We start from the raw sequence: 72,089 nt of genomic DNA on the forward strand, positions 1-72,089 counted from the left end.
ATATATATATATATATATATATATATATATATATATATATATATATATATATATATATATATATATATATATATAGGTGGTAACACGACGATGAAGATACTATATTCCTCGATAGACACGAGTTTTCTGCATAGTAACAATGACATAACCATATTCAATCCAAATACGTATTATGTCACGATGAACGCAATTGAACGGTACATTGTAATTACAGACCCGTTATTGAAATACTGACATGTATACTATTTGTAAACGCGAGAACGGCGATAATGTTTGTAAATCTTTTCAAAACCTTTGGATACATTATTTTCATCCCTGATCCAAGTTGACCCTGGGAATTTAAATAATACAATGTAATTGAAATGCATATTAAATAAGCAAGTAGCACAGTGAATTACATGTTAAGAAATTGTTTGTTTTCCTTTTGTTACCACATGTATTAAGGGCATAATATATCGGAACAACAGCAAAAGGAATGGTTAAAGCGGTATCTCGGATATCGAAAACCTTGAGCCTTATCAAAAGACTATAAATGACAGGGCTTCATAACTCTTATAAAAGGGTACATATCCCCCCAAAACAATCGCTTTCTAATGAATTCTTTGAAGTACTGGGGCACATGTCAATATTTTGTGTTCTGTTTTGCGTTACTCAAAGAGGAAAATTAAACTAACGACAAGAAAAAAGCATTTGGATTCAGTTCATTAGCTTGCAAACCCAGGAGAAATGTACTTTTCAAACTCTAAAGTTGAGATTATAATTTACTGTTTTAAAATGTGGATTTAAGAAAAGAGTAAAAAAGGGTTCTCGAAAAACTATTTCCTCGCACTCGATAACTTTTTGTCCCAGCCGCCGACTCTGGTGGCCAAAAAACCAAATACTTAATTAAAGGTTTATATTAAAGATGTGAAAGAACCTCGAAATACCGAATGCCTTTCTCATCTTTGATGGTCAAAGAAGCTACTGTAGTATACAAATTTATATATTTTGCAGGTGCAAGTTAAAGCATTCTTCTTCAAATTAGTTTCCTAATAACAAGATTATCAGACTTTTACTGAGAGACCTGCTTGCTTAGATGCGTATATATAGTACTGACCTTGGGAAGGATGTTAATTAGTACCAACCGTCCACCTGTGCAAGACTTATTGATACCGTTTTTTAAGCTGTCATCTGACAAGTCAATATTTGGGTTAATTAGTACTTACAATACCAGTAATGCGCTGATTCGTTTCAATTTCAACTGATAGATTGGGTTATATGCAGCGAAAATCTTGTGTTCTGCCCTTTTTTCTCTACTTTTTTAGCGGTTTTTTTTTTCATATCAAAAAATTGTACGTTTTTTTTCAATGCATTTACTTGTATTTCTTTTTTAAAAAAACAAATCAAACATTAAAAATTCTATAGTGAGGTGGTGAATTCAGACTAGAGAAAATCATATTATATGAAATCTTATCTTTTAAACGTTACAACACTATAAACAGAAAGTTCAGTTCATATAATGATCATGTTTTATTAAGCATTCCAACAATAGAGGGCAATAGTACATAATCTGATATTCCGTCGACCTGATCGGTGAAAATATTCAGAATCTGTTAAATTTCTCTGAAATTTTGATTGGTGGAAATGACTTAATAATTGTTTCTTTCAACTTAGTATCCACAATCCATGGTGCGTCACACAGACAAACCTTTGTCCAAACTCCAGACGATGGAAGTCGTGACCTCATTAAAATGTCAAATGCCGCCAAAATTAGGGCGCGCGAAAATCCCCCCTCCTCGTAAAGAACCGTCATACTGGGGTTGATGACTGATAGATGCTCCCGATAAATTGACAAAGCTCTGAGAAAAATCATTTTAACACATCGTCAGACTTTTGGACGAGACATCAATTAGCATCGAAGACATTCCGAAATAGTTAAAACCATGTTCTGCTTATATTAGTAATTAAGCAATCTTTGAAATGTATGCATGCAGACGACGCAAGCATATTAAGTCAACGAAGAATCTATTTTGAGGTGTTTACCCCAGCGCCAGGCCAATGTTAAGTTTTGATGTTTGAATTTGCTTTATAAATATTTCTCTCTTTCTCTCCAGAATGTACAGCACATTTATTTGGAAAACCAAAATTTTATGGGTTTTCGGAAGAAACAAAATTAACCATCTAAATTCCCCGCAATATCGTATCAAAAAATATATCCTAAAAATGTAACATGCTGAAAATTATCTTCGTAATCTTTCTCATTGATTTAACTGTGGTAGTTCAGGTGGATTAAATACTTGATTTAAGTGAGGCTGAACGAAAAATCAACAGACATTGATCGGTTAATAAGGGCGCATCAGCTTTTTTACTGCAGCACCAGTTTAATTAATACTGAGTGGCAGTTGATTATTTTTTATTCCCTTACCCCCCCCCCCACCTCTTTTAGTGTAATTTTCATAAGGACTAGTACCAAATGATTGGAAGTTTGCTGTCAAGCAAATGTTGTGTGTGACTTTCTAGTTGACATTACACGAAGATTTTAAAAATGCCGGTTATTTTAGGTAAAGATTAGGAGATATTTATAAAAACACAAAAGTAAACAATGAGCATTGTTTATTAATAAATTATAAAATTAAAACAAGACTGGCGTTCGACCAGTTCTCGCTGAGTACCATTTCTCGCCAAAGCATTACTACGTCATTTTATCAACACATAAAACATATGCGAAAAATGACGTAACGATGCACCGGCGAGAAATGGTACTCGGCGAGAACTTGTCGCACGTCAGCATGATATTCAAAATTCGGAATTTTTTATGAATATTTTCACATATCGACTTTCTTCGCACTCCATACCTTCGCCTTACTTCAGACTGGTCATTGCCCTGAGATAGTCGATTTCCTCGGTACGAACTCCTTAAATAAATCAAGGTTTAATTTTATCTATCCAACTTCCTAATTTGTTCGCCTTTTGAGTTATTCCAATTCACTCTGTATATCAGATAAACTACAGTTAAGCGAGTATACATGTAATTACAGATTAAGACAAAAACACCCATTCAAAGCATTGTATGTTATTTAGAAACCGTTGTACATGACGTACATGTACACATGCACATGTAGTACATACAAGTACATGCATCAATCTAACAGTATTGGCAAGAATATATCTAGGGTTTCATGTTATTTGGTTGAAATTAGAAAAAAAGTTAATAATGCTAATAATTAAATTTAAAAAATCGATTTTACATGTAACGCATTTGAGTACTCGTCAACCCCAAAATCTATACCGGTGTCACAAAACCGATGGTAAAACACGAACGTGTGCTTGTCATAAAAGACCCTTTTCTGGATTCTTTAGACAAGATGTTCAACATTGTTTAATTATTAACCAGCACCTACTGAGAACGGTATTATATTTGATAACCAACTTTTGAAAATATTATATTGATCAAGACAATTGTCATAAATCTATGACATTGTGTAAGTTACTTTTACTGTGTGAAAGTACAACACCTGTACGTTGAGAATGATGATCAAATTCACATAAGTTAAATAAAACTTCTTATTAAAGAGGGATAGATATTAATATTATGTAGAATTTTCTTGTCAATAAATTAGACCCCCCCCCCCCCATCTTGTCTTTTTTCTACGGTTGTGGATTGATTCAGGAAAAAAGTCGGCAACAGCTGACCGATTGTGAGTGACACTTCAAAGACAAATACATGTAGTTTATATCATCCTAATGTAATGTAATTGAATTCTGATTTTTTGGGGTTCAATAATACACAGTCTGTTAAAACTGATAACAAGTACATTTTTGTTCAAATAAATATTTTTGTTGGTAATTGAAAGGAGGCAACAGCTGTGTCATATCTATAATTTATTCAAATTCAGACTTAGATTATATTTGTTTGATGGTTTAAACGTGGAGTACATGCGAAATACTCGATTTTTATATTGCTGACACTAGGTTTTTTCGAGAGGGGAGGTTTCAACCCCCAACCTTACCCCCCCCCCAAAAAAAAAAATATATATATATATATATATATATATATATATATATATATATATATATATATATATATATATATATATATATATATATATATATATATATATATATATATATATATATATATATATATATATATATATCTTCATGTCTGAAAAATCGTTTTGACGGGCAAAAAGAGAAAGGACAAAACAACAAGAGAAAATCCTTCCCTAAATGCGAAAATGCTAATTCTTATAAAGTGGAGGTAGGTCGGGGGGGGGGGGGGTTCAATGTTTATTTCTTTTAAGTTTACTGTTAATTTAACTCATGTGAATTCCATTAGAAAACTACTTAAAGAATTCATGCAATGTGTTTCTGGTAAGATTTTGCAAATAAAGAAGAGTTTTTATCGGCTATTTCACTGTTTTTGGTTTGTTTTGTTTTTTGATATAAATAACTTTTTTTGGGGGGGGGGTGGTGGGAGGGGTGGGGATGTGCAATTGGTCGAGTTCATGAATGACATAAAACCCGACTTTCTATTTCGAACGCATATAATTATTAGGCGGCATTGCCTGCACATTGGTAAAGCTGACAGTATGGAAATATGAATCACGAACAATTTGTATCGTTTTGTTTATATGCAGGTGCTCGTTCTCAAGATTATTTGCAAATCGGAGTGATGTCATTGAAATATACAAGTTGTTGTTGCATAAGAAAAAAGAACAATGGCCTATGATGAAATATCAACACTTAGATGACTCAAAATAGAATGGGGAAAACCTGCAAGGTGTGTGGGTACAATGTGCATATACTAGGGCGTCATCTCTATGGAAGATATATAATCCTAGACGCCCCATTATCTTGGTATGGAGAGGTTAGCACGGAACCTATCCCAAACGCTGAGGAGACACTGACAATTTCACAACCCTCCAGACGCTTGTTGTCACTTCTCCAAGTGGTCTTAGATTGGAGATTACAAATCGAGGGTTTGGAATGAAAACAATAGAAAACCGAGCGTATATGAATACCTCTTAATGTGATATGCACTGTATGATAAATTTTTATGAGGTGGGGAAAATAAGTTTAAAATAAGTGAGCATGAAGATTGTAAACCCGAGTGTAATTGTTCCTTTCTTAACTTTGAAACTAAACTTAAAGCCCTCGTCAAACTGTGTATTGTTTTGGTTTACATACGTCATAGCTCCTTCTTTCCGTGACTTGGATAATAATTTTCACCAGACGTCTGTACTTCTTACGATCCGTGGTTTACTAAATATTTATCACAATTTATGACCACGTGTGCGCGTATTTACACGTGCTTCATCAAAGCAAGAGATGAGCTTATAATGGTCAGTAAATGTGATGGCTTAATCGAAAATGAGGGTCCTAATTGGAATGACGTCACAGCGATCCGACGACCTCGCTATTTGTTCTCGTTTTCCTTCCGTTTTATATATATACCAGAAAGACATACATACTCATCAGACTTAATATGTTATAATGATTATATTTCTATTAGATAAATTCAGTATAGACATATTTAAAGCCTATTAACGTTGCCACAAATATATTTATATTAAATGTAAATGTTACAATTTAACACGGTGTCGTTTTAAAAAAAACACCAGTATATTCACATATATTCTCAGCTCTCGGAACTGCTACTTGGCTCATCATTTTAAATAAAGCGTAATTTATTTTCTCTCGAAAATTCAAATCCATCACAATAATATTTGATCTATTTGAAGTCCCCATATATTCCCAAGAAGACGACATTTCTTAGCGTGCCATGATTTACACGTGCGTTGGTGCATTGCAGGTGCGACAAGGTGTACCTGGTACTTCGGCATTGTGAGCAAACACCCGCAGCTGTAGAGATGCAAAGAATAAAAAAAAATAGGTTTCCAACATAAAAAAGATAAAAATGATAAAAGATTTAATTAACGTTAAAACCAGTCACAGCAATGGACACAGTCACAGAGAGGTGGCCGCTAATTATCGTGTGTCGATGTACGAAAAGGTCAATGTCCAGTTCACGTACATGGTAATAAACTATAGTGCAAAACCATTTACATGACCGTATGACAAGATACAGGTGGTTAATGATGAGATTCATTTCCACTTTGCTTTACAATTTCATAGCACTAAGTTTAAAAAAAATGTATTTAACATCAATTTAAACCTTTTTAAAAAAGAAGACAACATTATTTGAACCAATGTGGAGGATTAGTTCAATGTAGAAGGCCAGGGGTATCGAAGCCTTGACTACTAGTATTACATGTGTCTTAATCTCCGATGTAAAAAAAATTACCATCATTAATCTAACTGTAGTCAATAGCATCACAATTATCTAAAACGTCATTTGCTGCAGCTGTCATGTTGTAAATTTTGAATATACTGAATGGGTGTAAATACAAAAATTACAACATGACACAGCCTAGCCAAATCAAATGTCTTTAAATGAGCAAACACTAGAATTAATTCGGTTGCTAAACGCAGAAAAAAGACTATCACAATGTTTAGTAGCTTACTAGTATTTCAAGAAAAGAAATTATTCAAACTTCGTTATCTCGAAGAAGATGGAACTGTTTAAAAACTTCGAGATATCTTAGTATTCGAGATATCAAGGTAAAGTACTTCAAAAAATACGTGGTTGGGACTTACAAATCACTTCGACATATCCATTGTATTCGAGATATCAGTGTTCGAGATATCGAAGTTCATCTGTACTTCTTAACATTTATCATATTATAACTGTCGGGGTCTCAAAACTTTGAATGAAAATTTATGCCCATTCTAATTGAAAAATATATTCAACATGTGGATCAGACTCCTCTGTTTATACAACTATGTTATCCTAAGCCACGCCACAGTTGTCGTAAACGCTCTCAAGTTTTCAGCTATAGATCGTCACCTAACAATTTTATGACCGATATTTTTCAATGGATTGTCAACATATTACATTTCTACCTGTATAGATGTGTTGGTGTAAAATATCATTACGGCTGTTTACCTGTAATTTATTTTGACTATTCTATTTTGAGTATCAACTATCAATTGACGCATTTTAAACCTTCTTTTAGGTCTTCCATAATTATATCAATTAACTTATTAATTAATCAATTAACTTTGATGTTCTTACATGTGAATGCACGTAAATAAAATAACTAGTTATATAACATATATTACGTCCTCCAAATTCAATTAATTACACACGAGATTGCTAAACAAAAAATTAAAAACCATACAAACCCGTGTTGTCACCGGTAAAACTATACTAGTATTCATACATGTATTACATCGTAAGGAGAGGACTACCTAAGTTATTAAGAACTTGTGTCCGGTCCATTAGATTTAGTCATTAAAATATTTTCGATTCATCATTTTTTTTTTAATTCTTTTTATCATCGATTTTGTTATAATATTTGAAAGTGTTACACGTTAATTTTAGAATATGAAGTTATTTTAAGAAACAGGTGGTCTTCCAACTTTGACTGATCAAACTGATTTCATAAGCTTTGATCTATTACCTGGTATTGAAAATGAAGCTGGACTTTGAAAGGGTACATTTATTTGAGGTGAATCTCCTTCTCGTACCCCTCCACCAATACATTTTTTCATGACTAAGTGGATGTGAAAAAAAAATAATAAACATTCATAGTTATCAACTGCACCAAATTGAGTTTTGAATATAGGTCAGCGGAATCAATTTTTATTCGTATAGCTTTCATAGGTGTTTTCAACGAATGGTGACAGATTTTTCTTTGAGCTGTCCCATTAATTGTTCGATTTTTTAAAAAATTCGAATTACAATGTTCTCAAAATTATTTAATAGAAATGTCTTTTGTTGATAAAGTTTACATGGCTGTCATTATATTGTAAAATAAAAATAATGATAATTTACGTACTAAGTATATCCATTCTACTGAATGCAAACACGTTTTTATTTGATATTTTATTAATGTTCTTAAGATCTCAGATTATGATTACGAAGCTAATTGAATTTTACTGATGAATCATGGGAAGGCATCGTTTCCGGTTGGATTTACAACATTGTTTGTGCATTCGATCTCGTTTTACTCACTTGACCGTATTACTACGCCCTGGGAGGGAAGGGAATTTCCCAAACTTCATTAATTTTATTTGTACACCATCGGAAATCGATTTCTTTGTTGGTACTGTTAAAGTTAACTTTAACTCTTATCCCCGAACATGCCTTATAAGGCTATTTCATAAGCATGCCCTTTGTGTTTTTTTACGGCAGTTTTAATGATATCTTAAGGCGTAATCATTTTTTTTTATTAATCATCAAGAATTAAAGGACATTTTTTGTTATACAGAAATGCCATGCATTGAAATGTCACGCAGTTTCAATTACATTAAAAAATGTCAGTCTTAAAAGCTGGATATTAAAGATGTTTTATATTACGTTTATAATTAGAGAAATATGCAAAATCAATAATTCAAATGATAATTAATACTTCTTACACTCTCAAACAATAATAATTTTTTTTTTTTTTGAGAGAGAGAAAGAGAGATGCGGGAATAGAAATTGTCGAAACGTACGTGTATTTTGAAATCACTGTCACCCGTTTACTCGTATGACATATCAAATTATAGTGATTTAAAAAGTTGAAAGCAAAAACATGAATTAAAAAAATTGATATTAATATAATTTTCTCAAGAAAGATATGTACGTGTGTTATGAAGTAAATATCCTTAAACACTACGTCCTTTTAAACTGTGTATTGATTGTTCCAGAATTTCTGATTATGTCAAGATGCTAAATTTTTTATTTATATCACATTCTAGTCAACATTATTATTGTAATATTAAATTTAAATAATAATGTGGAATGAAATATATCCTATTATTACTAGATATTTTGTTTTATTTCGACAAGAAATGCGTGGCTTTCACCAAAATGGGAAAAACGGCGTGGATTGGATATCAGAATCATCGACGTCACTCTAAAACTGAAAAAAAAATGTTTTTGACATTAACGAGATAGAGTGTTTAGATTCTTTTATTCAATGCAGAGTATGATTAAGAATATAAAAGAGCCACGTGCTCCGTTTACCTCAGCAGAGCAAGGCAGTATATAAAGCCTCTCGTACCTTGCTTCAATCAATATCACTACTGCAGTCTACAATAACGCTACGTTGTTGTTCATCAATGGCGCTCCATGTCTAGAGGTTTAGGTTTCTTTAATATCAACAGAGTACTTTTTTGAAGAAAAAAAAAATCTAGATATCATGACGAAGAAAAACCCGACCATTGATGTAGATGTAGATGCCACGCTTGAGGAGGCGAAATCCGTTTTATCCACTCAGTCAAACTTAATGGAATCAACCATATTTTCAGAAAGTAAGAAGAATTTCTTGAAAGTTTTCCGATGCTCCCGTACCTCTGTGTCAGCCCCTCAGTCCCGGTCGAGCTCCATCAGGAAAATCAGAGCAGACGACAACGATCAGACGCGGGAAAGGAGGAGAAATAGTTTACCGCTCGATTGCTGCAAAACAAACACGTTACCATTTTCTGGTGTGGGTAGCCATAAACGTGCTTGGTCCCGAGAAAATTTCCAACGGGTGAGATCTTTTAAACTGACCTCCAAAGGACTTGTAAATCATGGTGATTCTTTTAGAAACAGAGAAAGAAACAAGCTATCTACGTCGAGTGGATCTTTTAAAAGGAACAAACGACAGCGGCTTCCCAGTGAAACTTCCATTGATACGGACAGTAGCGGGAGCTATACTAACGAGTACTACAGAATAGCGATCCTCGGCGCCCACAGTGTGGGCAAAACGGCGCTCATGAACCAGTTCAGTACATCAGAATACATTGGCGGACAAGATGCCACCGGTACTTTTCCTTTTCTTTCACAGATATTTTTTTATTTTCAATTTACGCTGTAATTTTCTATACATCACAATAAAAGTACAAGAGATGAATGGTTATTTAATAGAGTAATGAAAAAAATATTATTATTTTGAAAAATTATAATTGTGCATTAATATTTTAATTCAGTCAAAATTCTGTCTGATAATGATAAGTTTGTCATATGTCAATTGAAAATAAGAAGTAATGTATCAATTCCTGGTTTACAGATAACAGCGTCTCCATGAATGTGTCGGTGTTGCTTGATGGTGAGGAATCGTCGCTAGAATTCTGGGACGCACGTGTACACGAGGTACGTTACATAATTCAATATTTATAACATCAAAGCAAACGAATCAAATTAGAAACGAAGATTTCGAACTGCGTTAGAATATGTCTTAATTCATAGGAGAAAAATCTTAACTTTTGAATTTTTTTCCTATGCAGGATGTTGGTGAAAGTTTCTTTGACGCTTTCATTTTTGTGTTTTCCGTGGATGACGTAGAGACGTTTGAGAGGGCTGAGGAAGCCATGCACAGACTGAGGCATGATTTAGGGTCCGATCGACCGATAGTTCTTGTTGCCAACAAAATTGATCTCGTACGCAACCGGAAGGTCACATCGGAAGGTACGTTCAGTTCTTGATATACCGGTACAGTCTGTAACACACAGGAAGTCACCTTGGCTAATTTTTTAAAGTTCACATAGGGTTATTTCCGGATAGTAAGATTATGCCGAGATAATATCTAATGAGATTCGTTTTTCACAACTGCAGTCCTACGACATGGGAATTGTAATCATAATCTTTTTGCGGGTTATACAATTAGTTAGGATCTTATCAAAAATAGCCAGTGTATCAAATTAGTCGGGACTTGTAAAGGCATTATAGTCAGGCGAGAGCTTATTGATAGAAGATTATTGACAAGCCAAACCCATACAGTTATCGCAGATTATTTGAGTGTGATCATTTATAACACATATTAAGAGAACGCATTAGAATCGAGCTTTATGAAGCTGCTTGTTAGATTAATTATTCTAATTTTTAATTAAACAAGATTTCATTTTGCAACAAGATAAATACTTACAGGGATTGAACAACAGGTAGTGCCTAATATATAAGTCATCTAAACAAGAAGTTACTAGCTTTCATGTTCGTGAAAATGTTGTTTAGGCACATGATGATAAGTTAACATCCAACGCAAGTTTTATATTTAACATTTAATCATGCAAATTTTAGAATATCATAATTTAATTGGTTTTCTTTCCTTAAATTTCAGAAGCGAAGCAAGTCGCCAATCAACATGATGCAAAATATGTCGAGACTTCCGTAACGTTACATCATCATGTCGACGAACTCTTGGTCGGAATCATTCGCCAAATCCGGAAGCAGTTGAACGTCACATTTCCGGATATTTCGCCACTTTTTAATAAGAAACAAAAATATACAAAAGGACCAAGAAACTTTCTTAAAAGAATTTTAAGACTGAACAAGAAAAACAAGGAACCCGTGGAAAACGTGATTGAATACTGACCAGTGTTATATCGAATTAATACTGACCAGTGTTATATCGAATTATTTTATGTAAAAGTTGATGTACAGATTATGACTGTGATAAATTCTACATTGCCAAATATTTACTGTGTATATATATATATATATATATATATATATATATATATATATATATATATATATATATATATATATATATATATTGTAATGTACATCCTCGAAATCGGTTCAATCATTTTGCCGGTGCACATTGTCTTTACAGTATATGTGAAGGAAATTGTTATCGTTTTAAAAATAAAATATTGATGACGCATTACATACTGTTTTCTTTTATCTGATTAATTAATTGATCAATAAAGTTACAACATTTTATTAACAAAACTCAAAGGCATGGATAAGAAGTTCAACAGTTCAAGAGACAGTTCTCTTGCTAAATGCAAAGGTTGATATATGTGTAAGCCGTCATGAATGGTCGCCTATGATTAAGAAGGGAATAATAGACAAAATACAGCTATCCAAAACGTTCTGGTGTACATCATTCTGTAGATAAACGGGCGAAAAAAAATATCTATTTCTCTCTTAATAATTCAGATCATTTCAAAACCAGACAATGAGAGAAAACTTTAAGATTTTTAACGAACTAACGCCAATAAATATTCACATTGGAATTATTAATGCTCGCGGTGGCTCAGTTTATGTTGATTTCGTGGCCCTGACTGACCAACGAATTTACATCAACAAAGATGATGTACATAATAAAAATTGATTTATAATTATCATTCATATTCACACAAAAAATACCACCCTGCAAACTTTTAAAAACTAGATAACGAAATTGGTTTCAACGAAATTAAAGGATTCAATATTGTGAGAAATTTCACAAGCTATACGACTATGTAGGCTGTAGGTAGTTCAAAAGAGTTTCATGATTGGAAACTTAGAACAGTTTTAACAAGAGCTTGGACTTTGGGTAGTTGTGTCAAACAGCAATGTGACGTAGGCCTGTCTATATATCATTGTAGGCACTCAGCCATGGCTATTTGAAATCAACAAGATTTGTCTGGGTTTTGAGCCAGAACTATGCAATCGGTGTATATTTCGCTTGAAACCATTTTAACTTGTTTTGACGCAAGAAATAGATTGCTATACGTCCTACTGAAAGTCCCAGGCCTTGTTAAAATGGTTCTAAGTGCAGAAGAGTTGGTGTAGTTTACAAAATTTTCTGCTGAGACAAGCAGTTCATCAATATATAATAATTTATCTATCATATCTTGTTTACAAAGGAACCGTGATGTGGTTTTTTCAATTGAAAAGACGATGATTGGGGTTCGGATTTCAAAAGAACTGATACATGTTTACGTTTGAACCAGAACATATATATACATGTAGATCCGGTAAATTCAATACTAGCATATAAAGATATAACCACTGAATTTTTTTTAAAGACAATCATAACAAGCAATTGATAAAAGAACAAATATAATTTTACCTTGTTATTACGAGGGAGGCTTTGTAGTTGCCAAAAAAAACAACACCATTATGCAATAATTAAAGATTTCTTTATAACAAGACATTTTGGCAACAAAAGATTATGCATACAGAAATTATATGTTATAATTACAACACATGTTTGTTCTTGTAATTAAGGGACAAGACCTCTTAATTTTTAATGAAAAGGTGTCTCTTATTACCGATGTCGAGACTGAAAAATAACGCCCCTTTTTGAAGATGATTAGTAAATCTGATTCCCCCTCCCCCCCCCCCCCCCCAAACCCTTATACCTCTCCAAATCTTTTGTATTTTGGAGGATAAAAGGCAATCACTATTCAGCTTAATATACTCTGAAAGAAAAATGTTCTGCGTTAATTGTATCACGCGACAATTTGTGAGACGTTGTCATTATTTTCAAAAGAAAACTTAATGATGTGAAAACGTTTTGAATTAATTAAATATCGTCATTTTGATTTTTTTAAACTTATTTTTCAGCATGGAGTTTAATCCAAATTCTTGCGTCATGAGCCGACAGCTAAACCATTGACACAGTCCGTCTTATCAAAACAATGTCAGATTTGTTAATACAGCAACAAAAGAAGTGCTTCTTTTAAGGTTCAAGTTGCGGTCTGCGCATCATAAGTGGCTTGGAGTTGGTTATTTGTGAGAACAATCAAACATTTGGGTACTGGAAGTTAATCTTTAGGGTACACATTGACGTAACCATTAAACGTAAGGTGGAATCCAAGGTCATATCCGTTAATGACGTATTAATAAACTTAAGACACTAGAATGGGTTTTTCCGGGGGTTTTATTTCAAGGGGGTGGGGTTTGAGGGGGTGGCATGATCTGTGTTGTCTAGCATTCCCCACGTCGTCGTGGGTTCGATTCCCACTGTAAAATGTGTGGTACGGATTGCCATCAATCATTTATGCAAAAGAAAGAACAATTTAGATACACATAACGTTATATGAAATTCATTTTACACTTGCATAAGAACGATGCAAGTTACGACAAAAATACCTCAGGTAATAGAGCAGAAATGACGAAATGGGAGGATGACGCCAAGGTTATTCACAGAAAAACGCCAAACGGAATCAAACTTGGTGATTACTTATCCAACATCAGCTTTAGCAAAATGTAACAAAGGACTATCAAAAGCTTATTATTACACATGAAACGGAGAATTCGGAATGACGTTCTCTGAGAGAGAGAGAGAGAGAGAGAGAGAGAGAGAGAGAGAGAGAGAGAGAGAGAGAGAGAGAAACGTAAATAAATAACATCCTTTGATATTTACGTAATACCAAACTAATTTTATAGAAAGTCATTAAGTTATTTTGTTGCAAGAAAATGTACACCTGTTCGTCATTGTCAATGCATTGCTTGGTGCTAGCGTGCTACACTACACGGCAACGTCATTTGTGAGGTTTTTTCCATATTTAATCCATGGAGCTGAAGTCCATAATATCGTTAAAATAGAGCATTTTGATTAGCACACCAGTAGAATGTTGTACAACGTGGATACAGCGATCAGTATTATAAACATACAAGTAATCGGGTACATCTTATAATAGAGAGACTAATTTCCGTCAGCTTTTAATATTAGTGACACAACCGTGAAAGGGTCGTCATTGGTTTCTACAGCGTGGTAGCTTAGTGGAATTTGCCTCTCGGGCACACCTCGTTGAAAATTTAAATGCGCAAAGATGCATTGACACAATGATGTGTATGTTCTGGAGACGAAAAAAGAATTTAATCTACTGTACGAAAAAACGTCAACGTTTCGGTCAAGGTCACGTTTGCACGTGTGTCTCAAAGAATTATGGGAAGTCCGTCAGAGATATGGACAATTAACCAGAAAATAAAATCTGCTTCTTAAGCAGATCTATTTAAAACAGTAAGTTAATCACGTGGGCGTATGAAATTTGCAGGAAACCTCAATAATAGCCATTTCAGCTTAGAGACTCAATGTATCGCGTACTTAATCATACAAGGGAATATAAGTAGAACTGTAGCCAATATACTTGGAAATTAAATGAATGGTATAACGGTTGGACTCATCTCACATTGGGCTGAACGTGATGGGCTTTCAGTAAAGGAGCGTGGTCATTATAGAAAATCTGAAAATTTTGAATAAAAAATATTTTATATTAAAAAATATGTAGAGACTATTTACTTCAAAAAGATTTTTTTTTTCATATGTATCTCGCTGATAACTGATCAACTAGCATACAGAATCTGGTTGAATATTTGAAATCACTTTGTAAAGCATTGAATTATAATTATACCAGTTTGAAATATAGATTTTTATCAATTATTTTTTTCTTTGATATAATTCTTTTAGTTTTTCTTTTTCTTTTAATCAAACCAAGAAATATGGAATGAAAATCATGAAAATCTAGCTCTTTTAAAAAAAACATTTCTGTATTTCAATTTTAATGATATTCTATATATGTAACAGTCTCTGTCTGTTGTATAATTTCTTTCTGGAACAAAACAATATTTTGTACGCACACTACGTACTGGAGTACTTTGGCGACAGGATCATAATTGAATTCATCTCCTTAACAACTACATAGTGTGGAGGCTGCAGCAAATTGTTGACCAAATTCAGAAATATATACGGGCATTATTACAAATAGCATTGTATAGCATAAATAGTCTCTATGAATCAATTGCAAGTTGAAATGTTCTCTCTAAATATAGCTTTACTTTTACATTGATGGTTTTGGCCATTTTTCTACTATATTGATCTACTATATTGATCTCCTAGAGAAAAGGGGTTCTATAAAATGGTATTGAAAATATGAAAATTTAAAGCTAAAATGTATGGTGTTTTTTTACACAATAATAATATCTTAAAGTTTAAGGCTACATTTGATGTGTATTTTGTTGATCACCTAGCCTCTTTAAATAGATAAATACATATAAATCTGAACGTTTTTTTAAAGGATTGATTGTAACGTTACTTGCCGATAGATAATTTGATAGAGATGATTTGACCCTTGACCTTTGACTTGCATTAATGACTTTGAACCAGTTTTTCACCTTGACCTCCATACTTTATCAAATACCAGTAACCCATGCTTTTTCTGGGGGTTTTATGGTATCTTGTATGTGCGTGGTGAAAAATGTCGAATGATGTCAATGTCTCCTGATGATGATCTCGCGGGGACATTCAAACAAGATAAAATATTTTGAAAAAAATAGATTTTTAAAAAATGGTATTTTATAGATTAAGACCTGGGAACACTCGAAAACTCGATTTAGACTTAGATTTAGTCTGAGTTTGAAAGGTGAAGTGGATTCCATTGCATGAACTTTTGATATGCTATTAACTTAAAAAAAAAATAAAGAAAAGAAAGAAAGCAGGAAAATCCCAGGCTTTGAAGTCGGGACATCTAATCATCTGTGGCTTCTCTAAAATAAGAGAGTTTTACGGTCGCGTTCGTTGTGCTCGCAATAAAGAAGAAATCTTCTTCCGCTCTTTGGGGGAAAAGTACACATGCACTTAAAACACCAAATTTACTTTTGTTTACTTGACCGACAAAGCCACAGATGCCGAGTCAAGTCCAATCATGTGAATTGCTTTAATTCTGAGGGTACATCGATCTGACAATGATACGGGGCCATCGCTTTCTTGATATATTCATTGCAGAAGAAAATTCATCGTGAACCAATATGGCGGCAGAAAACATTGACTGAAGTCCATTTTGTAACAGTATTAGGAATGATATTATATATTATAAATTGAGACGTTTGTAGTCGATTATTTCTCTCGTAATAAATGTGGTTGTTTGGTTTGTTGTTTTGTTTTGTTTTTTTTTTTTGGGGGGGGGGGGGGGTGGGGGGGTTAACCTTATGGATTCGACTTTATTCAATTTATTATTTTTTATGCAGCGCATTAAGGCTCAAGAAAAGAAACAGGATTGTGAATTATTAAAATTGGGAACTAAATAAAATTAGATTTTACATGTAAATTGTTATTTTTTCAGTCTCGATGTATACGTGTAGGCGTAGGATAATGATATACAGTGTTCATTTCTAACTGAAAATACAAATGCAGTAAATGCTAAAAATATATACAAATCTCTCTCTCTCTCTCTCTCTCTCTCTCTCTCTCTCTCTCTCTCTCTCTCTCTCTCTCTGGTTGCGAAACGATCCCGGAACAAGTAAATGTAAATCCCATAACTTTTATCAAGACATCAGGAAACTGAATGCTCCTCGACCATTGGTAGATGCGATAATCATGAGCCGCTGTATTTTTGTCTCTTAAAAAAAGTCATGGCATTTTAATCCATCATGCTAGCAACTCTATATGCTATATTGATGCCACAGTATAATTAAAAACAACACGAGCTAATGACACAGTAAATATCAAAGTATATTAAGTTGGATACCGTTACATATTAATATAAATACATGGTAAATGGATGAAATCATTATGTAAGGATTTTTTTATGGTTATTTGCAGTTTCTTCTGTTATTTTAGATTTCGGGGCATTATAAAAGAATACTTTGAGTCAGATATGTTTGTTGAATGAAAAGGTGTTCATCAATAAGACACCCTTATTATCAAATAAAAGCAAATAATCTGATATGATTCCTTGCATTGTACATATATTCATTGATTTTAATATGATTATTGACGTTAAATTTCGGGTATTATGACTGTAATTTATGTGAAATAGGATGCGTCACAAGAGATTCAACGTCATAATGTTTATGACGTCACAATATCTTTCGAAATTACATACATTCTGCAAGTAGGTATTTCCGTAACAACAAAAATGGGTATATTTCAAAGTTGTTTGCGAAAGAATAACAAAGTCAGCGTTGCCCCGTGTATGGACGAGGAGGACGCGGCCTACGAACAGATACAGAAAGTCAACATGGAACAGGCATATGAGGAAACTCGGATGAAAACCATCGCAGACATGTTCTGTGTTACATCTGCCAAAGACTGTAGAGATGATGATGGCGGTCATCATGGCGTTATTAATTCCAGTGAGGAGAAGGCAGATCCTCAGAATAGCTTTAAATCCAGTGTTCCAAAGCTACCCCGGATTGACGAACATATTTGGCGAATCAGGATTTTGGACGACGATGCTGTATATCAAAAATGGAAAGGTATGTATGCAGTAAATGCTCTACCACACAATTGATGTTAACTATTTTTCTTGAAACGTATTGAGTATACATGATACTGTATTTCCATAAAACATTTGATTTTTTTCTTTTACAGAAAGGGTTCACAACAATCTCAAAGAGAAGGGTCTGTGGAAAGAAGATAAATTGTCTCCCTTAAGACAGAGACAACGGGAAAGAAGACTGACCATGGAGGCAAAGTGAAGAGAGGGGCCCGGAAATAAAGGCTCATAACGGAAGAAAATTGATTGTAAAACAAGAAATGCATACAATTGTCGAACTGATTGAAGTCATTTTCATTAGCTGAAATATGTGATAATCAATGCACATTTTGTATGTAAAAATGAGGGTTTATTACCAAAATTCTCAATTAAGTTTTTGTTTTAACGTAGTTCTTTCTTACCATTACATGTAACAGTTTGTTGATTGCAAAAATGAAGGTCGTGTATTTTTGTATAAATAATTTTTTAAACATTTTTATAAAATTAAGTTTAACACTTCAAAATGTGCAATTCATTCCCGTGATCCTCCTGAAAGAAGTCTTTATCAAATAAATATTTGTGTGATATCTTTGACGTTTGTTTATATGATTTTCGTTTACCATTCAGTGAAATACATGTACATGTATACAGATCTGTCGATGCAACGTGGGCTTTGTGATCTTTTATAGGACAATTAAGTACTAACAATCAGAATATAAAATGACAAGGAATGTTATGCAAAGGCGATATTTTCATCATCAACGTTTGTACTTGGATGATCAACAGGTGTGGCTTGCCGTTGGATGGACAAATAATTATAAAAGGGCAAAAATATCTTAATTCAACTTCATTTTCAAGGCTGAGAGAGCGTAGGAGGTTTAACAAAAGCAAAAATAAATGTTGGCCTAAATATTTCAAAAACATATTTTTACTTCAAAAGACTTTTTAGAAGCTTATGTAACTTTAGACCTTGAAAACGACAATGGAATTCTTTAGATAAACCTATTTGAAGTCAGACATTAAAATCTCATCTTCGGAAATTTTGTGAATGTTCGCTAGCGTATTTTATGTGAGAAAATAATTTTCAGTTCTTGGGGTAAATAAAGATTCCAAAATATGACTTTTTTAACAGTTAATTTTTAAAAAATCATTGAACAAAACATACAGCTAGTCAACTTCAAACGAGATTGTAGCATTTTCTTGTTTAATTATCTCATTATGGTGTATAATTAAGGAGTGATGAAGATGTATCGTTCGGGATATTTAAGGTTTGTTTGTCAGAAAATGATAGAGTTGAAAATAATAATCTTATTATTTCAGTCAATTTTTATCTGCTGCAAAAGAAACCAAAGCCGTCTTAATTTCACGGGCAATATGTCATTTTCTTCAAATAAGACAATCAAACAAGCATAATTATACTTGCAAATAATAAGGGCTGTTTTCTCGTAATACCTTTTCCTCAGGGATAAAATTATCACAAAAGAGAAAGATTTTTTTTTTTACAAAATTGTCATGGAATAAAACGGTCGCCAAATATTCTATACTTTCATGAAACTGATAAAGGAATTCCATTCAAGATTTCATTGAGAACCAACAAGGCACTGCCCAATTTTTTACGAGGCACGTGGGAACAAACTGGGTTAAAACTCAGATTCAAGAAAATAAGTAGTGAAGACAGGGTATATCAACTGTGAAGGGGGAGGAGGTGGGTGGGGTAAGGGGTGTTATATTTGGCAATACAAAATGATGCATCATTTGCTTACCCTTTTATAGAAAATCTTATATAGTAATCTAACCGGTGTGTGTGTGTGTGTGCCTGTGGGGTGGGGTTTGTGGGTTGCCTAATGCATTGCTATAGTATTGTCTTTTACTAATTAACAATTTTCAATTGTCAATGAGTCCATGACTAATTAGGGGAAATGAAATTCCTTTACTTAGAGGTAAATAACAAGATGTAAAAAATAAGACAGTCTCGCAAAATTAAAAGCGTCGGAATATTTATAAACGCAACTGTAAATTGTTCATAGCTTGATCCAACTTTATACATGTACATACATATACAATTAAATTTGTATGTACCTGATCAAAATCGAGTGTCCTGCAGACAAAAGCAATAAATACATTTAAAATGAATCATCTTCTAGGTCTAACAAGGTGTGAGATATGGATCAATATACATATTTATACTGCTAAAGTTTTACGACTCAACGAGGAAATAAGCATTTGAATTGGCCTTGAAAATTTAAAATTTTCCTTCATTTTTTTTTTTACATATATTAAATAATTCAACAAAAAGACAAGTATGAAAAACTTTACGCTTAAAAGTTGTTTTATTGTAGTTTAATTTGGGAAACTGCTTTAGAGAAGGGATTTTTCTTTAAAGATTTTGTTCTCTTTATTTCTTCGGGGCATAGAAGCAACGACTCCGAACTTTTGGAATAAGACAGCAACAAAGGAGTTCGGAACGGGTCAAGGCCGGTATCAATGGGGGTCAACACACTTCCAGTCAAGGTCAAACACTTCACGTCCGGTCTGCCCATCAAAGACACTGCGATTCTGTCTTCTCCCACCAAAGTTACGTAAGTCGGGATATAATCGATAGTAAGTTCCCAACTAACTGAACCATCTTGCTTCATGGCAACTATTTTCCTTTGATCTTTCAAGATCAAAAAGATGGTTTCCCCTTCTGAAGAGCAGCAAAAATGGTCATATGGCGTCACTGTTTGATGTAATACTTTCAAATTATCTCCATTCATATCTATCTTTTTAATCAAGACTTGTGACTGAATTTTGCACAAAACAATGAAACCGTTGTCCGTATAATGAATGTCATGTATATCACAAAGCTTAAACTCGATGGATTTCTTGTCGCTTTCATGCACTTTGTTCTTTTCTGCAGAATAAAACCTAATACAATATCCACATGAAACTGCGAATTCGTCTTTAGATGAACCTATTCTGGTCAAACCTTGAAAACTTTCGGCGAATTTTTTCACTGTCAGAAATTTTCCCGTGGTTCCATACACCGCAATCTCACCGCTCTTGGTTGTTATGACGATTCTTCCATCACCCAGCACAGAAATACCCGAGCATACAAAATGTTCGCTCGATGGCGCTTCGTGTTCTTCTTCCTTCCATTTCTCAGTCAGAATCTTAATGCTCTCTTCCATGTCCAAATCATCTTCCATCTGTTCCACAAACGACCGGATACTGAGTTCAGAGGTGGTGGAAACGGACGAGAAGCGATGTGGGGCGCTGTCGTCTGGATCTCTGGACTCGCCACTGGATACAGACTGGCGCTTCCCGTCATCCGCTGGATCTTCGAACACACAGAATGCCATGTGACAAGAGCTCTTCGATCCTTCGTCAAAAACTAGCTCCGCATAAACAATGTCCATCTTTATTCTTGTGCACTGCCTCTTCGTGTCTGTGTGCTTTGTGCCGTGGTTTATAGTGCGTGAATTTGAACACGGAAGATATGTCGAGATATAGACACAGTGTTTATGTCCTTGTTTGCACAAGTGAGATATGAAGACGGACGCCTTTTGATGAAAATTGTCGTCTTAGGGTTTTCAAGTGCGAAAATGGTACAAAGAAATCTCAAGTATACTATTCTTCATAATTCGTCATTGTATGTAAATATGGTATAAATCTTGCTCTTTAGGTGAAAGAAGGTAGGTAGGGATGGTGACTATCATATTTAACCTGGTTGAGAGAGAGCAAAGAAGCCCCCCCCCCCCCCCCCCCAACATACTTAAAGGAAATACTAGTATACTATTTATCTTATATTTAAAAACATACAAATCATTTTAAATGAACAAACCCCACCACAATTTTTCAAGTGTGAAAAAAATATAATGGAAAGATGTCGTAACAGTCCATATACAGATCTTATTTTAAAACAAGGAGACGATGGGAGGCAATACCCCCCCCCCCCCCCCCCCCCCCCCAATATCACACACATTGACAACTTGGCCATTAATTTTCCGGCTTTTTACCTATTTTAACCTTTCAGATATTTTGGGGTTAAGTCTGTCCCGCCTCTTTCAAAAACGAAGCTTCGCGTCTACAGGTATTATTTCACACACTGAATTACTTCCTGCTCAAGCATGAAATAAAATAATTTCCTTTCAAAAATACATATTTCATCATGCCTTCTACAGATATTAATAAAAAAAATTTCATCAGTTACACCTACTGATGTATTTTTTTTGCTTTAAAGATCTACTGAATTGAATTCATCTTTACATATGTTTTATGGCACAGGACTGATAGTAATGCCATTCATAATTTAGGTAACATCCCTTTTGCAAAAGATGAACTGCAGCGTGTTGCTAGTAATGCTAAGGAAAAAACTTTCTTACATATATATTCTCATTTATTAATGCTAGATCTCTTTTGCTGCATGATTTTAAATATTCTTCCTTTACATGTACCATGCACTTTAGAAGTACAATAGAAGGAAACCAATACAGATTAAAGTATCATTTTAATCAATGACATGTACAAATAGATCCATCATAAAAAAAGACTGTACAACAAGTAGTATACTGTATACTGCTGCAGCTGCTACCACTCTAGCACAAAGAGGGGTAACTCTAACATCCACAAACAATAGAGAAAATCCTCATCTCCTTGCAAAATTCTAAGTATCCCTTTAGGAGAACACATTGACATTAAAAGATGATTCTTCACTTGTAAACCATGAAATGATGTCCATGATCATGAATACAGTCACACATTCACACACTATCAGTATCTTGCATTCGCTGGGACACCTGCTCAGTTTTCTATCACACCTTCTGTGGAACACCTGTAGAACACCTGGTTTATCTCCTGCCTCGCCCCCGCCCCCTCCCTCCTCTGGTTCCTCGCCCCCTCCCTCCTCTGCCACGACCGCCTCTCATACCTGGGAAATAAAATGAATTTTTAATCACAGTCACAAGTCAGTATAAAAAGTGATGTTGAAACGTGGGAGATATATAGGTTTTGGATAAATGCTGAGCAAAGATTGAAGCAGTTTTGGTAAATTTAAAATAATTGTACATGTATAATCTTCTTTTTTTTTTTTTTTTTTTTTAAAGTGAATAGCTTGCTCAATAATTAATCATAACCATGAACTTGTCATAAAAAATTTCTTAATATTTCTCCTTTTTGCTGGTTTTTGACATTAATTTTTTTCTCAAATCCGACATTTTGGCCAAAAAAATTGCAGTACAAGTCTGTACAACCCTGCATAAAATATGCGATTCAACTTCATTTCGATCAATCTATCTGATACCAACATGAACAAATTTTCCAAACCCACTAGTTATAAAACCTGCTATCAAAATACGTACATTTCTGTCTGTGACAAATTACAACTTATTCATTTGGTCAGTGTTACACATACAAAATCATGTCTTTCACAGATTTATTTGTCTGATAATCTCAATTACTGGGTTTCTGAAAGTTATGCAGCTTTAAATGAGCGATACAAAAAAATGAAATGTGCATCTTGAAGATCTGTTTAATTCCTTTTGGTATAGACTAATTAAAAATTAGTTTATTTCGGCCAGTCAAAATTCAAAGTACACTTACCACCCTCTCTGCCCTTCTTCTGTTTGGCTTTTGGTGTGTCATCAATCAGTAAGGTGTCCAATGGTAAACTGTCTGGTAAGATGTAGTATCTGATGTTGTTCCCTCGTATACTCAGAGTATCAACCTGTACTGGGTCTTTGTTTTTTATGGTCATTTTGACTGCTTTTAGATGGGTATTCATACATACATCCACACCTTCAAACAAAAAAATAATAAAAAACATTATTTACTGAGCATTTCATTTTAAAAACAAGAGGCCCATGGGCCACATCGCTCACCTGAACAGCAGTTCCTTGTAACATTACATTTCGTAGCATATGCTTTTTCTATTTTAAACATTGAACCCCTTTCTGGGGACCCAGTTATGGTCCGAGGTTTATGGTTGGCTTGAACAACATAAATAGTAACATAGGAATTAAAATGTGTAGCACTGTGGTGGGACCGCACGTACACAACCTGAAAAAGAAGAGAAGAGTTCCACTTCAAGAGGAATAACTCTCAGACTATACAGAACATCAAGAAAGATAACTCTTGGTTCCACTACATTAGAGTTTACACAATTTGAGGATCCTTGCAAAGTAATCTCACAAACTGTAGCATTATAGTTCTTGAGAAAAACTTTTTAAAAACATTTTCAATATATCTTTCTATGTTAAACTTTGAACCCCTCTTGGGGCCACAGTATTAGTCCAGTGCTTAAGTTTTAATTATTTGGAATCTACATTATTTAAGGATGCTTGCATAGTTATCTCACAAGCTGAAGCATTATAGTTCCCTAGAAAAAGATTTTTCAACATTTTCCCTCTATATTTCTATGCTAATTTAAACTTAGAACACCTCTTGGGGCCCCAGTATTAGATTGAAGTCACGGCTTTTTTAATTTTGAATCTACACTATTTGAGGGTGCTTACGTAGTTATCTGACAAATTGATGCATTGTAGTTCTCGAAAAGAAGATTTTTAAACATTTTCCATATATACCGGTACTTCTACATTTAACTTTAAACCCATCTTGGGTCCCTAGTATTAGCCCAAGGGTCACTATTTTAAAACTGTCGAACCTTCATTATCCAAGGTTGTATGCATGATAGTAATCTCACAAATTGAAGCATTGTAGTTCTCGAGAAGAAGATTTTTTAACATGTTACCTTTATATTTCTATAATAAACTTTGACCCCATCTTGGGGCCCCAGTATTGGTCTGGGGTCACGATTTTACCAATTCGGAATCTACATAAGCGAAGGATGCATGCATAGAAATTCCACAAACTAAAACATTGTAGTTCTTGAGAAGAAAATTTTGAAACTTTTCCTTTATGTTTTTTAAAATGTTTAAATTTTGAATTCCTCTTGGTGCCCATCAATTGTCCGGGAGTTACAATTTTTTTAATCTACATTATTTAAGGATGTACATGTATGCATAGTAATATCCAAAACAGTTGCACTATAGTTCTTGAGAAGAAGATTTTAAAACATTTTCCTATATATGTTAAAATTTAAACCCTACTGGGGCCCCAATTTTTGTCCGGGGGTCACGATTTTTACAATCTTCACTATATATACAACCTTTTGTGTATGTATTGGCATTTTTGGTGAAGTGGTTCTTGAGAAGAAAATTTTTAAACATTTTTCATATGTAGTTCTATGTTAAACTTTGAACCCCGCCTGGGGCCCCAGTTTTGGTCTGAGGGTCAGGATTTTTACAATTTAGAATCTTCATTATACATACAAGCTTTTGTGTAAATATTGGCATTTCTGGAGCAGTGGTTCTTGAGAAGAAGATTTTTTAAACATTTTCCTATGTATTTCTATGTTAAACTATGAACCCCACCTGGGGCCCCAGTTTTGGTCCGAGGGTCACAATTTTTTATAATTTAGAATCTTCACTATATATACAAGCTTTTGTGTAAATATTGGCATTTCTGGTGCAGTGGTTCTTGAGAAGAAGATTTTTGAAACATTTTCCTATGTATTTCTATGTTAAACTTTGAACCCCGCCTGGGGCCCCAGTTTTGATCCGAGGGTCACGATTTTTACAACTTAGAATCTTCACTATATATACAAGCTTTTGTGTAAATCTTGGCATTTCTGGTGCAGTGGTTCTTGAGAAGAAGATTTTTTAAACATTTTCCTATGTATTTCTATGTTAAACTTTGAACCCCGCCTGGGGCCCCAGTTTTGGTCCGAGGGTCACGATTTTTAAAATTTAGAATCTTCACTAAATATACAAGTTTTTTGTGTAAATATTGGCATTTCTGGAGCAGTGGTTCTTGAGAAGAAGATTTTTTAAACATTTTCCTATGTATTTCTATGTTAAACTTTGAACCCCGCCTGGAGCCCCAGTTTTGGTCCGAGGGTCACGATTTTTACAATTTAGAATCTTCACTATATATACAAGTTTTTTGTGTAAGTATTGGCATTTCTGGTGCAGTGGTTCTTGAGAAGAAGATTTTTTAAACATTTTCCTATGTATTTCTATGTTAAACTATGAACCCCACCTGGGGCCCCAGTTTTGGTCCGAGGGTCACAATTTTTATAATTTAGAATCTTCACTATATATACAAGCTTTTGTGTAAATATTGGCATTTCTGGTGCAGTGGTTCTTGAGAAGAAGATTTTTTAAACATTTTCCTATGTATTTCTATGTTAAACTTTGAACCCGGCCTGGGGCCCCAGTTTTGGTCCGAGGGTCACGATTTTTAAAATTTAGAATCTTCACTAAATATACAAGTTTTTTGTGTAAATATTGGCATTTCTGGAGCAGTGGTTCTTGAGAAGAAGATTTTTTAAACATTTTCCTATGTATTTCTATGTTAAACTTTGAACCCCGCCTGGAGCCCCAGTTTTGGTCCGAGGGTCACGATTTTTACAATTTAGAATCTTCACTATATATACAAGTTTTTTGTGTAAGTATTGGCATTTCTGGTGCAGTGGTTCTTGAGAAGAAGATTTTTTAAACATTTTCCTATGTATTTCTATGTTAAACTATGAACCCCACCTGGGGCCCCAGTTTTGGTCCGAGGGTCACAATTTTTATAATTTAGAATCTTCACTATATATACAAGCTTTTGTGTAAATATTGGCATTTCTGGTGCAGTGGTTCTTGAGAAGAAGATTTTTGAAACATTTTCCTATGTATTTCTATGTTAAACTTTGAACCCCGCCTGGGGCCCCAGTATTGGTCCGAGGGTCACGATTTTTACAATTTAGAATCTTCACTAAATATACAAGTTTTTTGTGTAAATATTGGCATTTCTTGTGCAGTGGTTCTTGAGAAGAAGATTTTTTAAACATTTTCCTATGTATTTCTATGTTAAACTTTGAACCCCGCCTGGAGCCCCTAGTTTTGGTCCGAGGGTCACGATTTTTACAATTTAGAATCTTCACTATATATACAAGTTTTTTGTGTAAGTATTCGCATTTCTGGTGCAGTGGTTCTTGAGAAGAAGATTTTTTAAACATTTTCCATATGTAGTTCTATGTTAAACTTTGAACCCCGCCTGGGGCCCCAGTTTTGGTCCGAGGGTCACGATTTTAACAATTTAGAATCTTCACTATATATACAAGCTTTTGTGTAAATATTGGCATTTCTGGTGCAGTGGTTCTTGAGAAGAAGATTTTTAAAGACATGCACCCTATACTTACTGTTTCGCAATTATCTCCCTTTTGAAAAGGGCTGTGCCCTTTATTTTAACAATTTATAATCCCCTTTCCATAAGGATGCTTTGTACCAAATTTGGTTAAATTTGGCCCAGTGGTTTTTGAGAAGAAGTTGAAAATGTGAAAAGTTTACAGACGGACGGACAGACAGACGGACGGACGGACGGACGACGGACAACGGGTGATCAGAAAAGCTCACTTGAACCTTCGGTTCAGGTGAGCTAAAAAACTTCTGGTAAAATAATCAAGAGAAACAATATTTTTTATGTCAATTGAAATTGAGTACTAAATATATTTTCACTTAATTATAAATTTACACACAGACTATAAGTCAAGGCCTAAAAAAAGTAGTGTTTTTAGGGTAACCAGACCTAACCAATCCTACCATTTTTTACAATTGTGATTTTTATATTATTTCTAATAAAAACCCATTATTAAATATGACACCAACAAACAATCTTAGGATTCATGCAGAAAAAAATATGATAAAATAAAAAAGATTCCCTACCTACCTAACCTAATTTTTTTATCAGTGTAACCCTAAACACACATTTTTTTAATAGGCCAAATCACAGGCCACTCAACTTTTTTTTTAAAATATTAACCAACAAGGAATAATATCAAGTGGATAATGTATTACCATAATTTTGAAAACTTGCAATTGACTTGCAGATTTATTGATGGTAACAAAAATATGGTTAACATTCATGACTCCAAATCAAGGTGACATTACATACCAATTTACTGGCTATGAGGTTGATAGCAAGTTTACTGTCCCCAAAAATAGCAACTATTTCATGAAGCGTATTCGAGGGAAAAAGTTGCTGTCTAGGGGGACAATAAACTTGCTATCATCCAAAAAGTCCCTACATATGAATATATATTATACTGAAGAAAACTCTATTTGTCAGTGATGCAGATTTTATTGATGGGTAAATAAATGAAGAATTGTACGACTTTGAATTTAACAAAGCAAGTTGGATTACATCAGAAGGTTCCTAGATTAACAAGAATAGAATTCCAGGGTCCCCCGCCGGTCAAGCAGTATACTAGTATACTGTATATTGGAATATTTTCAAACATTCAGGGCTGTTCCAGAATTAAATGTGTGGGGAGGTTGGGGGGAACATTTTTTTACCCCCACCACCCATTTTTTTTTTCTATTTTTCCTGTCGCAAATATATCCAAAATACTACAATCTAAAAGAACTTGACCAAAGTATTAGCGGTATAAACATTTGGTATAAATTTAATAAAAATCCGTCAAAATTTGTAGGCATGAGAGCGCTTACAAGGTCACAAAGTCCCATAACTCCAACAAAAAGTATCGACCAATGCTAATTTTCGAACTTGACCAAGATAATAGTGGTATAAACATTTGGTATAAATTTAATGAAAATCCGTCAAAATTTGTAGGCATGAGAGCGCTTCCAAAAAAGTGTGATAAATCCGTCACAAAGTTCCATAACTCCAACAAAAAGTACCAACCAATGCTGATTTTTGAACTTGACCAAGGTAATACTAGTATAAACATTTGGTATAAATTTAATGAAAATCCGTCAAAATTTGTAGGTATGAGAGCGCTTACAAGGTCAATTTTTGGATAAAACGGAGTCTTTATTGTGGTCAAAGTCCCATAACTCCAACAAAAAGTATCGACCAATGCTGATTTTCGAACTTGACTAAGGTAATACTAGTATAAACATTTGGTATAAATTTAATGAAAATCCGTCAAAATTTGTAGGTATGAGAGTGCTTACAAGGTCAATTTTTGGATAAAACAGAGTCATTATTGCGGTCAAAGTCCCATAACTCCAACAAAAAGTATCGACCAATGCTAATTTTCGAACTTGACCAAGATAATAGTGGTATAAACATTTGGTATAAATTTAATGAAAATCCGTCAAAATTTGTAGGTATGAGAGCGCTTACAAGGTCAATTTTTGGATAAAACAGAGTCATTATTGTGATCAAAGTCCTATTACTCCAACAAAAAGTATCGACCAATGCTGATTTTCGAACTTGACCAAAGTATTAGTGGTATAAACATTTGGTATAACTTCAATGAAAATCGGTCAAAATTTGTAGGCATGAGAGCGCTTACAAAAAAGTGTGACGGACGGACACACGGACGCACGGACGGACGCCCGGCATTTCTATGTCCCCGCACCGCGTTGCAGCGGGGGACAAAAATGAGGGAAATCAAATGAATAAAGTTCTAGAACATTATCCATTACATACAAAACAGTCTTCAAAATTAAGCAGTAACCCGATGACCGAGGCTTGTAAAATCGGGATCGGGCTACCAAATATTATTTTCGCACATTCCCGATGGGCTAGAACATTATTTCCGGCGGTCATTGAAATTATGACACCATTTTTAAAATATAAGGAAGGTGCTATCCCGGGTAAAAAAAAACCCATCAAAAGGACCGCTCTAACAGAAAAAGAAAAGGTTAGGTGGAAGAAGAGGTATGAAGAAAAACTTCAACGGAAATTTCAGCGAGCTTAGCTGGTGGAAGAAGGAAAACGTTGTAAACTGGTGTGATTCATGATCATAGTGATGCTGGAATAGTCACCCCATCAGTAAATCCAGGAGAGTAGGTATTCATCTTTTACCTTTTTTATGTTTAACACATTGTTTAGAGATTTACTTACACTTCAGAAAAAGTTGACAACCTTTGTTTTTATATATATAGGATGAAAGTGATGATGAAGAACTGGAAAAGAGTATGACTATGAGGATTCTGAAGAATCTGACAATGAAATGACAGGGCTAGAAGTTGAGAGTTTGAGCTATTGTAGTGCAGTGCTAACTTTCAATGCATTACTAAATAAAAAGTCATTTTTTGTCAAGTTATTTTTATTGTTCTTGATTTGGGCTAATAAAATTTTGTTTGGGCTACCAGATTTTGTAACCACACTTGCCCTATGGGCTTGTAGTAATAAAAGTTAAGTGCAAAGACTGCAAATAGCCTAGCTAATAATCAAGACAAGTAATGAAAATGAATAAAATATTGTGATACATTGCAATACATATGTATATATCACAATATTGAAAAAGTTTTTTTAATCTGAATAACAGGCACTATAAATAATTTATTGCTTCTGCTTTGTGTCAGGCAATATAATTTTTCCCACTTGGGCGAATAAAATCAGTCTGTCGCTCACTTTCAGTGGAAACTAGTACATTGTTTACCTGTTACAGTTCCATGCACCTGTGTCCCATTCTTGAGCTCAATGGTCACTGTTTCATGGCTAAGTTTCATCAAAAATCTGCAAAATGAAATAAAACAAATCATGCATTTAAGAAGTACTGGCAATGATTTATGTATTGCTTATTGAATTTAAGTGTCAACACACATCCAAGGTCTATCTATCAGAGAAGGAGAGTATTTGTAAACAAGTTCATATTACTATATAAAAGTGCATCCATGGATAGATATCATAGACAAGTGCCGATTCTTCTTCAGAGGGGCATAAGGTACATTGAAAAATCAGACTTCAGGATAGTAAAACTGTGATTGCCAAAATATCAAATTCATGAAAATAAATAAAAATCTAGATAACATGTATACAAAAACGTATCAATTGATGCTTGACGGACGATTGAACTACGTATTCATCAATGTATTTTGGATCGCTGCCCTAAAACAGCAGGCTGACAATAATATCTATACAATTTAACTTCTTCGTCAAGATAAACCGAAGTGTCATCACTCTCAATATACCACACACTGTCATAAATTCTCTGAACATCATCTTTGTTTACAATTTTGCCGGCAAATACATTTCCTCGACATCGGGGACAAACGTAAAGTATGAACAGAATATGCAATGCAAAGTCAAGATCATAGTTTCTAGATACTAAATTCTTAGTTCTGAGCAGAATCATACCTTATAAGTTTCATGATTACTGCGGATTGAACAATCCACGAGACAAAAATTCAGAGATGGCGGTTTTCGTTCCAAGAACGCTACGTCAATGTTAATTGGACGCTTGAAATGTTGGCACACACTAAAGGAAGAAACCGTTGACGTGTGCCGTCAGACATTCACGAAATACTTTCATGGATATTTTAAAGAGATATCGAGTACAGATAGAATCAGTAATACATTGTAGTCTTAGTTCATGTAGAAATGAATTTCATTTGGCATTCCCTTAACTCTTACATGCATTACATTGTTTAGATAATAATTATATCAATTTAAATATTCCTGTTCATGAGTTTCTTGACTTCAGGGAACGATGAATACATTATTTATTGTTGTACCTGTAGTGCAAGAATGTAAAGTTTTTCATTGTATTAATATTGGTTCTGGGGGATAATTCAAACTCATTAAAATTGACATAGTAAAATTTCCAACAGCAGACTTCAGACCCCCCCCCCTTCCACGCAAACCTATTTACCCCTAACAAAATTATCCTTCGGAATCCCCCTTATTTATCAGTTTATGGATGGTATTGGTTCAGAGATGGATGTAAAATTAAATGTGATGTAAACAGTAATCATTGCTTCTTACGGCGTTTTATACAGAATATATATTGAGTATAGCGATCATGTTGCCGATATATTACGGGTTAATTAAAGGGACCTAGACACGATTTGAGATGAAAATTTGAAGATGAGGGAATAAGATGGCGCAAATGCCCATTCGATTTAGTAGTGAATTACAATTTTGAATTTATTTTTCCCCAATTAAATCTATTCGAATATATTATAATAAAACTTTGCAAAAGCAAAATTTCTTACCATAGTCGGTTTTTAATATATTTAACAAAAAATAAGAAAAAAAAATTGTCGGAAATTTTGGTGGTATCGAACCCGTAACATAAAAACCCTAGATATATAAGGTTAGCTTATGCCAGGTGTGTTACAACGCACTTTGAAATTTTTTTTTCAAAGAGCGTTAATTTTGGGACCAAGTCAACGCACTTTGAAAAAAACAAACATTTTTTTTCAAAGTGCGTTGATATCGTCGATATTAACGCACTTTGAAAAAGAAATTGTTCATGGTTTAGTCAAAATAATTAATACTTTTATATACAATAAATTATTGTTTTAACCTTGTGTAGCTTAATTTGAAAAAGAACCCGTTGCATTCTCAGCTAGCTTGATAAACAGTTTGTAGATGAGAATTTTTTTCTCATAAGACAATATCGTCAATTTACACACAAAGAACAATTTGGGAGATTTGAATTATCCAAATATGACATCAATTTCATCGCTGAGCAACTGCATTTTTCTATTTTGAGTACGCAACAAATTTACATCTAACTGGTATATTGAGCTATGCAAGAACGAATGTGATTTGTATAAAATGATATATTGATAATGGAGATCAATGTATAACATATTTCAACTGGCGTATTGCATGTGCTTGTAAACAAACATAATATGATAAAAGGATACATTAGTTATGTTTATCAAAATCAATATGATGTTTTAGAAGATCAGTGCGAGAAACAAACCCCGCATCCTAATGCTCATTTTAAGTTTATAATAATTTAATGTTTGTTAATGTAATTTCTTTTTATTTGAAGTGATTTATTTGATAAGAAAACAAAAACATAATGTTGAAACTCGTATAGATTCTTTAACACGCCAATGGAGAAATTATTGTTTTGCCAGTTCGTTTTTTCAATATCACTCCATGTACTTAATTTACAACATAGCATATTTCTTTTTCCACTTTAAAGCGTTTTAGTTGCTGAATATCATATGTTTTGGAAGGAAAAATGAGGGGTAGGAGTCCTTATTCCTGTAATCAAGTAAATGCATGATGAACTGGTGATTGACCGGTATCTTTGGATAACCCCCACCCCACCCCAACCCCATCCCCGTTCTCAAATACGGTATATTAAAGATTCACCAGTGTATACAAATCTTCATACTATCAACAAATTAGAAATTCAACTCCAGAATTGTGATTTATACATTTTTTTCAAAGCGCGTTAAGAGTGTCGATACTAAAAAATGTTGATGTACCATCTTAACGCACTTTGAAGAAATTTTTCAAAGTGGGTTAACTTGGTCCAAAATTTAACGCACTTTGAAAAAAAATTTCAAAGTGCGTTGATTTGGTCCCAAATTTGATGCACTTAGAAAAATTTTTTCAAAGTGCGTAATTTTTTCAAAGTGCGTTGCCACACAGGTGCTCTAACCACTGAGCCATTTCAGACACAACAAAGTGGGCTTTTTAAATATTATGTGTGACTAAGGCCACGAACCACCGGACTTGTATTATTTTTTCAAAACGTTCAATTGTTGGGATACAAAATGATATTCTTTAAGTATAGTGGGTCATCTCTCCACGTTCTTGTTGATTGAAATTGGTTTGTTTTCCAATAGACCTTAATTAGACTATGAGAAAAATATGGAGCACAGACCCACTATATAAAAGAAAATGCCTTGAAGTTCTAAAAAATGACAGTATGTGCAGGTTTTGATACGCACACGCCTGTTTGAGTCAACATATTCCAAGTATTGAACATACCTATAGGTTAAAAATCAATGATTCGTTAAATATATATTGTTTTCAATGATTTAAAAAAAAACCCATCAAATTTATTGATACTTTAATTTTTCAGTAGCAAGTTTTCAGTATGGGCATTTTACACGCCTTATCCACCCATCTTCTTTATTTTATTTTTTATTTTTTGGTATAAAATGGTTAACTCGAGTATTTAATTTAATTGATTCACCAAAATTTGAATGTAAGAAGTCAAGTTACAAGCGAGACACGGAGGAAAGAAGTCGTGGCTACGTAAACAAAGATCGAGTGATAACGAATAAATTCAAATGACGTATTGTTGGGTCTCAAGGGGTTGCATACTTAAAAGAAATGAAAATCACATGAATATGTCAATATTATTCTGATAATCTGATATTTAACCGAGCAATTGCTGATAATTATACGTCGGGGCATTATTAAATCTATCAGTAAGCAAAAATTACATGTATTACCTCATAATATTGATGCATAATATAATAATTCCTTATTTCTATAAATGTATTATACGTATACACGTAGGTTGTTACTTTTTATAGCCTGGGTCTCACCAGGCTATAAAAAATAACAACCTACGTGTATATAATACATTGATATGCCACATTGAACACAATGGGTGAAAAAAGAGAAAAAGCACACCGTTTAGATCATATTTAATGTTATTTTCACGCTAAAATTCACGTTAAAAGTACTAGCTCAATGACCAACTTTCCATGCCAATAGCCGAATATTAATCGGAATATTCCTCAAAGTTTTACATTTTGTCTAAGACTTGCTTTATTCAGAAATTATAACATATGATACATTGTAACATGTATCTGGAGAGTAAAACATTAAATAAGGAATAGTTTTATACTAAATATAAATAACCATAAAAATTTTATTGATAAAAGTTTTCATTGGTTTATTCCGTATTTTCTATTTTTAATATTCTACCCATTTTCAGGCATCAATAGTAAATTTTGAAAAAATGATCAAAGAAAATTCTTTAAATATTCATTATAATTATATTGACTTAATTGAAATTATCTGAGGTCATTGACCAAATTGAGAGATAGTTTAATTTGAGTCTGATTTTTTAAGATTTTTTTTTTAGCATGTCAACTAGTTTCTGATATACTTGGAATTATTGAATTTTAAAAATAATAGTTTTAAAAAATTAACGTCTTACATCTATATACTATTGCTAATTTAAAGCTGCTTGGTCCGATTTTATATCAAATTTTATGCACGCTTTTAAACGATGGCTATGCTTAGTATATGAATAATAATAGACATTGGAGTAGTTTTACCCGTCAATTATGCCAAATTTCAATTAAGAAAAATACGTACAATATTTGCCAACAAAACAAACGACATTAAAAGGTACCGCGTTATTTCGCCTCGTGTTGATTTCACCCCTGACGACGAGACGGGTATGGTTGTATTACGAATTTGACATCGCTTTAAATAAAGATCAAAATGATCAGACAAATTACAATTAAACGTGTACGTTTTGTTCGCTAATATTTCCAAAGTCTGCTTTCTTTACAATCGATGCATAGCATGCGGGTTGAATAACCCCAATCATTCGGGGGACAAAACCAAGCGGTTTCCTTTTCTAAACATTCCCATGATGCAATTTGGTTTGTTTTTTCGTTTGCCCAAAGAGAAATTATTATTATCTACTTTGAATATTTCTAACTTTGAAAGGAGACGGATTCTGCTTGTGTAAATAGGAGAAAGTCTATAACTTTCTAAGATAAATGATTTGTATGAAAAAAAAAATTGATACTGTAATTACAAAAAAATCGGACCAAGCAGCTTTAAATGATCCAGAAATTTCACAGCGATAAATGCAAAGGAAAAATTTTATTATAATTTCCCCGTTTTCTTTTGAATCTTCCGTAACAGTTGACATTGCGTATAATGCGCATAAACAATACATGTAATTGTCACTAAGGTACATCTTGAAATATGCCATTGTATAAACAGACATATGTTTCAGGTTCTCAGACAGCATTCAAGTTGTGCAATTTTTGTGAGAATAAAATTTCAGTAACCTTTTGTCTTATACTCTGTATGAAAGATAACTCTTATCCAATACTGCTTAAAAAGGAAGAAAGAAATCATCGAGTTATCGCCGATGAGTACATGTATATCAATTTTATTGTTTTATTAACCAAAGAAAAAAAAACAGCAATGCAAACAATAACAAATAAATAAATGTTTGCATGTATATTCAACAACAGTGTTATCGTCTGCCGATACCATTTTTTCAGCCTTTGTTGTCTTGACAACCTCGAGTCGCATCCAGCGATATCGGCCCTAGAAATCCTGGTACTATCTTGGAAAGAGGAAAGGCAAGGAACGTTTTTTTCGCCTTTCCCAAAATCGGAAGATTTTGTCTTTAGTTTAGAGGTGGATTGCGCTGGATTGGAATGTGGACATGTTACGGTCAGGGGTGACCGACGATTGGGTTCTATTTATAGAAAAGTGAGTTGTCACGTGACAAAAAGATATAGAATAAAAAGTCCCAAAATTTGAAGGTAGCTCGCAATATTACTTCTAGAAGAGGAAAAATCCTTGTTTTCTAATTGTCTGGTGTGATAAGCTGCAAAGAAAAGAAAGGCTAATGAACAAACAATTTTAAAAATAAGAGCAATTACGAAAGAAAACCAATCAGATTTTGTGACTGCCGTATATGATTGTCGATCAATTAGTCACTAATAAATAGAAACAAGTTGCTGTCCTTTAAAAAAGGACTGCAAGACGTGGACCATTTGCATGTGTTTCCAACGAAAACGTGAAAGCCTTAAAATTATCACAGATTCCACCGACTCTAGCCCCCTGCTTTTAACTACTAAATTTGTACTTTGTATTATGTACACTGTATATATATATCGCATAGCCCCCTAACTCCGTCACTTTCGGGAAACTCCTCGCCGTTTGAAATCAAGTACGATTATGACGTCATTTTTGACATGTCAAAAATCTTTAATCAATGTCAACAATTTGCAACGGTTAAATTTAAGAATGTGTCAAAAAATAACAGAATTAAGCCTTGTTCATTTTATGCACCATTAATTGTGTGAAATCAGCTAAAACTTTTTCACGGGTTCACTAAAATATCGATATTTCTGACATGCGGGCCTATTCGATCATTTACGGTGGTCAGTCATTTTTAGAGAGGTCAAGATGAAACATTTCACATGTAATACATTTTTGATTGAGGTAAATAATACTTTTTTTTTAGTTCGCAATAGCCTTTATGCACTACTATTGATGATAACGTCAAATCGCTCATGCCGATACTTTTGCCTTATATACAGGGTATAGATATATCCGGTATATCGCTATTTAGAATATGCTATTTAGAATATGCTACATTTCTAAAAATGTAATAAATAAATAATATAATAAGTAATATATTAATTAATGATATAAAATATTTGAAATATGTAAGGACATAAATCAAACGGCATCCATACATTCTGAAAAGGCCATTGTGATTGTTGTTACATGGACCCATTTTTTATTCTGGCGATCATTTCATTTCGATGAAATTAAAGACAATTTAATTTGCATGAACCGTTTTTACTTATTATAACTTGGCCTAGATACAAATGGAGTTTTAACTAAATTGTTAATGTGTCTTCATTCCCTGCCATATCATATAGCATGTGGGTGACGGAGTTTGGTTCATAAGATATGATAAGCACGCGTTGTAAACGTCGTATTCAGAGGGCTTATTTGAATAAAAATAAAAATATTTTTGCTAATAATTTTATAAATTATATTGTTTCAGATTATATTTAGTGATTGCAAATGATAAAAACCACAAAAAATAATTTACAGAGAAACGCGGGAGGTTTTCTGCTTATGGTGACGGAGTTTGGGTACTCGGGGATATAGTTGACTTTAAATCTCAGAATTTTTAAAAGGGTTCATACTTCTAAAATAATATATATCATGATCTATATTAATGAAGATTGCATGTATAGTATTAGGCATTCGGCGAATTCTACTATTTGCGCACACATTACGCTTCGCACTACTTTGTTAATTATGCAGTGACAGCTTTGTGATTTTGATGCATTTTTCTTGAGATTTAAACTTTTATACAACCATCTATTATGTACAGTCACATAATTATTCAATCATACTTAAATACTTAAATAATTTTAATCGGGAAGTACTCGATCTAGCCTCGCCTTCTATAAAAGTAAAGTTCAGCTACGTGTGTATTCGGAAAACAACAAAACATTGCAAATTATGCTATTTGATGCATGCTGTAGTTTCGGCATAACATTACCTTATTTCATAATACTGACAGTTTATATCACATGCCAATCATTTCTTTAAAAGAAATACTTTGTTTCTGTAATGTTTATGGACAACTTTACAATTACAGCGCCTTTGAACTTACATGTGCATATGGCATGGAATCCCGATCCCGATTCAGATAAACCTGTGCTAGCCTGGTTCCCTGAGCTACCCATTACGCACAGGAACCAGGCTAGCTCATGCGCAGACTGAATTTTCCCCATAGCATCCGGTTTAACCTCGCTTATATATTTTCTGCGTGGACCTCAGGGTCCACGCAATAAACATTTGCCCAACTTTAAGCCCTTTTTACATAATCAGTAAATATTTAACTTGTAGCCTGCATCAAGTGATGTGGGAACGACATAGTCGAGATAATTATATTGATCCGTTTGATAAAATATTATTTAAAATCAATTTTCACATGTTATTTATCGAATTAATTACTTTGTCCTTCAAAATAAGATTAATCATCATTGATAATAATAAACTGCTTTTACTTACCGCACCACTTTTCATCGGAGTCATCAAAACAGTCGCTGACTCTATCGCACACACGTGACATAGGCAGGCAATCATATTTGTTCCCGCCACATTTGAAATTTCCAGCACATGGGTCTTTGGTGGAGGAATCTATAATTATTGTGAATAAATAAATATTACTTGATAAAAAAGCTTACAAATCTTATAAGCTTGAGACTGATTTTATGAATAATATATGACATTGTATATTAATTAAATATAAAAAATATCTAATTACCGGAAAGCTTCCATTTTATTCCTAGTCTCCAAATTTCTGAAGCAGAAGAAAAAAAAAGTTTTCATGAACTATGAACTAATGTTTGAAATAAATGCAATATACAAATATTACAATATAATCTGTCAACGACATATACATGCATTATATGTTACATGTATGAGATGTCGTTTTGCCACGTGCAATTATCAGGCGTACATTCATGAACGAATCAAAACAGAAGTTTCAAGTCTAGTAGAAAATTGGTAGTTTCAACATGCAAATATCCAAAAATATATACATACGATCAAATTGACACGAGGTATCTGGACTCTCGTCCGAATTATCTCCACAGTGGTCTACATTGTCACACCTCAAGGATTTGTCGATACACCACAGGTTCTTACACAGGTAATCACCTCTCCTCGGACACCCATCTACAAATTAAATAAATATAACATAAGATAGAATATAAATCAGCGCTCTCCGACTGATCATCAAATTAAAGATAATTTAACGTGCGAGTAGTGTTCGATTAAGTAAAAGGAAATATTATATTTCAAATTAAATTTATCATAATTCTTTTTCTAAAATAAAAACAAAATATATTATACAGCTCACCGTCTGTGACATTATCAACAGCCGTGAATATGAAGTTGAGTCTGTCCTCGCGTGAGATCGCTCCCCTCAGCCTGATGTATAATCCGGGCCCTGAACTAAACCACTGACCAATCGTCATGTTGGTCGCGGAGTACCTCCCCAACAACTCGCCTCTGGAAGTCGTGCCGCTTATAACCTCCAAACTGTTGTCTGGATACTCGGCCCATCCTAAATAAAACAGAACAGTTTTTGAATTCTTAAAGTTAACTTTACAGTATTATGCGAACGGTATGTGGTAAAAGTGTAGCAGTCCAGGGCTCAGTTATCAAGAATTGCCACTTCAATGATTGATCCACTCCTTCATTTCAAAATTATAAAAAGCCCCTTTACATGTTAAGTTTATTATCTTGATTACAAAGTTCATAGGTAGTACCTTGGCCAAACACGATTTCTGTTAATCTCAACAGGATGCCGTCTGGATTTTTCTTGGCTGGTTTTCTGATGATCCAGATACAGTCAAACATAGCGGGTAATCCTGGAGTTAGGTAATCCAGATTAAGAATCCCTCCAGATGAGTGTTCTATTATTTTGCTACAGTCTGGAAATCGCAGAGAGGAAAATGTCAAAATGTGTCAAGAAATGAATTAGCTTGTAGAATTGTAAAATAAACAGCATCCATGTTGTATGAAGTTATAAAAAAATCCCTATATATTGTGATGTATTAAGCGTACTAACTAGTGCTAGGCATTGTATTCCACTGCCCACTAGAGACAAATTGGTAGCTAGCTTTCCATCCAACGGGGTGGCAGCACCGATGTTTGGAACTTCCAGTATTGAAAACGAGGATGATCGTGCTCGATTTGGAAACTAGCACCGGGCGCTCGTGCCGTGTGTATACTTTTGATGGCGAAGTTGTTCGTGGTCCATCATAAACCTTTAAGAATATCAAAGTGATAAAAATTATAGTTATTTTTTCATAAAAATTCTAAAAACTTTTACAAAAATGTAAGAATGACGTTAATTCGCATGCATATTGCTTCATTTGCATATAATGTGTTACGTTTTGAAATTCTAACGAATTTGGCCATCAATTAACAACTAATTCTGTATGAATACTACCATTAAGGAATACAACGACTATAGATTAAAAAGAATAAGAATATAATTAGAGAACGGTTTGTTTAGAGGGTATACGATTATTACCAATTATCAAGACTTGGTATTCCGTTATGCAATTTCTCAAAGACAAAAAGGTATAAACATCACATAGGCTGTCTTTTATTGGTAAAAACACAGTTTTTAACAAGGCCGGTTATGACAAGGAAGATTAAGCTAATCCTTTATCACCAATCAGCGAATCAAGCACTCCCGTGGAAGCTAACACCTGCCGGCACGTGCATTAAGTGCCTACCTGTGGTCTCAATTGAATTATCAAAACCAATGTTATTAACTAAAATCTGCAGAACAAGAACTAGGAGTGGGTTCGCTTTGATGGCGTCTCTGCCTGCAGCGAAATAGAGACCACTGCATGCAATCCTCATCGACATAAATAGCTATATCCGCCACACAAATGTCATTTCTAGGACAACCATTAAAAAAATTGTTCATTAATGTTTATACCTGAAGAGTGCTGACGGACGCCAAATCCCAGTCGTCAAATATAATCCGGATTTTGCCGTACGGATCTAGGTTGGTTATTATGTACGTGAACGTTTCGTCGTTCAGAGCGTAGCGGTCGGGAAAATTCGGTGATGATATTTCCCCTCTGTCTCCTCCAAACATTGAGGAGGACACGGTTCCTCGGATTTGCTGAACTTTTTCTGTTAAGAAAAATGAATTATACATTATAATATTTTAGATATTTGCAGTGAGTTGTTTGAAAAAAGAGCGAAGACGTGTAATTCAAGAATAGAAATTATAGCTACAACTATTACAACGCAAATTTATTTTACCATAGCGAAAACGCAGTAAAGACACTTTAAAATGTATGGTAACAAGTACTGCTCCAATGAATATGCATGACTTTTTGTAATATTCTTAAATTTCGATATCGCATTGTAAAAATTTCTTTTCTGGTAACATCTTATAATGAGTAAAAAGTACGTACCAACAACCTCATACTTGACCCGGAAGCGCTTGCCAGTAGTTCCGGTTCCATTGGAGATACAGTGACGTATTTTGACATTAGAAGAAATGGAAATGTATTCTTCCTCGCTGCCAGCGTGAAAATTCCTGAGATTTTTGGAGTGATAAGGCTGGTCAACCTCGTGGATTTGGAGATGATCACAACTGAAAGGAATAAAAAATATACTTATCACTGGCAAGTTAATTGGCAATGATGCCCTGAAATCATTTTTCAATGTAATAACCAGTTTTTCAAGAAATATTGGTATCAACTAAAGCATCGATACATCGTTGGTGAAGACTGGTAAATGCATGTATAATTTTATAAGACATATATACGCTATGCATCAGATAACTTCTATAAAGGAAAAAAAAAGAAATGTATCAATAGCAATTAAATAGGCTTACCCCGGAATGCATAGATTTCTGTGCTTAGACTTTTGGACAGCAGGACAATTTGGGAAGTTTACGTCCATTAGTGTGATCTTTACTTTGCAGGTACTACAGCCTCTTATTTCTACATTGCACGAATGCCCGAGGTAAAAGTCCGAGGTGTAGTTGTCGGGATAATCGTATGATGTCACATACCCGAAGTCGCCTTTCTCAACAGAGAACTTGACCGTTTCATGATTTTGAAAACAAGATGTAGTTCCTACAGAAAAGAAATAAAGCTAGATTATAATCTTAGATAAATGTACGCATAATCAGGGACGTACGTTATGTTAATATGCGTAAATAAAGTGCAGCATGTATAATAATTCACAATATTTAAAACCCCCAAAATCCTAAATTAAAAATAAATCACATCTTCACGACTGAATTAAAGTTTATCTTTGAAGAAGGGTATTCAACTTACCCCTATCCATGCCGACCTGAAGGCAAGCCGCTGATGTTATTAGAAATGAAGTTAACAGCCAACCTGGAGTAAATAAAGTAGATAAAACAGATTGTTAGTGAATATCATATGGAAGTTTTTTAAGCGAGATAGTGACAACTGGCTATATGTCTTCCAGTTAATTGGGAGTCTATATCGCGATGTCTTGGGAACTTTACAAAGTTCATGTGCAGCTCGTTTATAATCGAGTTCGGAAACATCAACATTACAAGAAAATTTATGTAAGTCAAGTTTTCTCTTTTGACGTTTATTGCAATTCAAAATCTTGATACGATAAACAAATAACATGAAAAATAAATCAGAACCATGATTGATTTTTTTTTTAAATATTTGGTGTGTTCGTGTTTTCAAAAATATTTTGTTGATTATGTTTAGAAATTAAGATCTTGGGTTTTCACTATTACTTTGTTTAAACAATCTAAAGGAGCTGAACTAAAATATATGCGCAGTATTAATATAAAGCAACACGCGCTTGGGAGCTCACAAATCTTGCAGAGATATCAAACTAAAACAATATTTATCTTTTTAAAAACATTCCTGGAAAAAAGCTAATAAAAACATGTCAGGTTTCATCCATGCGGCGTGACGCGCAAAGTACACTTCAACATTATACATAGTGAAATAAAACGACCGTAAAAACAGAGTGTTAATCGAAGTAGTCATTCCTCCGTAAGATAATCACTTCCAATTCCTTCCCTTTCATAGATACATGGAGGATTTTTAGCTGTTATAACAACAGTGAAATCTTTGATAAAGAAAAGTAGAAACCAAGCTTGATGATTCTGAAATCCATTTAACACATATATACAAATATCATCTGCGTTTCAAAGAAATTCCATGAAAACAATTCCTCTAGAATTTCTGAGTTTCTACCATCATTCAACCCACTGACATAATTTCTCCATTGTTTTTTGTTTCACTAAATTAAATATATCAGATAAAAAGTTATTTATATTTTATTTTCAAAACATATAACTGAAGAGAACTTTTAAAACAGTTCTCTTAATGTTAGATGACAACGAATTTCAAGTCAAAGGAAAATAAAAATAAAATGCTATTTCATCCATTAAACCCGTCATAATAATGTTGCGAACTAGGAACTTGAATAGAACAACTTTCTTTTTAAAGATAATTACGTGTACATCGTTTAGAAATTCTTGATTGCTTTGGTTTAATACGACCGTTATATAATTATATGCATATTCGATAACACAAAAATTGTCAAATGATTGAAAAACACATTTCTTAAATAGTAAAGTCTAAAAATAACCCTTTAGTTACCTGTTGAATGAAAACGATCGTTCTTCAATATAATTTCCATCCTGAATGGCATATAGAGTTTCCTACGGGTGATTTCACTTGGTCAGCTAATTAAGATGTTTTGAATACATGTCACCGAGGAATAAACTGTGAAAAATAAAAAAAAAAAGCCTCAACCTCAGATAATTCAATTCTTAAATAAGATTTCTATACGAGTACAGCCATGAAGCTTTTAAAAGAGAAAACATTTGGAATCGGGTATGGAAAGCAACTGACGTGGAAAAAAAAATTTCAGTTGATTCACAGCGGGGGAAAATAACCCATCATTCACCGGGCCAAACCACGTGATTGGTCATTGAGATACCTTGAATGCTAATCGCCATTGACATTTGGTAAGATTACATCTTATGAAATAAAACAAAGTATCTTCCCGTGATTTGTACTTTTAATCTATGAAAACAACAGCTGTTCTAAAGGGAAGACTTAAACGCCGACGAAACGGCATGAGACAAAAGACTCGGAAAAACATTACTAGCGGAAACACGTTCGTTCAGAAAGAAATTAAGAAAATAAAAATATCAATCCCCTCCTTCGCTTATTAACCTAACAACGCTAAAATAGATCAATTTTACGCCTGCTTCCCACTGCATAGTGAGCATAGCATTCAATCTATTGCAAGGGCGAACAGACAAAGTTATATATCAGCTTGCTTCATTTCTTGGTCGGTAGATATATGGCAGTGTTTGACTATCCATGTCAAGTTTATTTCGTAGGTTTTTTGCGCCTTCTTCAGTAGCCCTTAGATTCTTGATAGCTTCTCCAGAAGGAATACTTGGCTAATTACATGCATCATCAAAGTTGTATTACACTGGGAAGCCGTGTCTATTATAATGAGTTTATAGTATGCCATAAAATCTTTAATAGTTCAAAACAAATGCGATGCGTCGATATCCTTTTATTTTCTCGATCGACGCATCTTATGTAACGTGGTACATGTATCAACTTTGCAAACATTAGCAGTGGGGGACAAATAATGTCAACGCGCGATTTGTGAAAGAGAAATTCAAATATTTAAATATTTAGCAAAAATAGGCCATGAATCTGACAAAAGATATTAGGTACTGTTATGTAAGTCGATGCATGTGATGAAAATCAATGATAACTGTTTACAGTTTCTGGTCACAGTTTGGTTAAAATTATTGAATTCGTTAGAAATGAATAGGAACTATCCATTAAATAGAACAAGTTCAATATAATTCTATATAAAATTTTAGTTTGGGTGTATAAACATTGATATTATTTGCCGCTGGTCTGGTGGTGGGGCCGCGGCTAATTATGCGCAAAATTCCGTGTAGAAAGGGATTAAAAAGCCGATAATGATCTGTGAAATGACCAAGCATGTAGGCCGGGCGTCCGATCGGGGGACACTTCGAGCTGTGCTAATCCTTTTACCTCTTTGTCCACCCCATTGGCATTTTGTCGCCCCATAAGACGATCTGGCACAAATTGCCACTCGCGTCTTTTCACATCTGCTAGTAAAGGTGTATTCCGCCAAAATGAGCGAACAAAAGGTTCGCTATTTGTTGAATGCTTCTGAATACTAGTAAGGGAGGGGAAGGGTAAAAAGTAAATGCTTAAGGTTAATTTTTCCCTACTAGACTCCGCTATCTTAAGTATTGTCGAAACAATTTATCACCTAATCCAATTCTGGAAAGACGTGAGTTTACCCGAAGTGTATATAAAACAACTACTATTCTAATGATAGCGAGCACGTTTGTATAAACAAGAGTCTTCTTTAAAAATGACAGCAAAGTTTTCAGTAGAGGGGTTATCTGATTAGAAATAATCTAAGATTAAAAAGATATGTTCCTTCTTTACTCAAACATCTACATTTGTATATCTAATCAGTGCGTAGTGCTCCTTTTGCTCTTTTAAAAGTTAAAGTTATCTGAAGGATGTCAAACAATAGAAAGTTCCCGTATATTGTTTATGGTAAACGAGAAATTCGTTGATAATTTTTACTTTTCAAAGCCGATACAAGAAACGTAAAATATTGTAGAACAAAAATCGAATTCTACTATATCAAAGGAAACCCACGCTTCACATCGGATAAGATATTCCAGAATGATGAGTTATTTTAGATTTATATTTGAATTCACTATCGTAACGCCAATGCAAAATACCGTGATTAATTTCGACGAAAATTTTCAGTGAAACAGATTTAAAAGGAGGGTTAAAATTTCGGTGCAACAAAGGAGGAATAAAAAGAGAAATATTTAGAGATGACTAATAGTTTTTAATCCAATGAACATGCCACATGAGTAAATATTTCTTAGATTAACAAAACAGCATTTTATTTGTCTTATCAGAGACCTAGAAGTGGCACTTTAAGATGAAAAGTCTGCGACACGACCCAACATTCGATTAGCTGATGAAACAGATAGAGTCGACAAGTTTGGGTTTTTTTTTTAGTTTGAGGACGGCCAAAATATCCCTTAACAACTAAAACACGTTAAGAGAACCCAACTCCCGTGCCATTTGCAATATTTGTTTTTTTTCTTTCGATAAAAAAAAAATATAGAGACAACGTAATCATATCATTATTAGGGAGAATGGGTGGAAGGGAGTGAAATATTTCAAAGAATAACGGTACATGATTGTGTGTGTTATATTTGTCATTAAAAGCGAAAAGGTCTTGATACATTGGTGTGAGAGGTATCGATTCAAGCAAAGCTTTACATATAATTAATTGTAATTATGGTCAGTACGATAAATCAATTCACAGACTACTCTATAAAAATCGAAATTCAAACAAAATTATTTCTCTTTTGAATAAAGTTTTGAGTTAGAAAAATAAAGAAATCTAAGAACAAATTCTGGAGTTTCAATTTCGCTTCAAAATACCAGATAGAAGAAATAAAAACACGATCTTCCATGCAGTAGTTAATAAAAATCATTATCTTACCTTAAAGACTGACGGACGTCCAGATTAATCTATATAATGATCCAGAAAAGAGAAGCACTTATCCCGGCCACAACACGGCAAGATTGACTGAATATCGAACATATGTATATTTATATACCAGGGGCCAAACACCACCGCTCAGACACAGTACATTAGTACACTAAATGAAGGCGGTACTATGGGACTCGATTAATCTGACCACGAAAAGCTGCCAGACCGCCCTAAGTACTTGTGAGTAGTAAACACTTTTATACAGTCGGATCAGAGCTGCTGAGAGGATAATTGACAAATTCCTAGCTTAAAAAAGCCGCTATCTTGTTAATTTTACACCGAGACAATTAAGTTGGGATGTCGACTGTTTTGCTGCCACAGATGTCAAGGCATACCCTCCTTAAGATAGGAGATTCTATCAGAAACGCACTTTTTTTACATCAACTTCTCGATCTAATTTTTTTTAAATGTGTGATTAAGTTGGCTGCAGTTGATTATAGAGAAGAAGAAAAAGGGAGGAAAATTTCTCCCCTCTTGATATAATATATAACGCAAGGTACTTGAATAAATCACACGAAGAAACAATTCTAAAGGAACAGAGTTCTCGAGTTTTCATTTTTGTCAGCACTATGAAATAAATTTAAAAGCGTTTGCCGAGATAATTTAAGATGAGCATGACGTCGTTGCTGCTCTTGTGTTCATTTCCGTTTGATTTAGAACGATCGGAAACCGAATTGAGCAAAATTGTGACCGATTGTTTTATTTTTATCTCAGAAATCATGCTTTTCAGGATTTAACAATTTAAGAACGTTGAATTGTATTCAATTAGTGTGCACGATTTATTAAAAAAAAAAAAAAAACCCAGTTTAATTTAATACCACTATAGATGGCTGTATACATGCATATTTTTATACTGGGATCATGTCCAGTTAATATCTGCCATATACTATTAAATTAATTAATTATGATAAATTTGTAACTAGGAAACATTAATTTTCATCAGATTGAATGACATATGACAAGCTTATCAGAGCGTGTTTCGTAACTCCAGGACATAGACGTGTTTTCACGCTATTAGTGTGACCATCAGGTACTTTTGACACTTGCATGACGCTTTACAGGTATCCTTAAACATGGTATAACGATATCAATTGAGGAAACAAAACACCTTTAAAAAAAACAATTACAAAATCTGATTTGTAGAAGGACGCCCATGAATCATGCAAATGCATTTCTTTACGAGAATGTTGTTCAAATGAAAAAAGTACATATTACGAAATCTTGAAGGTTTTTTATCAAAACGCTGAAATTGCGATAAAATCTGATTAACAAACGACAGGACAGAAATCGAAAATATATAATTTCATACAATCTCAAACCAGTGTTTCAACCGTTGTCTGGAATGGAGGAAAGCATGGCTCGGTTTTAGATTTGAAAAATAGCAGCGTATGCCTGAAATTTATCAGTCATTGGCGGACATCATAATTGAAGGGTTATGTTACTCGCGCTACAGCTGTGTTGATCTTTGAAAGTGGGTCTTCAATAAACCAAAATACGGCGTGAGACAACACTAGCATCATACCCTCTCTTTTGTTATACACCTGCTTTCGTTTTCCACTTGAGCATTGAAGAGTTCCTGCACCACGAATCCCCTGGATTTCTGGTGAAATCTTTTGATCTTCTTCACTCTCGACGGATTTTCTGTGTCACAACTTAGAGTGATGTAAACTGATAAAAATAATTTTATAATATTTTTTTCTACTTTTTTGTTAATTTGTGATTTAAAAAAAAAATGAAAACCTTGACTTTCCTTTAGATGAAAATGTGTCGTTTTAAGCAAAAAGTCTATCTCCTTTGAACTTTGCTAATTTTCATTTAGTTTAAGCTTTTAGATTTGGTTTGCGGTAAGGAATGATATATTGAATAAACTATAGTAAAATACTTTAAGCTCACTAAAATGCTAAAGCAAGCAATGCTTTGGTTGCTTTCCTTCGTACTGGGTTTAGTTTTGTTAATACGAGGTATGTTGATGGGTTTCAACAATAAACAAAGGCGCACGTACAGGGAAATATTTATTTTGATGTGAAAAAAGACGATGATTGAAAATAAACACGAAATAAGGAACAGTTTGTTACCGACAGGAAGAAACTCATAAGCGCTAGGAATGAAATCCGAACGGAAGCAAAGTGAATTCCGGACCGATGGCTGCTGGAGATGATATTAACCAGATTTCAATGCATCCCGGATTTACCTTAAACACATGCAATTATTTGCTTAAATTTTCAAGTCAAGACACAAGGTCGGTTTTTCCAATTAACTACCAACTCCGTTTCAATTTTGAGGGAAAATGACAAAACCGATGTTCAGTCTATTTGCCGTAATTGACCCTGTCAGATCTAGAGACAACCTGCTGTAGGTAGCGCAGCTTCAAGCATCAACGTTTCACTGCTTTTTTATTCCATATCATGTGTTAAATCTATCAGTTAAACGTTCTTAAGACGTTCATATTTTCTGCCTGACATGAGAAAAGAGATTTTTGAAACTACTTGAATCATTAGCATGTTCTTAACCATTGATAACCACGGTTATAAACGGCTGCCGACTGGTTCGCATTTATAGTAAACTGGCGATTGTCTGGTTGAAAGATAAAACAACTCGGCTTATATATACCGATGTTATCGCGATGTCACAGAGCTATCCTAAAAGAAACTGATGCAGAGAATACGAAAATTTATGTGAAATAAATGAGAAACGGATTCCGGTTTCCTTTTTAATGCTGGAAATAGATTAATACCTAATAGACACGGTATCACTGGTGTCGCCAGGGGATGAAAACTGTACGCTTGGTACATACATGTATATACTTATTCGTTGGGCAAAAAGAGTAAATGTGTGCTTTTGTTTTGTTTGCTCTTTTTTGTAATGGAACCAACTTTCAATCTCATGTAATTAATTTACTCTTTTTTAATGGAACCAACTTTTCTCTCTCTCTCTCTCTCTCTCTCTCTCTCTCTCTCTCTCTCTCTCTCTCTCTCTCTCTCTCTCTCTCTCTCTCTCTCTCTCTCTCTCTCTCTCTCTCTCTCTCTCTCTCTCTCTAAAAGCTCATGTACTTGAATGAGTGTTTTGAATTTTAATGAGGAGGCTAGGTGGTCTACATTTCACCCATCAGATCTGCCTTAAAGTTTTGAATATAGTATTTTCGCCAAAAAATTTTATTTGTAAAGAAGAAATCCATAGTATTTACATTCAAAATTTGAGTATTTTCCCATTTTTCATATTTTTATACAGAGGGTTTCATCTCAAGGAAATGTATAGACGAAATGTCTACGGCCATCTAGCCCTCTTAATTAAGCAGAAATTTGTTTCTTTACAGTTTATGTACATTACTTCATACATGTATAAATGTATATTGAAATACTAGTATATGTACATGACGTCATGTACAAGGTATACTATTCTGAACACCCCCCCCCCCCCCCCCTACCCGGGAATTTAGCACCTTTCTGTGTATATCATGATTGCAATTTATTTTGCATTTGGATTCATTTGCTTTTTAGGGTATACGATTTACTGTTAGACACTCTTCACATGTTTACATCTACTTGTAAATTTCATTCATTTCGATCTGCTCTTTTGCCTGAAACCAATTTAGAATTAATATTTAATTAGCCTAAGAATCAATATTTAAACAATTTAGTAATATATACAGTTTTGTTGTGTTTTCTTCATAAAATTGACAAAAAGAAATTTCAATAACTTGCAAATTCACACATATATATACATGTATATACACATGCACCAGACTCGGTCATTATATCTCGTGGTGATTTCGTATGGCATGCGTGAAATAATTCTTACCAAGAGAGGTAACTTTAGATTGCTGTACTCTCACATAAACTTAAAACATTTTCGTATAATTATCTGAACCTTTAAAAGTAGGTGTTTGTCATGCAGTCTTAAAGAAATTATCATATTTCATGGCTTTTCAAAGAAGATGGGTAAATAAGGCGTGTAAAATGCCTATATGAGGATAGATAAGATACTATAAAATTAAAAAATCAACAAACTTGACAATTTTTTTATATATTAATTTATTATTGAAAACAATATATATCTGTCATAACATCAATTTATAATCCTTTAATATGTTAAATACTTGGAATAGGTTGATTCAAACTGGAATGTGCATGTCAAAACCTCCAGATAGTTTCATTTTTAGAACTTCAATACTTTTCTTTTATAAATAGACTGGGTCTGAGCCCCATATTTTTGTCATAGTCTATATAAGGATTTCAAAAAATCAAATCGATTTCAATCAACAAAAACGTGGAGAGATGACCCACTATACTTTGAAATTTTCATTTCGTATCCCAACAATTGAACGTTTTAGAAAAATAATATAGTTCGTAAATTCGTGGTCGAAGTCGTATATAGCATTTTTCCGATGGAGTTTGATGTGACTGAATTGGCCCTGTGGTTACATGCAGCACCAAATGTTAGGTAACTTAATAGAACTTTTAGGTTGTGGGTTCGATACCACCAAAACTTTAGAATTATTTTATTTTTGGACGTTTTTTAAAATATTCTCAAAAGTAAATAGTCAGAAATTGTCGTTTTGTAAACTTGTATTGTAAAATTTTCAAGTTTATTTATTTGGAAAAAAAATAAATGTGAAATTGGGGTTTTTTTCAACTAAACCAAATGGGCGTTTGTGCTATCTTATTCCCCCATCTTCTTAAAAAAAATCCAAACAAACAGTCACACATGCATCCAATTTCAGAGAAGATTTTAAGTGTTTAAGTTGATAATCTTTCCTCATAAATGAAGACATTTTGCCGATATAATACGAAATGCCTGCACCGATGTTACTGCTAACACCTTTGATAATTTAGCACGTGGAAATGGTGTCCGTAAACTATAATTGAATTTCACCTGATCAGTAATTATTGTGAAATTAATTAAAAAAACCTACCAACCTATTTGGGACAGTGTTGAAAATTATAGTGAAATTTGACATACAAATGTAAAGAACAAAATTTAGATCAGATTAGATCAGAAAACGCACTGCGCCACACCCGTTTAGAACCATTTAAACAAGGCCTTGGACTTTCCGTAAAACGAAAACTGTCTATTTCTTGCGTCAAAACAAGTTAAAAATGACACAGTTTCAAGCGAAACATGCACCGATTGCATAGTCTTAGCTCAAAAGCAAGACAAACCTTGTTGATTTCAAAGAACCATGGCTGAGTGGCCTACAATATGAAAACATTTTCAGTTACATCAATAATATGCATATTGGACAATCAGTGAAAAAAATGGTTTATAAATTTTCAGTAGGCTGCAACAAAGAAATATTTAGTCCACATCTACATGTAAACAATTTCAGTTTAGATTTTCACCTCTGTTCGTTTCTCTAAATATCCAGCCATTTGCTTTTTGGAATTTTTTTCATTCAGACACATACAAAAAATATGTAAAATAAAAAATCTGGTTCAACATTCAAAGCCCAATAACGTGTAAAGTGTTTTCCCACTAGTGCTATCATATATTCTCATTTACTGACTAATAGTCTGGCTTATCAGAACAGAAATTGAAAATATACATTATGCCTTTATTTTTAAAAATACATTCAAGATACAAAATACATCAATGATGCGTAACAAAAATGTTTCTATGGCTATGGACACTTATCAAATTCACACAGGTTAGACAACTCTTTCGCCTCTGTGAGCAATATTCACTGTTCCACGCGTATGGTAGATGGCCTTGGCCATTTTTAGTTCAAAGCTAAAATATTTGAATTCTTTCTTCACTTATTTAAAATTTTAAGGTAGGTGTGATGTGTAATTTGTTGACCATTTCAGTCACCTTAAATTGTCACCTTGAAATGGACAATTTGAATTAAAACGAAATTCATCCTTACGCATCCTAAGTCGTACATAGATTATATAAACTTCAGACTTTAATACATACTGTATTGATGATGGTTTTTGTTAGTACATGTATTATCTTATACTTAGTTTCAATGGTCTATGTCAATTATAATTGTAATACAATTGAAAAAAAAATAAGATTATCTAATAAGGAAGTATATCTTAGTGTTACAATTATTTTGTATTATACAGGTCCGTAATATATATATATATATATATATATATATATATATATATATATATATATATATATATATATATATATATATATATATATATATATATATATATATATATATATATATAAAGCGGATACGTTTTATAAATATACAGATAAATACTTATAAACTCTTTATATCTTCCGGCAGTCCCGTGCAATCTATGAAGAGCGTAGCATTAAAAAGCCTAAATAAATAAAACTTTGAACACTTATAGGCATTAGACATGCACTTCCCATTAATAGCACACATCCTCATCATTCTTGAGGATGTAAAAATGGTTCCCTCTCTTTTTTTAAAGGAACTATTCAACTAATCACACAAAGAACAATGTGATCTAAGGATTGCGTCCTCTTATCGTGCCAAGACCGACACTGCAGTAAAAATTGAGTATATATAGACAGCCTTTTATAGCTACAGATCAATTAGAAAATGCCGTGAATACGAAGCTTTAATTCCTCCCATACACAAAATATAATATATTATGCAATCTACGGCGCTAGTTTTGGACTTTTTAAACTAATTATCCTGAATATGTTGTACGCATATTTGTAAATTTACATGTATTTAGTTCTTTATTTATCAAAATAAAAATATATATAGAAAAAATAAGAATTAAAGTTTCTAGCTATGAGGGCAATTTTAATGTCACATTATTACAATTAAGCGCCAACGCAGAGGAAATGCAATCATGATTTAAAAAAAAAATTACTTATCCACTGTTAATTAAAGCTGCTTGGTCCGAATTTATATAATTTTGTGTACAGATTTAAACGATAGTTACGCTAAGAATGTGTATAATAATAGACATTGCAGTAGTTTACCCGTTTAATTAAGCAATATTTCAAGGAGAAAATTAAGCGCAAAATTTTTTTACAAAACAAATTTGACATAAAAGGGTACCGCGTTATTTCGACGTCACAGCGGGTATGTTTGTAATACGAATTCGATATCGCCGATGATGCTGGTGTAAAAAGGCGAAAGTCTCTAACTTTCTAAGATACGTGGTTTGTGTGGAAAATTATTTGATACTGTAATAGCCAAGCTTTCATTTAAAGCGCCACAATGAATGAAACGTCATAATGTTTATGACGTCACAATGGCTTAAGAATAATGTAATAGAGTGCGTCACAAAAGTTCAATGTCACTGTTGATGACGTCACAATATCTTTAGAGTAGATACATTCGGCAAGTAGATAAAATGGGTATATTTCAAAGTTGTCTGCGAAAGAGTAACAAAATTAGCGTTGTTCCGTGTATGGACGAGGAGGAAGCTGCCTACGAACAGATACAGAAAGTCAACATGGAACAGGCATACGAGGAAACTCGGATGAAAACCATCGCAGACATGTTCTGTGTTACATCTGCCAAAGACTGTAGAGATGATGATGGCGGTCATCATGGTGTTATTAATTCCAGTGAGGAGAAGGCGGATCCTCAGAAAAGCTTTAAATCCAGTGTTCCAAAGCTACCCCGCAATCACTGGAGGCCCTTTAGTTTATGTTTCCACAATATCACAAACTCAGAAACGATATTTACAAATACGTGTAAATTTTAATTGAAAATTTGTCATCAAAGGAAATACGGGAGAACTTCCTGTGCATTAAATATGAAAAATCCTGAGAGTTCCGAATGTCAACACGGTGTGTAAATTCGAAGCGAGCAAAAAAAGTCGGTGAAAAAGTGTTGAATTCTTCATTTATATGAATTAAATTTTTAGATGAAAGGTATTTACAGCTTCAAATTGGTTTGTTATGAATAATTTGACTGTAATTTTCAATGCAGCTTCATTAATTTTCTCCAGAATCGTTTCGGAGCGATTCTGTAATTTTTTGCAACATTACGGGCATATGGGATGCATTTTAACTGTGGTGAAGGCCTGTCCCAAGACACAGATTATTCTAACTAAGCAGAGTGTAGTAATATTAATAGCATTCTTGTAGTGGTTATGTAAATGTCAACAATACGATGTGTCGATGTATCTATTTCGTAAATGTCCGATATCATTTGCAATGTCAACCCGTGCTCGCACGGGTCAAAGTCTATAGTAACTGTTTAAAAACTATGTGATACAAAAGTAAAGACATAACCAAATATATATTTATAGAAAGGCTGTATCTAGACAATTAAGTTTGGAAATAAAAAGGGTTTTTAACTAACTAATGCAGCTTGGTTTACAATAAATAGTTCACTCAATATCCATCTTACGTGCCAAATAATTGTGGGTTTCAATGCACTGAAGATAAAATACGTGTAAAAGCCAACTTATCATCTGCAAACATTTATCATCTATTATATTCTTTTAAAAATATTTTTAAATATATTTTACATGCATTGCGATTGATAACATTTTGGCTGTATCATACCAATGTTTATAATCAAATAAAGCTATTCTATAAATAAATTTTATATTTCTTAAAACATTCCAGGAAATTGACGATGTCGGTCTTTGAAAAAAAATATTTAGCGACCGAATTCCTGATCAGTTCCGTTATATCACCACTATCGGAATTGAAAAGAATATACATGTAAGAAGAATGATATGATTAATAGAATTTTTATTACGTGACATGAGAATAAATAGATACGTGTTTTAAAAAATCGCGAATATGGGACTAAAAATAAGTTGAACAATGGCATTTTATAATATTTTGCTGTAGAAATATCGGTCGTATAAACTCGTATAACGCTTTGGTTGTACTGAAACATTCCGAAAAAGTTCAAAGGAAAAACATGATTTTAACGTACACGTATGTCTTCCTATTAACTACAATTGACAGTTGTGCTATTACACATGTAAGTATGTAAGTACATGTAAAAGATTTAGAATATGGTGAAGTGTTTTTCTCCTTTTAAAGAAATAGTACTAGTAAGCACATAGTATTTTCATTGATATTAATAGGAATGATCCTTTATTTTCTTTTAAAAGAGATAAGGGGGGGGGGGGGGGGGATGGGGGTGGCAGCCGTTGAAATTAACTGTACTTTTATAATCTATTTTTGCCATGTACTAGGGTGGTATTTTACCATTTACCAGTTCAGTTACATTGTCAAAAAAAGTTTATAAGCACTTTCGGGTTTTTTTAATTAAAATAAGTGAGATATTAACTAACCTAAATTTAAAAAAAAAACAAGTAAAAAAAGGGGGGGGGGTATTGATTACTTCTGTAAGAATTCATTTGAATCTTGCAAAAAAAATTTCAATAAGTTTAATATATTTCCAACTGAAATAAAAACTTTGATAGTTCAGTGTTTTGGGTTTTTTTCTTCTGGGGAAGAATTTTTCCATATCTTACACGAAATTAATCATAATAATATACAAAATCTTATAAAATATATAATTTTTCTCCAAAGAACATTTATTTTCAGGCGACAATTATAATCCCTCGTGAGACTCATATGGATAAAAAAAAATGACTGATATCTTTATTCTACATGATACACGAAGTTGATTTATGAGATGAGGAAACAACTCCTCAACAGTGTATTAAGCTTCTCCCTTGTAAATGGTATTGTTTGAGGATTTGTGTTTTTAATGACTTAATGACTCAGATTTTATTCCGCATTGAAATGATCGCAAAACCCCCGAAAATACAGATCATCCGAATGTACTGTCTTCTTCGAATTCTTATGGTTAAAAATGCACTGGCGGCTTCAAAAGCGACGCCATTTTTGGCTTCTTCTGATGTCAGTGATAGTGTCTACATCCCGTAATAGATACATGGAGTCGACCTGCTTACATCAATAATACTTTTCAGTTTACGTAATATAGCTATCAGCCTACAAAAAACGTCTTCGGTATTCCTACAGTGTTCAACAAAAATAGTGTGGCGCTATTGTGTATCATATCTATCGTTTTCAGAAATCATTGAGCAAGGCGGTGGAGTGGATTCCATTTCAGACCCTGTATCTGGCTGTTAGTTAGGTTTAGGAAAAGTTTTCAGTTTTGTTGTCTACTTCTACTGCTATAAAAATCCTCGACTTCCGGCTTTGTCCGACAAAAAAGGTGGACTTGTTACATGTGCGATTTAATTTTGCCAAAAATCAGCTTCTCCTGTTACAGCTCTGGAATTGTTCAAAGTTTGACAAAAGCTGCTAAACGATTTAAGTGACTATATTTCAAATTAAGCGAGATTCGATTTAACGGTGTGCCTTATGTCCGTGTATTTTATAAAGCAGTATGGGTATATCTTTCGAACAGAACTGTATGTTTATCATAGAGATCAGTTCTTGTGATGCATACCAGTTGGTATTTTTTCTCTTTTAGTGAATTTTCCACGACATATTTGATAGTGTTTTGATTTCCTTGTACGATATTTCTTCACTAACTAAGAATCATTTAATCGAGGAAGTGGACGTTGTTGTTACCAAGATCGATTGTGTAAATTGATTTTAAACTTGAAATGATGGAAAGTGTGGGTTATTCCTATGTGAACAAAAGTTTCGTTGAAGACGTGAATGATGATTTGAACGAAAATGTCACCCATAACGATGATGAGAAACTTGTTCATTCAATTGCAGACGAATGCATTTCGGCAGAAATTTTATATTTGAATCTTTGCTCTGAGGAAAAAACATCAGATTCGGGGAGTGAAAGTTACGGTTCTTCAGGATACATTGATGTGAACATTCCAAAGTTGGAAGGAAATGAAAAACAACGGTGCTCGTCCTGTCTCGACGTTTCCATTCCACGAAGTGACACGTTGCCAAACACTGAAAGAAAAAAGATACAGAAAAATCGGTTTTCGTTATGCAGTGTTCATAATTACGTCGATTTGGAAGAAATAAAAGAAGATTTGAAAAATCCTAAAAAACGTTCAACGCGAAAGTCAAGGAAGGCGAGAGACAAGTCCAAAAACCTACAGCTGTTGTGTTCCGGAATAACCGTGGTCGATGAGGATAAAATTGTTGTTGTTACAAAAACAGGAGAAATTCTTCTATTTAAAAATACAGGATGTATTACCTATTTAGCGGAGTTTTTAGAAACCTTTGAGGATGTGACTTCATTATCAACTACAGAAATCGCAGCGTCATGTGGATTTTGCATCAAGTTTTATGACGTTGGTGACAGGGGTATACAGGAACTTGAAGACAAATGTATCGACTACCAACATTCCGGAGAAACTACGGTTCATGCATTGCATTTTGTGCACAATATTTTTCTGATAACTTGTAACATACAAACATGCTTGCAATTCACTCCTTTCATACGAATTATAGATAAAAAGGGACATGTGCTGAAGAATTTTGTTATACCGAGTATTCATTCCCCGGGACACATCAGCAGCACGGATGACGGGAAACTGATATTTCTCACTGACCAGGCCCTGAAAAAAGTGGTGGCCATTGATGATTGTGGTGCAATCAAGTGGGAAGTTGAAACAGATCATGTACCACATTATGTGTCAGCCTGCGGTAGGAAAAGCGTGGTGGTATCTTGTGAGAGGGAATTGGAACTGAAACGTTTTTCACTGTCTGGTAAACCCCTTTCGCCGGTTGGAACCAGACTTGGACCGATCTCTGCGCCGTTCCTTGTCAGTTTCTTTCCTGAGAATGACACACTGTTCTTCTGCTCAGAAGTACACCATCATTACGACAGAGAATTCGTGTATTCAGTACAACCAAAGAAATCAAAATTACAAAAATTTAAGAAAATGTTCAAAAAGTGATGTTTCTTCAGAACCCAATTGCATTTGCATTTTCTTTTTTTATTTCGATGATGGTACGGTGATCTGCATTTTTTTTTTTATTAAAAATCGCATTTGAAACGCCTCTATGAATCGTGCCTTAATTGCCGAAAACAAGGTTAGGCATGGTGTATGAATACTTCGATTTAAACTTATGACGTTTGTTTGTTTTTTGTTTTTGTAACCAGACTAGCATAAAGATACATTAAGTATCAGTTGATGGTAAGCGTTCTGATTTTTATCATTTTCTTTAAGAGATACCACCCTTTTTCATTGGATTGGTGTTTATGCAACCGCCATTACATGATTGGAATTTCCAGTCAGATTCCTGTTGAGGAATAATGATTTATCTGTTCACCACAGACCCAGTTCAATCCTCAGTTGATATTTAAGAAGCTTTAAAAAATGAAAACAAAATGCATTAGCATGAATCAAATATCAAGATAAATATAACATCGCTGAGTCAAATCTTTATCACACATTCGTAAGATTTTTGAAGAATTCTTCATATCAAATGTCGGCTTAATTCTCAACCACCTAATGTCTTATCAATTTAATGTGTTTGAATATAAAAACTGAATACACATATGACTTTTTAGATGGTTATTTAAGACCTCTTTTCCTCTTCCTTAAATAAAACATCCGTCCGATAATTAAAAAAGTTGTTCCGAATGATTCGCAAGTCAATTTAAATATTCAAATGATGATATCTAGAAAACAAAATCTATATATAGGAAAATATGTACAATTACAACGTTTCTAAACAATTTTCCCATGGTTTTATGTTTTATATATAATTCGATCAACATGTGAAAGTTAAAATGAAGTGATTGTATATCTATTCTTGTTTACAAATCTATTAAAGCTGAATACATGTGACTTGCAAGTGGGTACTTCAGATCATCTCTTCAGCTAGCTGATCTTGAGATTAAGTACTAAAAAGATATGTTTAAGTACTCTCTCTCTCTCTCTCTCTCTCTCTCTCTCTCTCTCTCTCTCTCTCTCTCTCTCTCTATATATATATATTAAAGATATTCAAGGTGGCTCGACAAACCAATATGTCAATATGTATTTAATTAGGTTTTCAAAAAAATCAACCATTAACTTTTATTTTCATAAATGATTTTTGATCTAAAAAAATTAAGAATTTACCTTACCCTTATTGACATACCGGTATATTATTAGCTTTTTTTTTCATGCATAAATTCTCAGCACTAAAGTATCTGGTTTACGGTCAAAATAATTATATTACAGTCACATTTGGATGTCATTTATTACTACAAGACGTAAAGATTTTGAAAAAAAAAAGAAATTGAAAAAAAAAAATGAATCGCATTATGCAGTTCAGATTCAGAAGGACGTATTATATCATTGTGGTCGTACAGAGTATAAAATCACACTGTTACAAAACGTGGTGATGTTACAACACTTTGATGTGTTTTGCAGTGTAATTTTTTTAATCTAGTCAATCCACTTCGAAATTTTGATTAATATTTAAACGCACTTCGAAAATGCAATTGTGCATGGTTTGGTCAAAATTATCGAGGCTTTCAAGTGTTATGAATAATAAATTTAGTCTAGCGCTTTTCCTCTATTTGATAATAAATAGAAAACCATTGCTGTTTTAGCTAACTTGATTGGCAGTTTTTCGATAAAAAAGTGACACTGTATGATTCACTACAATAATATACACATGGAGATTGAAGACCAACAGTCGAAGAGTTATAAGTGAGGTTTGCATTATCAAAGTTGGACAATATGATGAACCTGAAATGCATCGCTCATAGTCGTCAACTGTCCTTCTCATTTTAAATCATTAGTTCTATGGAGATCCATGCCTGGCGTATATTTTCATTGTCTCCTATTCTAGTTTATCTGGGAAGGAGAGATCGATGAGGGGTCGGACCTTCTCCATGGATATGTTGACAATTAGGTCCGTCAACTTCCCTTTAAGTTAGAGCTACAGTTCTGCATCTACGATAGATCATATTCATCAATGTTTGCAACAAAATACGAACAATGAATCAAACTGTCTTATTATCAAAAACTAACTCTAGAGAGAGTTATATACATATATTTTTTTTTCAAAGTGCCTTGAGTATAAGTGTATCAAGGATAAAAATGTTTATGTTCGTAAACACGCTTTGGGGTTTTTTGATCCGTATTTCAAGCACTTGAAAAATGAAAGTGTTTCACTCGCACTGCTGCACCTGCTCGTCTGGCAATTCAGGAGAAAAATATACATCAATACATCGTCGGAACCCACGGGTTTTCTATCCCTTACACTGCTTTCAACCCGGTTAAAAGCAGTGTAACGGATAGAAAACCCGTGGGTTCCGACGATGACATCAATAATGAATATGCACAAAACATGTATTATTCATTCGTTGGTAAAACCTGTGAGAATGTAACTTTTCATTTATATACAAGCATTTCATTTCGTGCAAAATGTTTTCCTGACAACATGTAATTTACAAACTTGCCTGCAATGTATGAGATCATATACCACAGTATGTGGATAAAACACCCATCGAAGTCGTCTGTGAAAAGGAGTGGTAATGAAAGCTCTTTTTTTTGGGGGGGGGGGGGGTTACAAAATATTTGCATTTTGCAACATCCTACAATGAGCTTATCAATAAAATCTACTTTAATAAGAAATAAAAGTTTTTTTCACTTTTGTAAAACAAACCTATGGCCGATATAGATCTCTGCATTGTTATTTTATTGCATAACTGTTCAAACACCATAGAGAATTTTTTTTTTTCATGAAAACAAAAAAAAAAACATAATGCTGCCAAAAATTAAGAAAACGTTTCAAAAGGAATGCTTCCATAGAACCCAATTTCAAAGGTTTACATAATGATATTGTGGTTATGTCAGCGCTAGAAAGATCTGCTTATCCATTCGATTATAAACACACTCGTCTTGTAAAATGCATATGAATAATAAATGATTTCTACAGATGAAAACATATATTATACCAATTGAATTTTCAAATTATGCACATAACTAACCACAAGAGTTACCTTGCTTCATAGTATAGAGTAGGGTGTCTGTTATTTATTTACCACTATGTTTAAACGACAACGTAGCGTTTTCGCCCTCTTCAGGTTTTTGCAATGGACTTCAAATTATTTGGAATGTAATTGCCTTAAAGCATCAGCATCGTGCTTTGTATTGTTCATTGTTTTGATTGCATTTGTTTTGATTACACCTTGGTATGAAAATTATTCCAGGGTTGCATCTTCTCTTGTTGCATCTTCTCAAGTCAATAACAGTTTGTGAGAAGCGAAGTGGATCAGAAACCCTTGTGGCAACGCACTTTGAAAAAATTACGCACTTTGAAAAATGTATTCAAAGTGCGTTAAATTTTGGACCAAATCAACGCACTTTGAAAAAAAAAATTTCAAATTGTTTTAAATTTGGACCAAGTTAACCCACTTTGAAAAAAATTTCAAAGTGCGTTAAGAATGTACATGAACATTTTTTAGAATCGAGACTCTTAACGCACTTTGAAAAAATATTTATTAATCACAAATTCTCTAATTGAATTTCTGATTTGCTGATAGTATGATAATTTGTTGACACTAGTGAATCTAATTTACCGTATTTGAGAACGGGAGTGGGGATGGGTGTATGGGTTAACCAAAGATACAGGCCAATTACCAGTACATCATGTAATTGCATTGAATTGATTAGAGGATGGAGGTCCCCTATCCCTTATTTTTTCCTTCCAAAACATGATTTCAGCAAAATTTAAGATAAAAAAAGATGCAGTGATATTGAAATCAAAGTACTGAAGTACTGAAAGCCGTGCTCTTTTGGTGTGTCTTTATGCATATTGTGTAGTAAAGACTGAAATTCTCTCTCTCTCTCAAAAAAAAAAATATGTCTGTCTAGTAGAAGTTAAAAAGTTCAACAGTTGCTGCCTTGAATTTTGCAACAAGCATTATATATCCAATCCCCGTTTCTTCATCGCGCAGCAAAGTAGTTCATGAAAATTCATGCGCATTGTATGTGTCCAAAATGCATAGTAATGTTTTAAAAACACGTTATTAATAAGAAAACTAAAAAAGATAGACAATTCATTAGAAATTTAAAAAAAAGAAACAAAATGCCAACACTTTTGGCAAAACGTGGCTCTTTGTGTAACTATTTGGTATAGCGGAAGCTTTACCTTGACGCTGTTTGGTTTTTTTGTTTATTTGTGCTATTTATAGTAACATTGGCGATTTGCCTGTCTATAGCCAGGACTCTGCTTTCAGCAGAGCCCGGCTAAAAACCATTTGCAAAAAATTGGCAAAACAATAATTTCTTCATTGGTATGTTAAAGAATCCATTAGTATTTCAACATTTACCCTCTTTTCATATTCTAATTAAATAAATCAGTTCGATGTAAAAAAAAAAAAAAAAAAAAAAAAAAAAAAAAAAATTACATTGAAAATTATTATAAATATATTATATATAAGTATTAGAATATTGGGGTTTTTTCTCGCATTGATCTTCTAAAATATCATATTGTTTTTGATAAACATAACTAACGTATCGTTTTTTTTTCACATCATGTTTACAAAAACATGCAATAAGCCAGTTGAAATATGTTATACATTGATCTCCATTCTCAATAAACATAAGTCATATTCGTTCTGGCATAGTCCAATAAACCAGATAAGAAGTAAATTTATTGCATACTAAAAATAAGAAAATGCAGTTACTTAGAGATGAAATTCATTTCATATTTGGATAATTCAAATCTCCCAAAGAACGAAAAGGAAAAAAGTTCTCATCCAGAAACTGTTTATCAAGTTAGCTTAGAATGCAATGGGTTCTTTTATAGATAAATCACATTAAGCAAAATAAGGATTAAACAATCACTTATTATATATAAAAGTATCAATAATTTTGACTTAACCCTGAACATTTTTTTTCAAAATGTGTTAATACCGACGATATCAACGCAATTTGAAATAAAATATTTTTTTTCAAAGTGCGTTGACTTGGTCCCAAAATTAACACACTTTGAAATTGTTTTTTCAAAGTGCGTAATTTTTCAAAATGCTTTGTAACTAACCCTTGACTAGGAAAGATGGACTTGTTGTGGCTCCAAAAGGTTTGAACAAAAGTTATAAAAAATCACGAGGTTCTGGTCTTACGATATGTAAGATTGAAAGCATCAGCCTGTCCTTTCTAATACATTTCAAAAACTAAAGAGAATTGTAGAATAGACAAAAAGCTAATGTTAGAAGAATATTGTGAAGCAAATCGTTATGAAGATATTATTTAAACAATGAAATGCTTTCTTTGATGATTCATGCGGGGTATGAAGGTGGCGACTTTGTTAAAAAAAAATACATAACCGGCCGCGCTAGCGGGCTATGTAATTTTTTTTTCTGCAATGATCGCTTCCTTCATAACCCGCATGAATCATCAAAGAGAGCATTTTATTGTTTATATTGTTCTTTTTACAAATTATAAATTGATAGTAAAAAGTAAGTAAAATTCACTCAATTAATTACTGTTAATATACATCAGTACGTTAGCTAAAAGAAACAGCCAAATTCTGCCCAATCGTCTCTTATGGGAATTTGAGTTTTACATCATCATGATTATTTTGTGCAGTCTGTGATTTTTTTTTTATGGTCGCTGTAGGTTTCGACGAATCGATAAACGGGGCGTGTAGATTTCATTGTGGCTGTGTCTTCTAACAGATCACGGCCACCATCAATCGCTGATGACACTGCCACTTAGGTGCGCATAACAAATTTTAGAAAATAAAAATAGGTGCTGTGTAGTATCAAAAAGGGTGCAAGTAAGCCTTAAATATTTCGAGGCTCGGGGATGTAGCGATGTCAGTGGGCAGAGCATTCCAGTCCCTGATGGTACGAGGGTAGAAAGATTCCTTCCTTACTTCTGTGTAACTCGATATTTGGAAGGAATGTACTCCCATGTTTCAGCTAAGTCTTGATGGTGTCACTAGTTTGTCAGATATTTCAATTTTTACTATAGTCTGTCCAAAGATATTTATGCTGCATATTTGAACGATTTTTAATAAAAATACACATACCTGTTACTGAAGTGCAATTAAAATCGATGAAAGGGAAAATTCCCAAGATAACTTCATTCACACATTATCATTTTTCCCTCGTAAAAATTCACATGAACGAAAACAGATTTCCTACGGAGATTTATAATGGGGAATGTTGACATCCTTTCTCCATTCGGAAATACTCGGGACCCCTCGCGCAATTTTTCAACGTTATCATCCGGGCGTCTTCATCTCCTTGGCAATGGAAAAACCTCGTAGACTTTTCATTTTTAGCCGTGTACTGATACCCGACAAGCTAGAGGGGGCGTTTCAAGGGGAAATCTTGGGATTTTTTCATACTATTGAATGAACATCGTCTGAACCAAGAGGTATTTATAAATATTGAATAATTTAAGAAAATATGCGGCAAAAATATCTTAGGACAGACTATAGTCCGTTTTTTATCTTATACAATGAGAGTCAGCCTGGTTCGCTTTCTTCTCTCCTCCAGAGTTTGCCTGTCTAGGGAATGATCGAATCATGTCGGTTATCAATGAGGTGTTGTAATATCGGTTGGTCACATACATGTATCTGGCGGCCCGACGTTGTACCTTCTCGATATTGTGTTTATCATCTTTCAAATATGGGTCCCAGGTGGTGCTGGCATATTCTAGCGTAGGTCTTACAAGTGTCTTATAGGCTTTCTCTTTTATATTTGCATTTCAGGTGTTGAGGTTGCGTTTTGGTTGCGTTTTAGAAAACTTAAGGCGTTGTTAGCTTTCTTGCAGATGTTCGATATGTGCTGGTTCCACTTAATATCCATGTTACATTTTTTGTATTGAAACACCTAGATATTTCGCTGTTGTTACATGTTCTTGTTGGTGGCCGTGAAGAGTGTATTTCTTTATCATTGGCTGCTTTTTCCTTTGATATTGTTAGGACATCACATTTTTCTGAATGGAACTTCATTTTCCAATTTTCTTCCCATAATGCTAATTGGTCCAGGTCTTCCTGTAGGGGGGTTGCATCAATGTCCGGTGTTATTGTAAGGAATACGACTGTGTCATCTGCGAATAGTCTGGTCTTTGATCTAACATTCTCAGGCATGTCATTTATGAAGATAGGAAAAGGCTTGGTTCTAATACTAACCCCTGAGGGACACCTTAGTACTCCACTGGTATAGAACTTGAAGACACAACTGACTGACTTCTGTCTTGAAGGAAGCTTTGAATCCACTTGTTTGTTTTGCCCCTTATTCCATAGTGATCTAATTTGTAGAGTAATAGCGAGCGCAGCTCGCCGGCGCGCAGCGCCGGCGAGCGAAGCGAGCACTAAGAGCCAGTGTGCGCGGGAAAAAGAACGAGCTAAACCTACAGTTCATCTAGTCTCGTTCAACCAGACGCTCGGCTATCTCCGTAAATCTCCGACGAGCAGACTCTCTGCTCGTCGGAGATTTACGGAGACAGCCGAGCGTCTGGTTGAACGAGACTACAGTTCATCAAACAAATTTTTTCACCCGTGGTGCTATGCCAAAAATGGCCGACTTTTAACTCGTAATTTAGTGACTTAAACTTTGAAGACACGTTTTGAGTACCGCATATGCTATGGCGAGACTCAAAAGATTTGTTACATGCTTCTATACCTCCGTATTGAGTCGAGAAAAGTAAACAGTCATGGATGACGTCACAGTGCACTCGCGCTATATTTCCCGCGATAAATTTAGAGGTGGATCAAACATCTGTAATGCGTGTACTAGTTATTCCAGAATAGACTGCGATACCTGCCTCATTGACGGATGATTTGATTTTATTTTATTTTTTAGTATAGAGATTTTATGTATATATATATATTAGCAAGAGCCATACTTTACTGTCATAACAATCCATTTTTAAGCTAATTGTGCATGCATGAGTAGGGAGGAAATAAACAATAGGACATTTTGAATGAATAAAAAGGAATAAAATGAAAAAATAAACAGTTAAAAAAGTATGTATAAATTGTATATAGTCAGACCATTATATTTAAACGTGGGAAATTACACACCTACAAACAGGTACCGGGCCTTCTCTCTCTCTCTCTCTCTCTCTCTCTCTCTCTCTCTCTCTCTCTCTCTCTCTCTCTCTCTCTCTCTCTCTCTCTCTCTCTCTCTCTCTCTCTGGGAAGGGGGTTGCGCTGTATGTATCATAACCATTAAAATTAGTACATTTGGCATACTTATTGTAGAGCAATACTCTCTCAAAAATTCTTTGACGTTCGTTGATACCTAAATAAAACTATAAGTTGACAATATTGCAAGGTATGTGTAATTCTTGCTGCGCTCGCCATAACGGTAGCACCGTAAAACATATTAGGCTATGGCAAACTTTGTCAAAAACTTTACTGATGTCCATGATTAGGCAGTCAGTCTGTTTGCCCTTATCCAGATTCCTGCATGTCATCCACAAATCCGACAAGTTGTGTGTCTATAGAGCTATGAATGAACCATAAGCTTCCGTGAGAAATAGAGGAAATCATTAATCACACTTGGTGCAGCAAAATCTTTGATGTTCATGTCGATCTTTCTCTAAAGTAAAACGATAGGCGTCGATAGCTCATCTAAGCGGGACAATTCATCAAACATTGTATCTCTTACATGTATATTTCAATGTTTTTGGTGTCTGTGGGGTTTTTTAACAAATAAAAATAAATATATCTGGATCATGGAAATTCTTTAATAGTCAAGATTTACAGTGCCTCAACTTTGTGCGCATTATAATCATTTTTTTTAAAGTTTGGAACCTATTCATTACACGTACTTTCAGCGGCCCTACTTTCAGTCATATATGAGATTGGTTTTGTGTAGCTGGGTTTTTTTTCTTTCAAGCATGTAAATTTAAAAATTGTTAGCTAAAATCGTGACCACTCCCTTTGAAGAAGACGCTGGAATTTTTTTAATATGATAAATGAAAAAAAATTAGTTTATATTGAAATATAAAGACATACATGTACATGTACGCAGAATATTTTAAATCTGTTATGGCGAGTGCACTATGGAATTGCCCTAAATTCAATCAAGATATTTGTTGTATATTTTGTGCTGTTTACGTCATCATTTGAATTATCGATACAGATCATGAGATTTTCTATAATTTTATTCCTCGCAGAAAACACGTTGAACGTCAGCGCTAAATTTTGAATTTGGCGTTATCTCCCTTGCCACGTACTCTCTTACGAAAGAAGTCGGTAAACAGAGGGGTTAAATAATCGACACGATGTTTCGTAAGGGAAACCTGGAAAGTTCGCCATTAGCATGGCACATATCATTTTAGAATAAGGTAATTCATCTTTTATTAATTAACTTTCTAGTTTTATACAATCTGATTCTTTGTGTGCTCTGCAATAAACCGTAGTCACGTGGCAATGATTAAAGGCAATTCGAACTATATTACATGAAACGTCAGTGAATCCATCAGCTGCTTAAATGTTAATATACAACACCACAATACATGATTTGATTAAACTGAACTTCAGATTCATATGCTTTTCATATATGAAGCATTGTAAGAGTCAAATGGAAAGAAAAGTCACAGATGTACATATACCCACTTCCATCTGTTCATAGTCCAAAGATAGGCAGTTGCTCACCTCTTCTGAAAAGATGCCATCATAAAGCCTTTATTGCGATAGATATTCCATTCCATTTTCTTTATTTAAACATTTTCTAAACTTGTAAAGGAGTGCACATGACACAGCCTATTTATATGTACAGTATATACACTTGCAAGGTGCAAGGTTAAGCATTGAAAGTGTATTTGACTGTAATGCACATAACGTTCAGTTTTATTCAGAAATGCTAACACTCTTATTTCAAATGGGGTTATATGTGCATATTGCATTTAAGAAAAGTTCAATAACTTATTACAGAACTTTACGATCTTTTTGCTTGTTATACCTGTTTAGATATACCTGTTTTTCTTTTACAGCAAAATCCAAACCACCAGAAATCAGTGCATGTTTTAACTTACTAGTAGATGTACAATGCCTATCAGGAAACTTGTTTGTTCCTATCGGAAACTAGTGTTCAGAAGCCAGGTCATTTTCACAGACAAATACTTAGTATGGACAACGACCGGAGTGTCTGTTGCCCTCTATGGACTTGGAGATCTGCTAGCACAGTATTTACAGTTGAAAAAGAAAAAGATGACACGCATGGACACTCTGCGCTCAGGAAAAGTTGCTGCAGCCGGTTTCGTGATCGGCCCATTCATACACCACTGGTATAAACACCTGGACCGGATATTTCCCGGACGTAGTATGAGAACTGTGACAAAGAAAGTTGTAATTGATCAGGTCATCTGCTCTCCCATTGTCATAGCATTGTATTTATACACCACATCAATATTTGAGAAGAAAACTATCAGTGAAATTAACAAGGAAATCATGCCCAAGGGTGTTGCCTTGTTTGTGGCTGAGCTACCTGTCTGGCCTCCAGCACAGTATTTCAGTTTCTTTTACCTCCCCACAAAATATAGGGGTGTATATGACAATGTTATATCATTTGGATACGACTGCTTATTTTCGTATGTGAAGTTTGATTCAGAATTAGGTACAGAATGTGCAAAGAAAGAAATTGAGAACTTGGCAAACAGTGTTCATATCAAAGACAAATTAGAATCACATAGTTAATGTGAATGCATGTATATGTTGTCTAGTGCCTGCAGAAATGGATTTATTTGTTTGTACTTTGAAATCTTCTTGTGATTTTATTTGTTATATTTGAAGAATATAATTATTTTTTTTACCAATTCAGGTATTTAATTATGTTCATGTTATGAGGAAGTCAAAGTATGTGCCAAAGATTTTTTATTGGAATAAATAATTAAAAAAAATCATACTTTTGAGTTTTTGATTTGAAATGAATGATTTTGAATTATTCATGCATGTGTCGCTATAATTATTATTTTTTCTGGTTTTTCATTTTAATGCAAGCTTCTTCATGAATGTTCAGTAAAGCTTAATGAGTGGATAATGTTTCATAAACATAAAATACTTCAGTAAATTGCTATTGCCAAAAAAGTTACAAGAGTTATCAAACTTGCAATACTGAATTTTAGTATTATCTCAGAATTGTAAGAACTACAGATGTTATTTTCAGTGGACCAGTAAATTCACTAATGATCATTATTAATTTCATAAAGTAAGCATTTATATAAAAAAAAGTTAAAATATGTGTACTTTTAGTTCAAAATTTTTTAATATTTTTTTGTGCAAATGTTTTTGAAGTTTCTCTATTGTCATCAAGCTACCTCATGATGTTCAGGAATTGTACATGTAATGTTGAAGAATTAATGTAAAATCAATCAATGTTGAAGGTAGCGAGTTCTGCGAGTGCAGGATAAAACTACTTAGTTCCTGAACCCTAGGGAGGGGAGTGTGATCAACTTTGAGATTATTTTCGGCTTTCCTTTGATAACCATTTGGCCCTATCATTACGCGCTACATGCCATCTTGCAGTTCCCTGCTTAATATATATCTGTGTACTGACTTTGGGATGTCATGTTTTTGTACCCTATGAAAAAGCATTAGAACTCGGGGAAGGGAGTAATTAATGATAAACAAAGTAAAAAGAGAAACAACTTATTTTGGAGCTTGAATATCAGCAAGCTGGGGGGGGGGGGGGGGTCGGAGGGGGGTTTACAGCCAATTACAGGTAGTCCTTTGCCAAAAACATTTTGGAATTTTAATTCAATATAATGATGTAATCTTTTTACAACCCCATAGCTAGTGTACTATTTGGTATGTAGATAGATTGACAATTAATATTGCTCAAAGTTGTTGTTAATTATGGTTATCTGCGCTTAAGCAGGAAATATAATTATTTACATACTCGCATCTATCGAATAATCTCTCGTGGCTTACATACTTTTACTTGATTTTATGGATACTTGAAGAAAGACCTGAATACAAACAGTAAAATGCTATATTTGGTGGTTCATACATTCTTAGAAAGTGGTGACCGTTGCAGGAAAACAAAACGTATAATCCACAGATATATGTAGGTATATTTTTTTTTTACTGAAGTGGCCAGTTTGTCATTCTCCCACATGTGGTCTCTTAAAACAGGTGCGAATGTTCAATGTAAATGTAGATGAACATTAAAAAAACCACTAGTAGTTATGTTAAATATAACTTCTCGGCGAAAATCGCATAGCAGACCCTAATAACTATAGTTCAAACTTATGTACACAAATAGTTTATAAAGAAAATTCCAGTCTTTTAACTTTTCTGATTTCCAAATTATTGATAATTTTGAGGAACAATTAAGGCACAAGGTATGCAATTCATGTGTGTATTTTGTGGTTAGAAAAGTCTTTGTTTTGGAATTGGTATTATGATTTTAGACTAGACATAGGAATTCGAAGACAACATACATTCCCTATTTTATGTGCAAGATCGTTTCCTCCAGCGACGTAGATTGGTGAGGATTTTTTTTTTAATTAAGCACCGTCGTTAATAATGTTGTGATTCCATGTTTCGTAACTGTGTGAAGATTTTACATTCTTCGAAGTGTTTCAGTTATTCTCGACACAATTTATATTATAGGAATTTTTGTGTAGATGAATTAAAATGTTCGGAAGGCAATTTGTTTGTTGGCGTGTTTGTGTGTGGCGGCGGAGGGGGGGGGGGGTGTTCAGGCACATGTCATTAAAACTCTAACTGTCCGCCTTAAGATTATTGCTTATTGTTATACAACTTGATAGGAAATGAAAAAGGCAAAGGAGGCACGGAATTTCATTGCATAAAAAAATTCCACTGTGCTCTGGAAACGTGTTTATTCATCATCTTTGAAAGGCGTGGGAATTAAACTGAATCGGTTGTAGAAACTGCGAGTTCAAACCGGCATTGTTTTAATCGTGTTACTTGTGACAAACTCGATCAATATTGATTATATACTTTTAAGTTTAAAAAATTCAATCTTGCGTTTTCCCAGAAACCAATTAAAGCTATTACTTGTATACTAGTATGTCATAGTGCGCTATAATTTTTTTTCAAGGATACTTAGTCTACATAAGTAGTCTATATAATATCTTTCTCGTATTAGGTACATCTATCTATATCTGACAGAAAAGTATTTAAAATGTCTTGTCTAGTAGTTTCAAAAACATTGGCTTTAAAGGTCACTTGACATCAAATTAACGCGAAACTCATTACGAAAGAAATATAAACATCGAAAGACTAAATTAGACTTGCCTTATTTTCTTTCAGCTTCAGTCGTCTTTTTTTTCTAAAGGCAAATAAATCTTTGTATTCTATCATTTAATTGATGTTTTTGCGGATTGGGACGCCAGTGAAGAAAGCCTAGAGATCTCAAACTTAAGAATTTAATTTTGAACAGATTTAGTATCCAGCTACTAAGTTCTCCCTTTGCCAAACACTCCCATACTCAACTGGTCTAAAACACATTAAATATAATTACAAATAAATGGAAAATGTACATCGATTATTATAATCATAACCATAACATTATCCCGTCCCCAGCTTGAAGTCTCGTGTTGAACCGAGGAGATTTTTCAAAATGGCGTTTTTGCGCGTGCGCTCAGCTAGTGACGCCGCGGTACAGAACGTCCGTTATTGGT

At 33.8% G+C, this 72,089-nt stretch overlaps 4 protein-coding genes across 5 annotated transcripts; 3 read left to right on the plus strand and 1 right to left on the minus strand.

Moving 5' to 3' along the window:
• Nucleotides 1-9,096: 9,096 nt before the first annotated feature.
• LOC128188921 (GTP-binding protein RAD-like) lies at nucleotides 9,097-11,529 on the plus strand. Its single transcript, XM_052860246.1, has 4 exons — nucleotides 9,097-9,837; nucleotides 10,083-10,165; nucleotides 10,300-10,480; nucleotides 11,130-11,529. Exons 1-4 carry the CDS (start codon nucleotides 9,231-9,233, stop codon nucleotides 11,381-11,383), a joined length of 1,125 nt encoding a protein of 374 aa, XP_052716206.1. The 5' UTR covers nucleotides 9,097-9,230; the 3' UTR covers nucleotides 11,384-11,529.
• Nucleotides 11,530-17,619: 6,090 nt separating this feature from the next.
• On the plus strand, nucleotides 17,620-18,538 carry LOC128186570 (uncharacterized). The gene is made up of 2 exons (XM_052856391.1): nucleotides 17,620-17,986; nucleotides 18,102-18,538. The coding sequence occupies exons 1-2, from the start codon at nucleotides 17,647-17,649 to the stop codon at nucleotides 18,206-18,208; spliced, it is 447 nt and encodes a 148-aa protein (XP_052712351.1). The 5' UTR covers nucleotides 17,620-17,646; the 3' UTR covers nucleotides 18,209-18,538.
• Nucleotides 18,539-22,457: 3,919 nt separating this feature from the next.
• Nucleotides 22,458-47,015, minus strand: LOC128189812 (suppressor of tumorigenicity 14 protein homolog). Of its 2 annotated transcripts, XM_052861577.1 has the most exons (16): nucleotides 46,621-46,770; nucleotides 43,677-43,802; nucleotides 42,357-42,419; nucleotides 41,909-42,152; nucleotides 41,484-41,665; nucleotides 40,997-41,196; nucleotides 40,112-40,310; nucleotides 39,810-39,974; nucleotides 39,398-39,604; nucleotides 39,082-39,213; nucleotides 38,801-38,836; nucleotides 38,545-38,673; nucleotides 36,016-36,196; nucleotides 30,422-30,498; nucleotides 23,566-23,760; nucleotides 22,458-22,894 (listed from the first exon to the last, which is right to left on the minus strand). In XM_052861577.1, the coding sequence occupies exons 2-16, from the start codon at nucleotides 43,726-43,728 to the stop codon at nucleotides 22,815-22,817; spliced, it is 2,142 nt and encodes a 713-aa protein (XP_052717537.1). In that variant the 5' UTR covers nucleotides 43,729-43,802; nucleotides 46,621-46,770; the 3' UTR covers nucleotides 22,458-22,814. The 2 variants fall into 2 exon arrangements, with proteins under 2 accessions (XP_052717537.1, XP_052717536.1); XM_052861576.1 differs by lacking the exons at nucleotides 22,458-22,894; nucleotides 23,566-23,760; nucleotides 30,422-30,498 and having other exon boundaries at nucleotides 35,827-36,328; nucleotides 46,621-47,015.
• A 20,618-nt stretch (nucleotides 47,016-67,633) lies between these two features.
• LOC128189000 (mpv17-like protein 2) lies at nucleotides 67,634-69,344 on the plus strand. Its single transcript, XM_052860361.1, has 2 exons — nucleotides 67,634-67,787; nucleotides 68,436-69,344. Exon 2 carries the CDS (start codon nucleotides 68,491-68,493, stop codon nucleotides 69,136-69,138), a length of 648 nt encoding a protein of 215 aa, XP_052716321.1. The 5' UTR covers nucleotides 67,634-67,787; nucleotides 68,436-68,490; the 3' UTR covers nucleotides 69,139-69,344.
• The last annotated feature ends 2,745 nt before the right edge of the window (nucleotides 69,345-72,089 follow it).

The sequence above is a fragment of the Crassostrea angulata genome, chromosome 6 (genome assembly GCF_025612915.1).
Source record: "Crassostrea angulata isolate pt1a10 chromosome 6, ASM2561291v2, whole genome shotgun sequence".
Lineage (NCBI taxonomy): Eukaryota > Metazoa > Mollusca > Bivalvia > Ostreida > Ostreidae > Magallana > Magallana angulata.

Excerpts from the sequence above, each read along its gene's own strand:
- LOC128188921 (XM_052860246.1), top strand. The coding sequence starts at position 9,231 with ATGACGAAGAAAAACCCGACCATTGATGTAGATGTAGATGCCACGCTT. Across the intron at positions 9,838-10,082 it reads TGGCGGACAAGATGCCACCG|ATAACAGCGTCTCCATGAAT; the intron begins GTACTTTTCCTT and ends CCTGGTTTACAG. Across the intron at positions 10,166-10,299 it reads GGGACGCACGTGTACACGAG|GATGTTGGTGAAAGTTTCTT; the intron begins GTACGTTACATA and ends TTTCCTATGCAG.
- LOC128186570 (XM_052856391.1), top strand. The coding sequence starts at position 17,647 with ATGGGTATATTTCAAAGTTGTTTGCGAAAGAATAACAAAGTCAGCGTT. Across the intron at positions 17,987-18,101 it reads TGTATATCAAAAATGGAAAG|AAAGGGTTCACAACAATCTC; the intron begins GTATGTATGCAG and ends TTTCTTTTACAG.
- LOC128189812 (XM_052861577.1), bottom strand. The coding sequence starts at position 43,728 with ATGCCATTCAGGATGGAAATTATATTGAAGAACGATCGTTTTCATTCA. Across the intron at positions 23,761-30,421 it reads GGTGCATGGAACTGTAACAG|GTGTGGATGTATGTATGAAT; the intron begins GTAAACAATGTA and ends TTTTGTTTGAAG. Across the intron at positions 22,895-23,565 it reads GAAGAAGGGCAGAGAGGGTG|GTATGAGAGGCGGTCGTGGC; the intron begins GTAAGTGTACTT and ends TTTATTTCCCAG.
- LOC128189000 (XM_052860361.1), top strand. The coding sequence starts at position 68,491 with ATGCCTATCAGGAAACTTGTTTGTTCCTATCGGAAACTAGTGTTCAGA.